This window comes from Protopterus annectens, chromosome 2.part0 (assembly GCF_019279795.1).
Source record: "Protopterus annectens isolate FY-2018-M chromosome 2.part0, PAN1.0, whole genome shotgun sequence".
Lineage (NCBI taxonomy): Eukaryota > Metazoa > Chordata > Ceratodontiformes > Protopteridae > Protopterus > Protopterus annectens.
This window is the reverse complement of record NC_056728.1, coordinates 1548307697-1548379785: the sequence shown is the minus strand read 5'-3', so window position 1 is coordinate 1548379785 and position 72089 is coordinate 1548307697.

Sequence of the window (72089 nt, the reverse complement as noted above, 5' to 3'; positions counted from 1 at the left end):
GTAAATTGTTGAGCATGTTTTGAAGAGAACAGAACAGGTTAGTAAAAATTTATGAGGAGCCCATGAGAAATTGGAAGAGTTATATCTGGCTGTGGAGACTCTAGCTTTGTCTTAGAAACAATTGTGTAATGTACAGTTTGCCTAATGTGTGGTGATTTGTTTCGGATTACAATCTTTTTGAATCAGTTTTATTTATTTAATTAACATTTGCTTACTGGGAAATTCCAATCTGGAACATAGCCAATTTTCAGCAGAGGCCCACGGAGATAGCTCCAGATACATGTCTTTGGAATATGTGAGGAAACCGGAGCATCCAGAGGAAACCCACATGAATGCAGGGAGGACATGCAGACTCCGCACAGAAGGAATCCAAGCCAAGAATCAAACCGGACAGCCTCTTGCTGTGAGGCGACAATGCAAACCACTGCACGACTGCACCATCCAATGCTGCACCACTGTGCAGTCCAATATTGAACTTGACCAGTTTATTGAATTCCACTCAAAGTGATTTGGTTGTACCTACTTCCTGAATGGATGATGAATCAATATTATTGATATGGAGTCATAGCTCTCAACTGTCCAGATTTTCAAAGAATGTCCAGATTTTTGACCCGTTTTTAATAAAATTGTGTTTTTCTAGTAAATCACTGAGGACTGAAGTCAGAAAATAATGACAGACATTTGATTTTCAGGCTTAATATCCTTCAAAAAAGCCATGCTAATGCAAACCTATTAGTCTATCAACTTTCTAATTTTGCAAGAGCATTATTTAAAAAGTGTCCCTATTTTGAGGGCTTTGTCCCCCCATTATTTGTGCCTTTGTCCAGATTTCTTGCTCTAGGGGGTTGAGAGATATGTAGGGAGTGTCTTGCAGATTCTGTGGGTCCATTGGTAGGCCTGCAGCAGGGGGAGGGGAAAGCTTGAAAGATAGAAACAAATATTTAGTTATGGAGCTATTTAAGAGAAGGTTCATGCTACCAGTCAGGACTCAAACAATGTTAAAGGAGGTTAAGGAGTGTGTGGAGTATCATATGAGTTCAGTTACCAGCATACTGAATGAGTTTGGCATTATTATGTTGCATATAATATGCTTTACATATATTGTAACATTAAGTGGTTTAAGTATGAAGATCCAGAGGATTCCTACAGTAACTGAGTCCTGTGAAGATAAAAAGACTTGTTTCATTTTACTGCCTGGGACCTGTTATTGAAATAGTTCGTGGTCCAGCTGATAGCAGTCAATGAAAAAAACAATGCGCACTGGAGTTAATAAGACATGTTCACATGATACTGTGCTGAAAGCTTTTGGTATGTCAAAAAAAAGATTGCAAAAACATATTATCCAGACCAGTGTTTACCACAATGTAGTTAATGAGGTAAAGAAGCACACTCGGGCAATCCCAGTACAAACCCAATCATTTTTCAATAGTTGAGCTTAAAACTGTGTTGAGTATGAGATATTGGATTATTAGTGAGAATGTGGTTAGGCAGTTATTGTTGGATACATTTGCCATTATTTTTAGAAACTAGACAAGCAGGTCTGAATAGGGTGTTTTTTGACATTTAACCATCTCTCTTAGTACCTGCTTGACTAACCCAGTGGCTCTTCTACATTCACACATCTGGCCCTTTAGTTTCTCCTGAGAGACTAGGTCCAGGATGACAAGATGGACTTACCAATCTACTATCCCAGATCATATTGGGCCCATGGCAAGGTGAGACCCTATGACCAATTTGTTCCCTGCCCTTCTGTTCACTAGCTTCCCCATTCAGAGCAAAGGTTAGGCCCATCACCTCCCTAGAGCAATGACAATATGGCCATTTTATTGCCTTTTCTGAGGTTGGCACTCCTATTCTTTCTGAGAGGTATGGTACAGATGGCCAGGAGTGGGCCAGTCTGATGTTAAGGTGGACCTACCTATCCTGATCTGTACAGTGGCACTGCAATCCCTGCAACTGCTACTTTCTTGTGGAAGCATATGGGGAAGTCTATTGTACATGTCATCCCTAACTATGTGCAGCATGAGGATCTCAAGGCCTGTTGATGTCAGCATTATGTTAGCAGTGGGCTGATACTGCCTCACTTCCCCTGGATGGGTGAGCTGGTGTTAGCTGCTCAAGTCAATTGTCATCTGCTCAGTCCTTCCAATAAAATGTCTCTAATCATAGATGTGTAGAATGAGTCATAGTCAAAGCTCTGTCCCTACAGTCATACTCACATTAGTTTTGCCACAACGTAGTCCTAAATTTTTTCCTGTTAGCCCCATTCACTGGTTTGCTAAATGCAGCCAACAACTTGATTTCTTGATTTCAGGTAACCATTTCACCAGCTGCTCCTCCATAGCCAAAATTATAACGCTTAAAAAGGAAAAGTCAATACCAATCCAGCCTGAGGTGACACCAGCATGGTATGGTAGAGGTCATAGCTCAGAGTCTCAGATGAGAGCTAAAATAATCCAATAATTTCTATGGTTCCCAACAGTGGCTAAGCAGAGGGGCGTTCACTTTGTTTGTATGCCTACATATATGTAATTTGACATTGATCACCATGATGGGGGGTGGGTTCCAAGCTGGAAGGATAAAGCTCTTTAGAGAAAACACAATACCTATCTCTTTAGAGGCTCTGGTTGGTACAGTGGTAGCAACACAAGCACAGTATTCTAGATGTCTTGACATTAGTCCCCATATAAGTGCATGTGGTTTCGTTCAGTGCACAAAGCTTTGGTCGTGCACAGCTTTGGATGCACTCTGATTCTATATCATTAAAGTTTGGTAATGATTTAAACTTCAAAGCATATTTATGCAACTATGCAGCATTTTAGTGCTTGCACATAATTTCCATAAAACCGACAAGGGCATTCTATCAGGGTGTCCAAAATCTGAAAAGATTTATCAAGATTTTTTACGAAGTGCTCAGGATGAGCTTGAGAAATTTAAGAATAAACTATCATTTAACATGCATGTTTTCCTCACTGTTTATGAATGTGATGCCCCACCACTGCCAACAGTAATCAAACAGCCTTAATCCTCACCACTAGCATCAGTGGGGTATGTACATTGGGAGCATGACAGGTACACACACAGTATTTCCAGATGCAGCTCTTTGCATCAAGTGCAGTTTCCCTTAAGAGCACTCAGAGACCACAGTTAGTTCAGGGCTGGTTTCTCCCTCTTTCTCCAGATCACCAATAAGACTCCTTGTCTCCTGCCTTGCCTACCTTTTGGCACTGCTCACAGGTCCTGCAGTATCCTGTTACATCCCTGGAAATCCCAGGGCAATAAAAGTTCTGCATAATATGTCTCTTTGTACACCTTAAGCCCGTATGACCTACAAAGGGAATGTCATGGGCTATGGAGAGAAGTGCCAGATGGTAAGCTCTGGGCACTACCAACTGCTGTATTCTTTCACCCTCTAGCCCTCCCTCAGGGGTCAGCTCTCTATACAGTAACCCTTTGTCCCAGTATACAGATTCCCCTTTTCCTTGACAATCAGGTTCCTTACTGTCTCTCAGGCCTTGTAATGTAGGGTCTGAGAGCTGAGCCTGCCTCATCCCTCTCTTTGTAACCCTTCTCAGCTACCCTTCCACAGGAAGTCTGGTATTCTCTGACAGCAGTGCCTCAGTGTCAACATCAGTACTACTACTCACCTCTGCCCTTGCAGTCACTCTGTCCAAGGGAAAATCTGTACCCACAAGAAGCTGTCGCTCACCTTCAGTCTCACTGCTACAGGGCAGCTCCCTCCCTAAAGTAACCACCACACCAGTCCTTGTTTCAAGTGTGTGGTCTGTCTGGGTCCCCAGCAGGCTACCAGACCCACATGCTTGTCTCCAAGCCTGACTGCAAGTAACTGCATGCACACAAGTTACTGCATTCTAAAAATCATTCCCTATCAGGACATCTGCAGGGGTATCCTCAAACACACCTATATGCTTGCTTCCTTTTCCACTCTCCCATTCAAGGTGAACCTAGCCAAAGGTATTTGGAATGGGGTCCCTCATAATACTCTGACTGGAGTAGGCTGCCCAAGCAAGTAGTGCTCCTCTTTTACCATTTCAGGCTTCACAGTGGTTAGGTCAGAGGATGTGTCTCTCTTAGCAATAGCCTCTTTCCCATTTACTAAGATAGGATATAATCTCTTCTGGTAGTTTTGTACCCTTGTTGTCTCAAGACAACTTACTTGTGGCATTCTATCATTATCACTTAATAGTTCTCCCACCTTTTGTTCACCACCTTGCCTCCGTGGACATCTATATTCTACATTCCCCTACTGGGTGCATTTAAAACATTTAAGCCTTGATCCTAGACATGTACTTCAACTAGTGGCTTCCCGTGTTAGTGGTTGACTCTATTGAGGCAGTTTAGGCCACCCACCATGGGTTCCCTTAGACCCATGAGCAACACTGGGTATCCCTTTCCTGTGCAGTGATGCCCTGCTTGCTAGGTATAAGTTTTCCTTTTTCCCCACCTCATCTGCAGTAGTGCATTATCTATCATCTAACCAGATTTTCATGTCCTCAGGCAAAGTGCTATGGGCTTGTTCCCTCACCAAAAAGTCTACCATCCCTTCAAAAGTGATCTGACATCCACTCATCCAGCTATGAAAATTAGTGCTTAACTCAGCAATATATTCATACACACTTTTATCTGCCTTGCATCTATGCTGATGAAATTTTTTTCTATAAGTTTCGGGTGTTAACTTAGAACACTCTAATAAACAATTGATTTTTAACAGTATTATAATTTAAGCAATCAGTATCAGATAATTTAGAAATAGCAGTTACAGCTTTAAGGTGTCAGGAATCATACACAGAGCCCTTGGTCAACATTGTACTGTTTACAAACCCTTTCAAACATATGAATAAAACTGTCATAATTATCACTCTCTGTAAATTGTGGAAGAAATTTACTGATGTTTGTTGCTTCTGGAGTTCGGTTACTCCCTTCCCCATTACGTCCATGACCCTGGTGAAGAGTCAGCATCTCCTTTTCATGTTGCCTCTTCCTCTCATTTTCTTCAGTTTACAGACATCTCAGTCTCTCTGCTGCTTCTAATTCCATTTTTTTCTCCTGCTGCAGTCTCTCTGCTGATTCCAGTTCCAAATGTTTGGCCTTCAGTTCAAGTCTCTATAACTCCACATTCATTTTTAAGTCCTCTGCGGAAAGGTTGAACTGTCCATTTTCTGAGAGTTATATGTCCCCATGGCCAGTCTGGTTGTCCTCCTGGCTGCTAATCTGTGATGCAGCTGTGACTAAGGCTGCAATCATTTCCATTTTAGTCAGGTTGGCATGCACCAGTCCTTTGTCTTGGCACATCTCAGCCAACTGGGTCCTTGTCAGCTTGCCATACTCCTCTGCCGACAATCTTGCCTGTTCTCCCTGAATAACTAAGCTAACAAAAATAATTAATGCTATTGTGATGTGAAACTCTGAATGTTCACTGTGTGGCTGATTGAGAGTACAAACACCTTCTTTAGTGACCACTGTTTACAGGATACAGGAATTCAGTATCCACACCACTGAATCCTAATATGTGGATATCCCACCACTGCCAACCAAAAGATGTGACACCCCACCACTGGCAACAGTAATTAAGGAGCTTCACTACTCAACACTAGCACCAGTTGGGGGGGCATACATTGGGAGGATGACAGTTACACAAACAGTATTTCCAGATGCAGCTCTCTGCATCAAGTCCAATTTCACTTAAGAGCACACAGAGACCACAGTCAGTCTGTGGCTAGTTTCTCCCTCTTTCTCCATATCACCAATAAGACTTCCCACTGGGACAGCTATAGAGTTCAGATCTCAGCTGAGTGGCCAAGTCAATACCTCCAGCACCCTCTTTGTCCAACCAATGCTTTGTATCCCTGCCCAAGTAGCTGAAACATGCACTCTTTAAGATTTACACACACACACACACACACACACACACACACACACACACACACACACACACACACACACACACACACACACACACACACCTGGGAAAGGCTGGTACAGATTTACTAGCTATGCCCCCTTCTGCCCAGACTATAAGGTAGTTATTACTGCCACCAGTCACCTCTTATAAGCTACTTTAAGGCCCTTAACAAAGGGTGTCCAATCTTACTGTGTAATGCTACTATCAATACAAATGTTAATTTGTCCAAGAGGAAACCTTTTAGGAGTGGCCTACACCGTGTCACCAAATAAATATGCATGCATTCTCAGAACATAAATATGTCAAGACTGATCATCCACAATGAGCATTTTAAATATATTTAATAATAAATAATAAAAAAACAAGAAAATACTCAGTATATATGTACAGTTACTTCAGAGTTCAAAATCACAGGAACTATTTAAAACAACATTGCAGGACAGTCTAAAATAAATAAATAAAAACATCTAAGCTAAGCTTTGCTATATTCCTGACTGTATCTATGAGAATTACTGTACCCTAATACTTCAGAGCAAGCAAGGCAGATGTGATGAGTGGTTCTTGATGTTGTCAGGTCAAAGACAAAATACAGAATACATAATTTCTTGTCATCTGACACTATCTCAGGTGAAACCCCCCACTGACACAGTGGTTAACATTTAGCATCTACCTTTGAAAATACATAGACAAGGGTTTTTCTTAGATCTTAGGCAGATCCTGGAAGTCATAAAACAACAAAACACTTCCAAGGCAATACAGAAAACTTCTAGTTCTAGTCAGTGTGCCTGTTACTCCACTGAAACTGAAAAATAACATCCTTTAATTATGTGGCCATAATGTAATTTACTTTCAGCTATTTTTCTGAAATTAACCTTTTGTGTTCCCGTTTTCATTGTTAAAATATATACATCTAAACAGTTACAATAGTGAGGGTACATTTCTGCTCTAATCCAGTAGGGTATGATGTGGTTAGATCTTTAAACAGCACTTTGTAAAATACCTCTTCAGCACACATTTGTACAAACTATCTTATATGACATACAATTCTAATACATTTGTAACACAAGCATATGAATCATGTTGATATTCACAAATGACATATAATTATTTACAAAATTCCAGATATCTGGGTTGACAGTATCCCCTTTCATGACAATGAACCTGAATTTGAAGAGTTATTTCTTTTTTATAGCTGCAGCTTTCAAATTTTAAAATGTCCACTTTGATATATGTCATTTTTAAATAACAGTAATAACTGCTACAATAACACAGGGATGGATAAAATGTTTTCTAATGAGACAGTAATGCATGACAAAGGGGCTGACCATCACAGAATAACACTTAATATAGTAAGAAAGTTCTGCTTTAAATAAGTTAAGGGCAGTCACTGGCTACACACATGATTTCCTTGTTATATGGGACTACTAATCTTGGTCTCTTTCCTTCATTATAAGGTGAGTACATTCCAGCTTTACTAACCCAAGAATATTTCATTTGAAAATGCGTTCCTAGCTTTGGTCAGCAAGAATGTTTTACCAGTTCTTTAGTTTTCTTAGCATTTGATTTCCTGCATCAGTCATGCAAACACAAGAAAAAAACTATACCCTGTTAATCACATGTTCCCAGCACACAGGTTTGCTGGATAGCAATGGCTGCTGTTGCTAAAGCTAAGACAAATATTGCGTGTTGCAGATACAAAGGATCAGCCACCCAGTCCCTTGTGTCTGGCTAATCAAATGTTCAGAGCATCGTGGAAAGAGTTCAGTCAGTCCTTATTTTCCAACTTTCCCTGCTGGCATCATACTCACAGTGCAGGTGTGTCTATTAATTTTGAGATTAGGGACAGAATTAATAGTCTTCTCATCTGTGAAGTAACTGCCAATACAACTGTCACCAGAAAATAGTCAGACCTGATTTACTGTAAATATTAGAGGGGACTGGACACAGATAAAAGAATAAACATTAATAAGTTATCCAATTTTAGCCTCTGGGATTACAGATGGAGAAGAATTGAGTTTGCTCCCAGTTTCTTCTGATGATGTGGACTTAGAAGAGGCAGTGCAGAAGCAGACAGGGCTTCCTTTCTGTTCAACAGCAGTATAAGATCCCTGCCAGTTTGAAAATCATATCAGTAATTTAGATAGACCTTTACTTTTGACATTCTTTTTGTATTGAATCATGTCATCATTCCTGAATTCAAGGAAATATTTTGTATAGACATATTTTCCCCAGCAGTGTTCATGCATCTCTAAAGAAAAAAATCTAAAGCTTTGATTAAAAAAAATCAAAAACAATAATGGGTACTGGTATGTGACTAAGCATAACCTGAGCTCTAGTCTCATAAGTAAATGTGTTAAGACAGCATAGTTACTTCTCAGTATGGCTAATTCTCTTAAACTTGTATGGGAGTTTTATACAAGATCATTAACTGACAACATGTTTCAGCATTGCATACAAGACATTGTTCACTAAAAGAACCGTATTTCACAGCACAGATGGACTGTCCATCCATTTTACCATCAGTCTTCATGATTAGACAGTGTCCAGAGCCAGGAACCATCTGCAATGAAATGTGCAAATGTGCACTGCATTGGCATTCTGTGGGAGCAGTAATACAACACAGACAAAGATAACACGGAAAGCTTGACAGCACATGCCTACAACTAGTAAGCAGCTAATACTCTCAGTCTGGAAAACTTGCTGGAAAGTATTAGAACTCTAGCAAAGCCTGGAAATATTTATTCTTAGCTTACAATAATTGGAATTCAGAGAATGTAGGCAAAGTGTTATATGGTGCTTAACAAAAAAATGAAATGGGAGGGGTTGGCATAATGGTTAAAATGATTACCTCACAGACACAAGATACAGGTTTTGATTCTCACCTTTGAGGAAAAATTGGCTAAGTGCAAAATGGCCTATAAGGGCATCTAGCCTAGTACCTACCTATGTGCACTGTACTACTTAGGAAAAAAATAGGCTGTTGACATTTATATATATATCTATAATTCACCAATATGACTTACATAAATGCATTTGTGCTTTTTAGTTAGTTTTTATTTAATTCTCTTCTTTACTAACTGCTTCTCTCTCTTTCCACAGTTATCTGAGCATGGCAGTCAACCCAGGCAGTATACTGTAAACAAACAATGTTGACATATGAAGTGTGCTATAAATGGGGTCTTCAAGTTAGAATCAGGGCCCACTCAAACTTTAACTTCTAGTCACACTTTTAATCTCTGCCAAGATAGAGACATACCTATGTACATACGAGGCATGCAGATGTCACACACACCCACACACACAAACACACACACACACACACACACACACACACACACACACACACACACACACACACACACACACACACACACACACACTAATCAAGAGATGGTAAGGAGTGCGTTTGTAACTTACATACTTGGAATCTTGATAATGAGACAAGATGCAGACCTGCACGACATGTGACCAATGTCCAATGTTTGGCTAGTGATTTGGCTGTTTTAAGGCTAGCAACACCGAATGTCCACATTCCAGCATTCATTCTTTGCAGACAGAGCTCATGGGAAAACTAACAGATTCATCCTTATACTACTGAAGTCTGAGTCCCACTCATTCTGGATTAATTCATTCGATGAGAACAATTTAGGAGATTATCTAACAGTGCGTGTGTGCGTGTGTGTGCCTTCTGTGGAAGGTTGGGCGCCGGGCTGGCAACTTGACACCGTAAGACTCCACTGCCAATCATGAGCGGACAGGTGATCTGCTGTGGCGACCCCTAACCGGGAAAAAGCCGAAAGAAGAAGATCTAACAGTAGCCGTGCAGATGTGTTCCTGTCTTGACTTAATATTAGCATCCAGTCCACTGCTTACAAACGTAAACAAGAATTAGCAAACTCTTTCAGCGTGATATCTCTGGAAACCGTGAGATCAACTTTAACTTTTTTGCACTCTTTTTCTAATCACACTTTTGTCTCTACAAAGGCAGAGATATTTGCATATACAGATGAGGCATGCAGATGCAAACACACCCACACACACATGCACACACACACACACACACACACACACACACACACGCGCACACACACACACACACACACACACACACACACACACACACACACACACACACACACACACACACATATACGTTTGTACAATTCATATACAATGAGTAACTTGGACACTTGGTAATAAAACGGGATGTAGACCTGCATCACAGGTAGTCAAGGCATGGCCTGGGAGCAGCATGCACCATTCACATGCTAGCAATTGTACTTTGCAGAGAGAACTTGTGAAAGTCCTAACACAGATTCATTATTAGAGCACTGAAGCTTGCAGTGGCCACTCCCATTTAGGATGAATTCTCTGTATGACACTGTGTTATAACAATAGAACCAAGTGCTCCTGTCTTGTCTTTACATTAATATGCAGTCTAGTGTATGAAAATGCAAGAAAGCAGCTCCAAACATTGATAATGCTGGAAGTTGTGAGATCTCTGATTTAATCTTCCAATTAACTTTTCACTAAAGATCATGCACTTTTAAGGTACTCCTTCTATTAGATGGCACCAGTATGGTAGCAAGTATCTATCGATATGTAATAGAAAGAACGGAGTATAATTGCTAAGATTCCAAGAGAAAAGAAGTCAGCAACTGTCTTAGAGTTAAAAGAAAAATAGAAAAAAAATGTAATCCAGATAGTAAAAGTTAACACCACAAGCACGAAAATGTAACTGCACAGGACAAGTAGAATGTTTAGCATAAAAATTGTAGCAACCCCTGTGCAGAATTCACCCAGGCGGTCGTTCGAGTCACACCAGCTCACTTGCAAAAAATGTCTTTTCAGACTTTACAATGGGAAATCTCTCGGAGTTCCGAAACGAAAATATAGAGCACTCAATTAATAGAGTTAGTTAGTTTCAATACATTTGTTTTAAGAGATTCGAAACTATTTTTATTAGATTTATATGAAGGGACAGAAGCTATTACAGATATTGCCACAATTATAATGGTAACCATGGATGTTTGCTCACTATTTACAAATATACCTAATAAAGCAGGAATAGAAAGCATTAGGATGTATCTAAACAGACATTCTAACATGTTAGAGAATCATGTAGATTTCATCTCTTTGTTACTTAAACTAGTATTGGAGAATAATGTCTTTTTGTTTGAACAAAAATTATATTTACAAAAGGATGGCGTAGCTATGGGCACCTCATGTGCCTATAGCTACGCCAACCTAGTGATGGCTTTATGGGAAGAAGAGAAGCTCTTCCACCTTGAAATGTATCAGAAATATGTTTGTTTTTACAGGCACTTTGTAGACAATTTGTTTTTTTCTGTGGACTGGTACATTTGACGAATCACATGAGTTTTTTAGAGAGATTAATTCGTTAATAACCTATTTGAACTTTACTATAACTAGTTCTAGGGACAATATAGCTTTCCTAGATGTATCTATACAGCGTTTAGACAATGAAAGGTTAAACACAGGGGTGCACAGGAAAGTTTGCCATAAAAATATATTATTGCATAGAGATAGTATGCACCCACGGCATAATTTTTCCAACATTATCACAGGGCAGGCTATTAGAGCTTCAAGGTTGAATCCGTTACAAAGTAATTATGAAGTTGAGTTAAATGATTTAAATAAGAAACTTCTAGCACGAAACTATGAACAGGCAGAAGTAGAAAAAGGTTTCTTAAATGTATATCAATTGAGAGACAACAAAGCATGTCCTATATTCTCTGAGAAAGGCCAAAGTTATTATAAGGAGATATATCCAGAAAAAAGTGAGACTACGAGAAAACAGCAGAAGCTAGCTTTATTTTATACTCAAGATGTAAAATTGATCAAAGATGTAGTATATAAACATTGGGATATTTTAACCACCAACCCTGAAATTAAGGAATTGGTAGGAGAACATCCACAATTTATATATAAGAACAGAAAGAATTTACACAGATTGTTATGTTTTCCAGATCATTTAAAAAATAATATAATTGATTATCATGGAACAGAACCATGTGGAAAATGTAACTTCTGTTCATATATATCTAATACTAATATGTTTGTGCATCCTAGTACCTCTAAGATTCACACTTTTAATATTAATGCATCTTGTGATACAGAACATTTAGTATATTTAGCTACCTGTATGGAATGTGCAGCATTTTATGCTGGAAAAAACGACAGAAAGCTGAAGAATAGAATCAGGGAGCATATATATCAGATTAGAATAAAATCTGAAATTAATGCACTTTCAAAGTATGTATTACAGAAAGGATCCACTCATTTTTTTTAAATTTATGGTTATACAGATCAACACACCTAATCAGAGAGGGGGGGATATAAGGAATCGCACAGAACAAATAGAAGCTGGGTGGATAATTAGGTTGCAAGCACATAACCCCCCTGGTTTGAATGAAAAAATACTTTTAAAACATACCCTTAAAGGGAGAAAAATTAAATATTAATGCCTTGTATAAAAATAGAATGTCTTAAGCATATGAATTTTATGCACTTGATTTTTTCATGTTTAAGTTGTTTAAATGTAAGATTTTTTATATGCAATGTTTTATATATGTATATATTTCTTAACTATTTGTAGTATCACTTTTTAAAGTATGGTTATTTTTTTCATTTTTTATGTAGGTAGTCCTTTATGTATTAGTGTTTTAGTATATCTTTAAATCAATAATTGATTGATTAACATATTATTGAAGTGCTAATTAGTTCAATTTTATATTTTATATATATATTAATCTGTTTTAGGAGTGAATCTGTGATGGTTTGATAAAGCTGTATAGCGAAAGCGCTTACCACTTTGCTTCAATAAAATATTTGGCGTTTTACTCTAGATCTGAAGTTGGAATATTGTTGGATACTAAAGAAGTGTTTTGTGAGGTCTGAACAGACATCTACTCTATTAATTGAGTGCTCTATATATTCGTTTCGGAACTCCGAGAGATTTCCCATTGTAAAGTCTGAAAAGACATTTTTTGCAAGTGAGCTGGTGTGACTCGAACGAATGCCTGGGTGAATTCTGCACAGGGGTTGCTACAATTTTTATTATAAGAAAAAAAATGTAGATGAACTGGACTTATAACAGCCTCCTAAACTTTGTGCCTGTAATCCTTCAGTCAGTTGCAGAGGCTATCCCTACTAAAGGCATGGTCCTGAACCACTCTAACACCAAACTGTGAGTTAACTGTTTCTGATCCAATAGTAGGTATCCATACCCCTCAACCACCTGCAGCATTAAAAAGAGAAACAAATGACACAAAGTAGATATATCCAACCAAAAATCTAGACATCTAATTAGTGTAAAATCTGAATGCCAAATAGCACATCTCTCTTCCAGTAGGAATCTTAGATACTAATCAGAAATGTGTTTACAAAACAGAGAGTTAGAAAACTTAAAAAGAAAAAATATATCAGCACATTATCAAAGAGACAGTGTAAAATCTGTAACTTTATTAAACTGTATTGCAAAATACTACCACTCAACGTTAATTTATTTTTGCTTCTGAAAATGAGAGATGTAAGATCTATGTCATTTTTCTTTAAATTGTTGTTGCTTGTGTGAAGTGCATTCTCAGAGTTGGAATATTTAAGTAGGGGGGGGGTGGGGGGGCAAAGGCTCCCACATGAGGGGGGTGGGGGTTTGAATCATCCCACTTTGGTGAGTTTAGTTTTGGTCCATGTGGGTTTTTTTTCTCATGGTGGCCAAGTGGTTCCTTTCTCAGGGAAAGGATGTCAGCAGTCCATGCTTTTGTTAAGTGAAGTTTCGCTGAACTGGGAACTGGTAAGTGAGTTTCGATTAAGTGTTTTTTCGATGGATCAAAGTAGATCCTTATATGTATATATATATATATATATATATATATATATATATATATATATATATATATATATATGTCTATATATATATATATATATATATATATATATATATATATATATATATGTGTGTGTGTGTGTGTGTGTGTGTGAGAGAGAGACAATGAGAGAGAGAGAGAGAGAGAGAGAGAGATAGAGAGAGCACTGACATTTGCTTTTAAATATTATAGAAATATTTAGGCACTGCTTTGCTAAAGACATATTTGTTGTTACTTATTATTTGCAATAAACTAAGCTCAGTTCAAATGTTTACTCCTAACTCAGCAACAGTGTAACCCTATACATCTGAAAGGCTTCTGAGAAAACTATATGTCACATAAATTTACTTATTGTAAATGTAAGATGTAATTAAAAACTGAAGAGAAAAAATTTAGAAGAGCTAAACTTATATTAATGATGATGAAGCCTTCTGTTTTTTTTTTTCAAAATGGTAGGTGCTTTGCCATTCAGTGATAGTATGCTAACAATAATAAATTATAGGTTTAGATTGTTGTTTTAGCATTATAGCCAAGGCTTAATAAAACACTAAAGTCCTTCTGAGGAAATGGACACAATTTTGCTGGTCAGCCATAATGAAAGAGGTAGAGAACTTCTGTTCTTCTTGCCCAGAATGTCAGAAAACGGCACCCATTCAGGAATATAAAAGCCTTTTGATCTCTGTTTCATATCTAGATATATATATATATATATATATATATATATATATATATATATATATATATATATTTGGGTTCCTATTAGATGACCGAAGACACATTCTATCGAATGCATCTTGGTTGAACTTAAAACAATGAAAAGGCAAAATAGTGAAGCGGCTTTTAGGCGAATTCTTTCCCAGGGTGAAAAATTTGCTTGGCCGCTTCCATTCGATAATATAATATAGACCCATATGTATAGATAGATATATAAACTGATTCTGTTGACTTTCACTTGACTGTAAATATGTAAATACTGTAAATTCTGTATTGCCATTGAAAGACAAAAAAAAAAAATAATGTTTCTTCTTTTGCTGTATTGCAATGTATATGAAATATATTATGCATGTGATTTCCCTGTCTGTAAAATTTTTTCTCTTGTATTTTCATTTTACATCGTGTAACCTATTGTATTCACAACTGCTTGTGGAGCTTTTCTCCCCGGGCCTCCACTGAAAATGGGCACTTCTTGGCCCAGTGGACTTCCCCGGTAATCAAACTGAAAATAAATAAATAAATATGTATATATAGATATAGATATAGATATAGATATAGATATAGATATATAGATATAGATACCACAGGTGAAATCCAACAGGGGGTATCATAATGGACTATATGAACAGATGTCCAGAAACAGTTCCACTATGCAAAGCTAACACTATCCCAGGCATTGGATGAACTCTGTGTAGGTTTTGCGCAATGTCTACATGGAGTTTGCATGTGTGTGTGGTGATACGAGGTGAGTGGCAACTAACAATGCATATTAATACGGCTCAGCATGTCTAAGCAATGTTTCTCAGCTAGCAACAGTGTTGTTGGCCAGGAAACCATGTAAGTGAACTTGGATAGCAATTCCATTTAAAGAAAAGCACCTATGGTCCACGGCTTTGCTCGGGCTTTCACAATGATCATCAGAGCTTCACAGATACCTCTCAATCTGTTAGTTCAACACAGCTGCACAAAGGTCAACATAATGCAGGGAAAGTTTACCAGAAATAGGGAGCTATTTGACATAGATGTCACATACAAATGTGGTAGAATAAAACCCTCACAAACCTCTCAAACTCTCATTGCAAGAAATCTGGACAAAGCCATAAATAATGGGGGAAGAAAGAGCCAAAAATAGGGACATATTCTAATATTGCTCTTACAAACCTAGAAAGTTGATAGAATAATAGATTTTACAGTAGCATAAATTTTCTGAAGGGCATGAAGTTTGAAACTCAAATGTCTGTCATTATTGTCTGACTTCAATCAGCAACAACATGCCAATGATTTGTCAAAAAAACAAAATTTTATGAGTAAAAGGTCAAAAATATGAAACAAAAACTGGACATTCTGCAAAAAATCAGGACAGATGAGATGTCAGAACTGAAATGTATGTAATTCTGAGTCACATCGGTGCTGATATCATCTCAGTGATATGGCAGAAAGTCACACATTTGATAAGAAACACATCTGGACATCCTGGGAAAATTTGGACAGTTGAGAGGTATAAATGTGAAGTATATTGTTCAAACATAGTACAGAACAATGTATTTACAGTGCAGGGTAATGTGATATTCCATTCCTGGCATTCTGTACTGAAGCTGTTTAAATGATCTGTAATGGTACATGGACTGCCATGTAAAACACTTAAGGGAAAGTGTGTGTTTTGAATAGGCCATAGGCCACACAAATGAATCATAGGAATGAACACAGGGAAAGAGGACAGGTGAAACAACCTAATGTACAACAGATGAGGGCATGTAAATGGAAGATGGTTGTAGCAGCAACTCCAATCACACACACACACACACACACACACACATATATATATATATATATATATATATATATATATATATATATATATATATATATATATATATATTTATATATATATATATATATATATATATATATATATATGGCACAGTAGGGACCGTACAGTAAAAATGCGTTTTATGTGACTGTCACACAAGGTGACATAACAATGGGGAGGATGTCTGTGTGAGATAAGCATCTTTACATAAATAATACAGAGGACATCTATCAGGGATCTGACATACAACAGAGGTAGGGTGCATATTGTGAAGCTGTGTAATGTGATATGTCTGACTAGGGTCTATAGCAGATCATTGAAATGGCTCATTATCGAATGCCGTAATGTCGAACTGCAAAACCCGAACCCTAACAATATCGAAACCTCTAAACAGCAATTTTTTTTCCCAGGGAAAACATTTGCTGCTCTGAGAAACACACACACACCACAAGCACACTAAAAAGCAGCAATCCACACACATACATTTAAAAGTTACATCTAACCCTACACTACACTGCACATACACTACTATCTATCCACTTACCTTAACCCAGACCCTAACCCTAAAGTTCGGCAGTATCGCACACTCACCTCAGCTGCGCCCTAACCCTAACTCACTTAAACCGCCACCTAACCCCAAATTCTCACTATCGCACACTCACCTCACCTGCGCCGTAACCCTAACTCACTTAACCTGCCCCTAAACCCAAATTCTCATTATCGCACACTCACCTCACCTGCACCCTAACCCTAACTCACTTAACCCACCCCTAACCCCAAATTCTGTCACAATCGCACACTTACCTGACCAGTGCCCTAACCCTAACTCACCCAACCCATGCCCTAACACGAACGTCCGCATAATCACACACTTACCTTAAGCCAACTTGTAACTTTCCACCACATCGCTGAAAACAGAGAAGCCACAACAATGACCAATCAAATTCTTTCCCTGGGAAAGAATTTGGTTTTGTGCAGCTTCTCTGTTTTCAGCGATCGTGATATTGGGTTCGATATTAGATCATTCGAAATTCTGCCGGTTCAATGATCTAATACAGACCCATCTGAATATGACTGTAATCTCAGCAGAGGTCTCCAGCACAGGTAACTGCTTATGGAAAACATTACAAGAACCAACCACAGTCATGGACAATATCAGATCTGCCACATCACACATGCACTCAAGTCTCTCAACAACAGGCACTGTTATAACTCCACCATAGTCTAAATTGGTGTGAATGACTTGAGATGTACCTCACTGGACTATATGAAGAGAGACATGACTGAAGTCTCTAGTTACGTGTCTCTCACAGGTATGTCCCTAGCCTTAAGAAGCATTTTACCTTCTAGGATGATACCTAAATGCAAACAAAAAATGATTGACTTCAATTCAGTTAATTTCTGGTGAAATTCAAAGGGGATTCAGTATCTGCCAGCCTGGGATGACATGGTCAACAGACCTTGATGCTTTGACAGAGGTGGTCTTCATCTGTCAACCCTGGGATTTTGCTTACTGGCTATGGCTGTTGGCACCCCCATACAGCCTTTTTTAAGTAATACCACAAGAACAAAATTCCTGACGTAAAAATACCCCTAAAAATAACCTTACGGTTATGCTGCTAAACCCTAGCAGTCTAAACTAGAAACTGCACTCACCGGAAGCAGTCCTCACCTTGGCAGATGCTGACATTTGTGCAGTTACTGAGACCTGGTTTAAGGTTGTGGAGAGCAACTCAGCTATACCAGGTTACACTTCCTTCCATATGTTTAGACCGCAAACTGAAGGTGTGGGAACTAAAGAATAGGGGTGTATCAATATTCATTAAAGATAAATGCACCTCCAGATTGGTTAAACAGCATGATTCCCTTGAATTACTCTTCAGGTCATTGCCAGCTATAGGACCACCTCTATGAATCAGGATATCCACTCAGCCTACTTGATTCTACTTGAGTCAATCAAGATACAACCAAACACCCTGGTTTTGGGTGACTTTAATTACCTGTCCATTGACTGGGTACATTATACATGTTCTAACTCACTTGCCCAAAGGTTCTTGGACTTTGGTAACTCCAATAACCTGAATCAGCTGGTTGACACATCCACAAGGGGCTCAGACATTCTGGATCTGGTGCTCACCAACCTGGGGCACCTCGGCACCACACCCAGTGTGCAGCCTTCTCTGCTGAGATCTGACCACAAATCAGTCTCAATAGACATAACTACAGCATTAAGAACCCCCCATTTGCAACAACTAGATTAAGAAACTTCTCCAAGGCCAATTACAGCCTCTTACATGACAGTGTAAATAGCTTCACAGCCCCCAACTGATGGAACAGACACCTATGCTGAGTTATGCACCACTGCTTTATACGAGCACCTATACAATTGCATTGGCTCTGCTGTACCTGATAGAACCAAAGCAAGATCTTCAAGGAAAAACAAATCTGCCTAATGGACAACTGCCATTAATAGGCTATACAATAGGAGAAAGAAATTGCTGTCTAAGAGTAGGAAGGAATGATCTCATAACTAGAACACTCCCTCTTCAACTTATACAAGCAAATAATACTCCTAGCAAAGTCCTCCAAAGTTAACTATGAATACAATTTAGCTTCGCTAACTAAGGATAACCACAAGGCATTCTTTAGTTACATCTGTAACCTCAAAGGTAAGACCCAGATTTGCTCTGAACTCATAGTTAATGGTACAACTTATACAGAACCTATGGATATAGCAAACCTGCTGGCTGACAGGTTCGGTGAAAAGTTCACTCCCCTATCCCTGCCACATATACCCCAAAGTATCCCTAAAACCTATCCTCCACCTAGTATCTCTGAGGAGCAGGTGTTAAACGCCCTTTCCATGGCCAAAAACACAGCCTCTATGGGACCAGACAACATCCCAGGTTGTGTTCTACATGGGTTAAAACAGAAATTAGCATCACCATTAGGTACACTTTTCAATCACAGCCTAAGCACTCGCTTCATCCCAGCAGAATGGAAAACAGCTACAGTCATCCCTTTGCACAAAGAGGGTGGATCCATGGACCCCGAGAACTATAGACCCATTAGCGTGACCAGTCTTATCTATTAACAAGGAATATAGGAAATCTCCAAATGCTCCACCCCACCCAGTTTGGCTTTGTCAAGGGGAGATCATGCCTGTTAAACTTGGTGGACTTCTTTGAAACAATCACCAAAGCCCTAGACAAGGGCAAATCTGTGCATACAGCCTATCTAGACTTAGCCAAGACCTTTGACACAATCCCCCAGTAAAGCATCATTGCTAAACTCATCCAGCTGGGTATCAACCCATATAGTGTCAGGTGGGTTGCAAACTGGCTCACTGATAGTACTTACATGGTCAAAATAGAGGACTCCACCTCCTCCAGCAGACCCGTAACCGGTAGTGTTCCACAGGAATCAGTTCTGGGACCCCTACCATTCAGAATCTACTTCTACAAAATAAAGGCTAAAACTGAAGGACTGTGGCTGACAACGTTTGCTGATAACTGCAGACTGGGAGCTATCATTGAAATCCCTAGAGATTTCAATATCCTGCAAGAAAGTCTTATGCAGACTAATGACTGGTGCCAAATTCATGGTCTTAAACTTAATGCAAACTACCACAAATAGTGATATTTATGCAAACTACCACATTAATAGCAATACCCTAAGCACACAGTCCGTGGTGAGAGATCTGGGCACACAGTTTGATAGCAACCTTAACTTTGATCACCATGAACCACAGTGTTAAAAAGGGCATTTTATATTGCTCATCTCATGAGTAAAAGCATTGCCTCCAAAAAAAAAGAGGTTATAACCCCACTGTACTCTTCTGTCATCAGGCCAATAACAGAGTACAATGCTTCCTTTGGTATGTTTCTTTCCAAACACCTGCAGCAATTGGAGAGGCCACAATAGTTCTTTATAAAGAAAATTCAGGGTCTTCAAGATCTGTCTTATGCAGACAGAAGCAACCTGTGCCTTGTATCTCTGACCCAACTTTAATGGAAATACTGCACATTCGCAAGTCAAAAACACATGGGTCAGTCACTCAAAGGACTTTAATCTGGTATGTGATATCAATAGAACTTGCTGAATGGACAGATTTGTCTCACAGAGGTTGTCCCATCTTTGGAAGAAGCTTCCTATTCATGTTAAACAAAGCCCCTCATTGGATGATTGGATGAAATACCAAAGATTCACCCGAAGGGTTCCACCTGTATCCCTCTTGGATAGGGGCAATAGGTTCTGATTTTATTGTCTGCTTGAACCAGACACTCTTGGGAACACAGGTTGAACTTGGCTAGACTTATAAGGGCCCTGGAGCAGTTAGCCTAGTAACCTCCTATGATCCTATTAAAGCCTTGTCTAATGCAAAAAGCTCAAACTGTATGGGACCAGACTGCATCCCAGGCTGTCTTCTAAGCAACTAAAACATAAACTAGCATCACCATTAAGTACCCTATTCAATCACAGCTTAACCACAGGCTTTGTTCCTGCAGAATGGAGAACATCAATAGTTACTCCCCACCATAAAGGTGGCTTAGCAACACACCCAGAGAATTATAGACCCATAAGTCTGATCAGCCTCATCTGTAGAGCCATGGAACATATCATCCCAGACGTCATAAATAAAAACATAGGCGATCTCCAAACTCTGGATCTGACCCAATTCAGCTTCATCAAGGGCAGATCCTGCCTGTTAAACCTAGTGGATTTCTTTGAAAATGAGACCAGGGCCATTGATGAGGGCAAATCTGTGCACACAGCATAACTTAATTTGGCAAAGGCCTTTGACACAATTCCACACTTGGACATTACCGATAAACGTAGCAAACTAAATGTAAACCACTTTGTTGTAAGATGGGTTGCCAACTGGCTTACAAACTGGGCACACAATATCAAAGCGGGTGACTCCATGTCAGCCAGCAGACCTGTCACTAGTGAGGTGCCACAAGGATCAGAGCTGGGCCCCCTACTGTTTGGTATATACTTCTCAGAAGTTCAGGTCAAAACTAAGTGGTTGCGGCTGACCAAGTTTTCTGAAGACTGCAAACTGGGTGCAATTATTGAATCTCCAAATGATGTCCATATACTTCAGGAGGGTCTTATGCAGAACAATGACTAGTGCCTTACTCATGGTCTCAAACTGAATACAAAGAAATTTATCATCATTCCCTTCGGCAAAAACAATGTCCCTACAGACTATCAAATTAACGACAATTCCTTATGTACCCATGAAGTGTTAAGAGATCTGGGATCACAAGTAAATTGCGATCTTAATATTGACCTTAATATGTCTACTGTAGTAAGGAAGGCTTTCTATGAAGCACACTTGATTGGTAAAGGCATCCCCTCTACAGCAAATGAGGTTATAACCCCTCTATACCCATCAGTAATAAGGCCCATAATTGAGTATAACACTCCTTTCTGTATGTACTGTGCAAAGCATCTGCAGCAATTGGAGAGACCTCAGAGGTTTCTAACTAAGAAGATCAAGGGATTCCAGCATGTGCTTTACACAGACCAAATAAAGTCCCTGTCACTATACTCAGTATCATATAGACTTCTTAGAGAAGACTTATGGTTGGCTTACACAGCAATCTCTGACCCAAACCTAATCAATTTGCTGCACATCCTTAAATCAAATGGGACTAGAGCTACCCATTCCAGGGAACTAAATATGGCCTGCAACTTGAATAGGACTGTGATGACCCATGACTGCACCAGCAATCAAGGAGCCTCAATGCTCACCACTGGCAACAGTGACGGACATTCACTCAGAGGATGGCAGGTATACACAGCCACAATGAAAAGTTTAAATATATTTAATAATAAATAATGAAAGAACAGGACAATACTAAATATCAATTCACAGTCACTCCATAGTTCAGAATCACAGGAAATAAAACAGGTCAAGCTCAGACAAATAAAGAAAAATATTGCAAACTGTGGATACATTTTAAATTCAGCATGCTGCAAATACCTTTCCAACACAAACATCTGTACAGAGCAGTTTGACATACACATGACACAAAGTTCTAATACATTTGTAACACAAGCATCTTATAAAAATTAGTTTTATATTCACAAATGACATATAATTATTTACAAAATTCCAGCTAGCTGTGTTGGCAGTACCTCCTTTTGTCACAAGGACATGCTGGAGGGACAGATTTGTCTCCCAGTGAATGCCACATCTTTGGAATAGGATGACAATTCATGTGAAGCAGAGCATCTCTATGACAATGTTCAAAAGGAACCTGGATGAGCAGATGGTGCGCTGTAAATTCTTACTAGATATCACATCCACAAACCTCCTGGACATGGGCAGTCATTATTAAATACGTTCCTGGGTATTGACTAGAGTATCTATGATATTACATTGGGATGAAAGAGCTAGGCTTGAAATTACCTCTGGGTCAATAGCCTAATAACCTACTATGACCCTATGATCCTATGAATAATACCACTAGTAATCCCATGCCTCTGACATAACATATGTGATTTAGAGTGATTACAGATGAGTCAGCACACACACACATTTGAGCAACTATTATGATAAATCCACTCTCTGTGAGGGTAACCACAGACACTGTCCTGGCACTGTGACATCTGCTGCAGGTGTTAGGAGGGACACTGCTATACTTGTGTGCGACAGTATGTATGCATGTGTGTATATATATATATATATATATATATATATATATATATATATATATATAGATAGATAGATATATATGTATACCGCAATCCACATGGTTGCAAATTATATACATGAAATTAATACTGTCAAACACCTATGTATGTAGTGTGTGCATCGGCAGAACAAGTAGCACACATGCATCTGGTGTAAAAACCTGATTGGTGTTCCACAGCATCATATAGCCATGTATATGCCACAAAAAATACCCAGGTAATGCCAACAAGTGGTGTGGCAGCTCACTGTGACAAAGGAGGCATACTTCAGTTGCACATCACTGGAATATGTGTAGGAAGGTACATGAAGAAGGTTCATAGGTTCATAGGTAGGTACTAGGCTATCAGCCCTAGGGCCTATGCAAGCCCAGCCAAAAAGGTATCCTGGCTTTTGCCATCCAGGAAAATTATTTTCCTGTGCCACTGTTTAGCAGAGCCACAGATGTGATCTCTGAGGTGAATTTCCTATTTCCCATCCAATCATCAAGATTTTTCTTGAAGAGTACTAATGAGAAGCTTTGTTTGATATAGATAGGTAGTTTATTCTAGAGTATGGGAAGTCTCTGGGACAGGAATCTATCCCTCCGGCATGTTCAGTTTATTGTGGTGACAAGGTTTAGGTCCCTAGAGCATGTCGCTCAGAGGGATTGGGACTTCTTTAAGTGGAGCATGTCCAACAGCTCTGGGTTTGACATAGCTTTGTATGTTAGGCAGAGATCACCTCTGAGTAGGCGATATGCGATGGAGTAAAGCTGGAGTTTTTGAGATGGTCTGCGTAGGACATCTGTTTAAGGCCTGTAATCCTCTCTGTGAGGTATTTCTGTGGCCTTTCCAGTTGTTGTAGATGACTTGTGAGGTACATACCAAAAGGGGTGTTGTATTCTGTAATGGGTCTAATGAGTGATGAGTAGAGGGGAACAATGACCTCTTTTTTTCTGGATTAGAAACCTTTTGTGATGAGAAGGATTTCCTGACTACTGTGGCGATGTGATTATCAAATGAGAGACTACTATCCACCTGTGTCCCAAGGTCTCTTATCACACTTTCAGTGTTAAGTATACCACCGCCTATGTTGTAGTTCATGGGGTGCAGAGTTTTTACCAAAGGGGATGACAATGCACTTTTTGGCATTGAGCTTGAGGCCATGGCTTTGACACCAGGCATCTGTCTCAGTGAGGCCCTTTTGTAGGATGTCCATATCGTTAGGAGTTTCGATTATGGCTCCAAGTTTGCAGTCATCTGTGAACTTCATTAGCCAAAGACCTTCTGTGTTAGCCTGTACTTCAGAGAAATAGATACCAAACAAGAGAGGACCCAGGACTGAACCCTGTGGCACCCCACTTGTCAGTGGTCTGAAGTCGGATTTGGAGTCTGCTACTTTCACAGTGTGGGTTCTGTCAGTGAGCTAGTGGGCAACCCATCTTGTGACATAGGGATTTATACCTAGTTTAGTGAGATTATCTATAATTCCAGAGTGGGGGATGGTGTTGAAAGCCTTGGCAACATCTAGATAGGCTGTGTGAACCACCTTACCCTCGTCTACGACTTTGGTGACTGCTTTAAAGAAGTCTATCAGGTTTAGGAGACATGATCTGCCTTTTACAAACCTGAACTGGGTGTTGTCCAGAGTCTGGAGATTACCAATGTCTTTGTTTATAAGTTCCATGATGATACGTGCCATGGCCTTGCAGACCAGGCTTGTCAGGCTAATGGGGCGGTAGTTCCCAGGGTCCGTGATGGCTCCCTCCTTGTGGAGTGGGATAACCATTGCTATGCGCCATTCAGTGAGCACAACACCTGAGGTGAAGCTATGATTGAACATGGTACTTAGGTGGGGTGCCAGTTCGTTCTGTAGTTCATGTAGAATGCAGACTGGGATGTTGTCTGTTCCCATGGATGCTGTGTTCTTGGCTTTGCAGAGTGTGGTTTTACCTGTTCAGCCATGATTACAGAAAATTTGCATTCTTCCAGTATAGAGATGGGCTCTTTAGGGGTTGAGAGGGGGGTAAAGTTAGCACTGACCCTATCTGCCAGGATGTTGGCAGTATCAGTTGGGTCTGTATATTTAGTGCCATTGTGCTGTAACTCAGAGTAGATCTGAGTATTGCCATTGAGATTCTTGACATAGCTATAGAATGCTTTGTGGTTGTCTTTAGAATCAGTGTCAATTTTGTTTTCGTAACTAGCTTTGGAGGATTTTATCAGGGATCGCAGCTTCTTACTGAGGCTGACCAGGGAGCTCCTCCACTCATGGGATTTTACTCTCTTTCGCAACAGTTTCTTTCTTCTGTCATACAGTTTGTTTATGGCAGGGGACCACCAGATTGGCTTCCTTTTTTTGGAGGATAGCATCTTGGTTCTGTTTGGGATAGCACGATCCATGCACTCGTATAAGTGCTTATAAAATGCAATTGTGTAAGATTCAGTACTCGTAACTGTATTCTCCATCTGCATGGGTGTCATGAAGTTCACCACTTCTGTCTTAAGAAGCATGAAGTTGGCTTTGGAGAAATGTTTTACCATGGTTTCCTTAATGGGGGGTGGGTGCAGGATGTGGATATCTACGGTAATTAGCTTATGGTCAGATCGGACCAATGAGCTGCTGACTTCAGGTGTGGAACACCAGTCACTCATGCTGGTAATGACTAGATCTAGGATATTGTTGGCCCTGGCGGGGATGTGGATAAGTTGATCCAGGGCATTGGAGTTTATGAATTCCAGAAAGCGTTGAGCGAAGGAGTTGGTACATGAGTAGTTTTCCCAGTTAATGGTGGGGTAATTGAAATCGCCCATTATTAGGGTGTTTGATTGAACCCTAATATTTTCCAGTACATCAAGAAAAAAGAAGTGAGAATCCTGGGGCATGGTGGGGGATCTGTAGCAAGCTACAATTTGGATTGCAGTTTTGCCCAGAGTTAGTTGCATTTGGATAACCTTGGCTGCATTATGCTGAACATCTAGCTTGGAGGTATGGATATCCTTAATGAATATGGACACACCTCCACCTTTGGTGTTCCGGTCGAGGTTATATGGCGGAAAAGTGTGGTATGAGTTATAGCCTGGTAGTGCAGGGGTGCTCTCTGGAGCCTTAAACCAGGTCTCAGTCACTGCACAGATATCAATGTTCTCCATTTTAAAGAATGGCTCGAGTGAGTGCATTTTGAGATTTAGACTTCTAGCATTGAGTAGCAAAACCCTCAGTTTTTGCTTGCTTGTTCCTGTTACAGTGGTGAATTTGTCATTTGAACCTTGCATAAAAAAGGCACTATAGGGGCGCAAGAACCTTAGCCAGTATCCGGAATCCCAGGGGTGACAGGTGCAGGCCATTTCTGGTAAAGCATCATAGTCTGCTTAGCCAATTGTTGAAGTAAATCATTTTGTCCTTGTACTGTGGTATCATTCTGGGTGATGGCAGAATGCTACTCAGGGCTAGGATCATATCTGCCTGGGCTACAAGATCAGAGAGCTCTTCCAAGTCTTTTCTCATGTAGTCCAGGGAGGTACATCTCAGGTCATTTACACCAACATTGACAATGACAAAGCCATATTTGTAATTGTTGTGGTGTGACCTGAGTGCATGGGTTATGTGGCGGATCCTGGCACCTGACAGGCAGCTGACAGTAAACTTCTCCTTGTTTAGTCTGGTGAGTGGGACATCAGTGTGTCTGACTATAGAGTCACCTATGACTAGTGTGTTGGGTACATTGTTTTGCCTTATTGGATGTGGTTGAGTGGCACACTGAGTTTGCAAGCTATATGCCATTTGGGTTGTGTTGGGGGGGTGGAGGTTGCTTGCATTTCTGCTTTGGAGGTCTCTATTGCTTGAGCAGATTATTATTGAGAGCCTCCATGACTGTTTTTGCGTTTCTATGTGTGGATTTTGGTCATGTAGATTTAGTGAGACTATGTGATGAGTGTGGTGTGGTGCAAGTGTTTACCTTCTCCTCTTGACTATCAAGTTCAATCTTGGTTAATGAGAGCTTTACCTCCAGTTTGGCTAGATAAGTGCATCTCTCACAGGTTGTAGTGTTGGGTGGTAGGAGGAGAGGGTTGTCTGTGTACATGAGGCAATTTTTACATTGCCCCAAGATGCCCAGATTCATCAGAAAGACAGGAGAGAACACTGGGAGCTGACCCTTGGACATGCCTGAATTAAAAACTATTTTCCTCTAGATAAGTGAGGAAAGTGAGTACACGTGCTGTTTTTCTCTAAGCAAGTGAGGAAAGTAAGTACCAAAACTGTTTTCCTCTAGGTGATGAGGAAGGTTGAGTGCTGTAGTAATTAGTAGGTTATTTAGTACTTACAACAAGTTCTGAACAAGTGCTGATCACGAATAAGCAAATTCAAGTGCTAAAACTAAGAATATGTATCTGGACTAAATTAGTTACAGGAAAGGGAGGAAACAAGAGCAAATCAGAAAGTTGAGAGAGAGATGGAAAAACTGCCCAAAAAGCCAATAACTACAATTTCTGGGCCAGAACCACTCCCTATGTGGTAGATAGGTTACCTAGTGCTTACCACTCTCACTGATAAGATAGAAGGCTTCCCTCCAACACAGAAACCTTGGGGGGCTCAGAAGCTTAAATACAGTCCTGGATACAGACAATGGGCAGTATTCACGAAGGCTTGCACGGAGTGTAAGAGACGTGTAACACTCCATGCAAGCCTCGCGATCTAGGAACAGCCCTAAACTCCGTGTAAGAGACCAGCTAAAATGTCTCTTACATGGACTGGGCGTGGACATGCTAAATACCTCATTTGCAGCCGTAAGGTATGCAAGTGAGGTATATTAGCAATCCACGAAGCAGAAACCAGCCCGTGTAAGAGACATTTTAGCTGCAGAAATGTACTCAGTTGACAACTGAGCGTTTCTCTAAATTCTAGCGAGCCATGTCAGCTCCAAATAAAGGGTGCATATGTGTCAGGCAGCATGCCAATGGCCAAATATGTGGCCATTGGCAAGGTAATCCGATGCATAAATAATAAAAATATAATTTTTTTTTCGTGATCCTGGCACCCGACAGGCAGCTGACAGTAAACTTCTCCTTGTTTAGTCTGGTGAGTGGGACATCAGTGTGCCTGACTATAGAGTCACCTATGACTAGTGTGTTGGGTACATTGTGTTGCCTTATTGGATGTGGTTGAGTGGCACACTGAGTTTGCAAGCTATATTTCATTTGGGTTGTGTTGGGGGAGTGGAGGTTGCTTGCATTTCTGCTTTGGAGGTCTCTGTTGCTTGAGCAGATTATTATTGAGAGCCTCCGTGACTGTTTTTGTGTTTCTATGTGTGGATTTTGGTCGTGTAGATTTAGTGAGACTATGTGATGAGTGTGGTGTGGTGCAAGTGTTTACCTTCTCCTCTTGACGGTCAAGTTCAATCTTGGTTAAAGAGAGCTTTATCTCCAGTTTGGCTAGATAAGTGCATCTCTCACAGGTTGTAGTGTTGGGTGGTAGGAGGAGAGGGTTGTCTGTGTACATGAGGCAATTTTACATTGCCCCAAGATGCCCAGATTCATCAGATAGACAGGAGAGAACACTGGGAGCTGACCCTTGGACATGCCTGAATTAAAAACTATTTTCCTCTAGATAAGTGAGGAAAGTGGGTACACGTGCTGTTTTTCTCTAAGCAAGTGAGGAAAGTAAGTACCAAAACTGTTTTCCTCTAGGTGATGAGGAAGGTTGAGTGCTGTAGTAATTAGTAGGTTATTTAGTACTTACAACAAGTTCTGAACAAGTGCTGATCATGAATAAGCAAATTCAAGTGCTAAAACTAAGAATATGTATCTGGACTAAATTAGTTACAGGAAAGGGAGGAAACAAGAGCAAATCAGAAAGTTGAGAGAGAGATGGAAAAACTGCCCAAAAAGCCAATAACTGCAATTTCTGGGCCAGAACCACTCCCTATGTGGTAGATAGGTTACCTAGTGCTTACCACTCCCACTGATACGATAGAAGGCTTCCCTCCAACGCTGAAACCTTGGGGGGCTCAGAAGCTTAAATACAGTCCTGGATACAGACAATGGGCAGGATTCACGAAGGCTTGCATGGAGTGTAAGAGACGTGTAACACTCCATGCAAGCCTCGCGATCTAGGAACAGCCCTAAACTCCATGTAAGAGACCAGCTAAAACATCTCTTACACGGACTGGGCATGGACATGCTAAATACCTCACTTGCAGCCGAAAGGTATGCAAATGAGGTATATTAGCGATCCACGAAGCAGAAACCAGCCCGTGTAAGAGACGTTTTAGCTGCAGAAATGTACTCCGTTGACAACTGAGTACATTTCTGCAAATTTCACAACGGAGCCATGTCAGCTCCAAATAAAGGGTGCATATGTGTCAGGCAGCATGCCAATGGCCAAATATGTGGCCATTGGCAAGGTAACCTGATGCATAAATAATAAAAATATAATTTTTTTTTTTCGGCGACCCTGGCACCCGACAGGCAGCTGACAGTAAACTTCTCCTTGTTTAGTCTGGTTAGTGGGACATCAGTGTGTCTGACTATAGAGTCACCTATGACTAGTGTGTTGGGTACATTGTTTTGCCTTATTGGATGTGGTTGAGTGGCACACTGAGTTTGCAAACTATATGTCATTTGGGTTGTGTTGGGAGGGTGGAGGTTGCTTGTATTTCTGCTTTGAAGGTCTCTGTTGCTTGAGTAGATTATTACTGAGAGCCTCCGTGACTGTTTTTGTGTTTCTATGTGTGGATTTTGGTCGTGTAGATTTAGTGAGACTATGTGATGAGTGTGGTGTGGTGCAAGTGTTTACCTTCTCCTCTTGACTGTCAAGTTCAATCTTGGTTAATGAGAGCTTTACCTCCAGTTTGGCTAGATAAGTGCATCTCTCACAGGTTGTAGTGTTGGGTGGTAGGAGGAGAGGGTTGTCTGTGTACATGAGGCAATTTTTACATTGCCCCAAGATGCCCAGATTCATCAGATAGACAGGAGAGAACACTGGGAGCTGACCCTTGGACATGCCTGAATTAAAAACTATTTTCCTCTAGATAAGTGAGGAAAGTGAGTACATGTGCTGTTTTTCTCTGAGCAAGTGAGGAAAGTAAGTACCAAAACTGTTTTCCTCTAGGTGATGAGGAAGGTTGAGTGCTGTAGTAATTAGTAGGTTATTTAGTACTTACAACAAGTTCTGGGAAAGTGCTGATCACGAATAAGCAAATTCAAGTGCTAAAACTAAGAATATGTATCTGGACTAAATTAGTTACAGGAAAGGGAGGAAACAAGAGCAAATCAGAAAGTTGAGAGAGATGGAAAAACTGCCCAAAAAGCCAATAACTACAATTTCTGGGCCAGAACCACTCCCTATGTGGTAGATAGGTTACCTAGTGCTTACCACTCCCACTGATAAGATAGAAGGCTTCCCTCCAACACAGAAACCTTGGGGGGCTCAGAAGCTTACATACAGTCCTGGATACAGGCAATGGGCAGGATTCACGAAGGCTTGCACGGAGTGTAAGAGACATGTAACACTCCACGCACGCCTCGCGATCCAGGAACAGCCCTAAACTTCGTGTAAGAGATAAGCTAAAATGTCTCTTACATGGACTGGGCGTGGACATGCTAAATACCTCATTTGCAGCCGTAAGGTATGCAAGTGAGGTATATTAGCAATCCACGAAGCAGAAACCAGCCCATGTAAGAGACGTTTTAGCTGCAGAAATGTACTCAGTTGACAACTGAGTACGTTTCTGCAGATTTCACAACGGAGCCATGTCAGCTCCAAATAAAGGGTGCATATGTGTCAGGCAGCATGCCAATGGCCAAATATGTGGCCATTGGCAAGGTAACCCGATGCATAAATAATAAAAATATAATTTTTTTTTTCGGCGATCCTGGCACCCGACAGGCAGCTGACAGTAAACTTCTCCTTGTTTAGTCTGGTGAGTGGGACATCAGTGTGCCTGACTATAGAGTCACCTATGACTAGTGTGTTGGGTACATTGTGTTGCCTTATTGGATGTGGTTGAGTGGCACACTGAGTTTGCAAGCTATATTTCATTTGGGTTGTGTTGGGGGAGTGGAGGTTGCTTGCATTTCTGCTTTGGAGGTCTCTGTTGCTTGAGCAGATTATTATTGAGAGCCTCCGTGACTGTTTTTGTGTTTCTATGTGTGGATTTTGGTCGTGTAGATTTAGTGAGACTATGTGATGAGTGTGGTGTGGTGCAAGTGTTTACCTTCTCCTCTTGACGGTCAAGTTCAATCTTGGTTAAAGAGAGCTTTATCTCCAGTTTGGCTAGATAAGTGCATCTCTCACAGGTTGTAGTGTTGGGTGGTAGGAGGAGAGGGTTGTCTGTGTACATGAGGCAATTTTACATTGCCCCAAGATGCCCAGATTCATCAGATAGACAGGAGAGAACACTGGGAGCTGACCCTTGGACATGCCTGAATTAAAAACTATTTTCCTCTAGATAAGTGGGGAAAGTGAGTACACGTGCTGTTTTTCTCTAAGCAAGTGAGGAAAGTAAGTACCAAAACTGTTTTCCTCTAGGTGATGAGGAAGGTTGAGTGCTGTAGTAATTAGTAGGTTATTTAGTACTTACAACAAGTTCTGAACAAGTGCTGATCACGAATAAGCAAATTCAAGTGCTAAAACTAAGAATATGTATCTGGACTAAATTAGTTACAGGAAAGGGAGGAAACAAGAGCAAATCAGAAAGTTGAGAGAGAGATGGAAAAACTGCCCAAAAAGCCAATAACTACAATTTCTGGGCCAGAACCACTCCCTATGTGGTAGATAGGTTACCTAGTGCTTACCACTCCCACTGATAAGATAGAAGGCTTCCCTCCAACACAGAAACCTTGGGGGGCTCAGAAGCTTACATACAGTCCTGGATACAGACAATGGGCAGGATTCACGAAGGCTTGCACGAAGTGTAAGAGACGTGTAACACTCCATGCAAGCCTCGTGATCTAGGAACAGCCCTAAACTCCGTGTAAGAGACCAGCTAAAACATCTCTTACACGGACTGGTCGTGGACATGCTAAATACCTCACTTGCAGCCGAAATGTATGCAAATGAGGTATATTAGCGATCCATGAAGCAGAAACCAGCCCGTGTAAGAGACGTTTTAGCTGCAGAAATGTACTCAGTTGACAACTGAGTAAGTTTCTGCAACTTTCACAACGGAGCCATGTCAGCTCCAAATAAAGGGTGCATATGTGTCAGGCAGCATGCCAATGGCCAAATATATGGCCATTGGCAAGGTAACCCGATGCATAAATAATAAAACGGGCTGCGCTATATAAAACATAAAAATGAAGGTTATAAACCCACAAATGTGGGTTTTATGCAATACATGGAATGACAATGCAGGGACCAGCAGACCAAAAACAACATGGCCACCGTGTAGTGGTTGCTAAGGGGGGAAGCTGAGTGTAAGAAATGTAACTAAGCATTAGTAGGCAATCTCATGTAAATGAGGGTTAGGATACTGAATCTCACAGTCACATAGCAAATGAGCACAGTCTGAGTAGTGTAAGACATACATAAGGGGGAGGAATAGAGTAGGAGATAGGTGACATCACGGGGGGAATGGTAGAAAGAAATGCAGTTCATTGGAGGTCAGTGTAACATGACAGATGACAGACACAGATCAGGGAAAGAGGAGTGCCACAAGATAAGTCTGGGAAAGTCAAGAAATGGAAGGTGTACACTGTTACTTACACTAAAGTTTCTTGCTGGGCGTGCATGCGCACGTGTGCGCACCATGAAGCGCGAGTAGGGTAGTGTGCGCGCGTGTAAGGCAGACTGAGCATGTGGGAGCGTGTTGGTAGATGTTTACCACTTTTTGCGCTGGTGTGCACACGTGTAGGGCAGGATGAGCATGTAGGAGGCTGTTGGCAGACTTGTAACACTGTTTGCGTGGGTGTGCACGCATTTTAACCCAAATAAGTAGATTCTGAACCATGTAAGCATGTGTGCACACGTGTAAGCCACTGTGAGTGTGTTTCTGCTGGTATGCACATTGCTCCCCCCTGAGGAAACAGAAAGGAAAAAGATAGCAACAGAATTAGTAGGAAGCTAGCAGGGAATACTGCTGAAGCTAGCAGGTGAAAACAATTAGAAGCAGGCAATTACACAGGCAGAATAGTAGCCCAGCCCAGCACTTAAAACTCTGCAAACAGCAGTGCAGGATGTTTCTCTCAAGAGACACTGCAAGACAGGAGTAAGCTAATAGAAGTGAAAACTGAAAAAGCTTCACTCAGAGCAGAAATGTTAGGGGCTGCCATAGCTGTCATAATGAGACATAGGCGACTTGCTGAGGGTGGTGACAATGCAGATGGTGCCAGACAACCCACAGTGAGGAGACGGAGAAGAGTGTACAGGCCCAGGGTCACCTACCACGGGTTACATGAGCTGGAGATAGTAGAGCGCTATAGAGTGGACAGAGAGCTCCTGCAGCAAATAGTTGAGCTGTGCAAGCCACGCCTCACACACAGAACCAACAGAGGGGAACCCATCCCAGTGGAAACCAAGGTATGTGTTGGCCTAAGAATACTAGCAACAGGTACCTTCCAGAGACCAACTGGTGATATGATGGGGATATCACAGGCATCAGCCTCCAGGGTACTGCACCAGTTCCTGGATGCCATGTCAGCACATGTCGGTGATCATGTATATTTCCCCAATGCCCGTGAGGTATTGGCCAGCAATATGCGTCACTTCAAGCAAATAGCGGAATACCCTGAGGTAGTGGGTGTAATAGACTGCACGCACATACGCATCAAAGCACCAGCCGGTGAGCGGGGTAGGGCCTACATTAACCACAAGGGCTTCCCCTCCATCGACTGCCAGGTCATGTGTGATGCCCAGGACATAATAATGAATGTGTGTGCTGGCTGCCCTGGGAGTTACCATGATTCCCACATCAGGCATTTGACGCAGCTGTACCAGACATTTGCCAATGGGGACATCCCACACGGACACCTAGTGGGGGATGCAGGTTATGCACTGGAGCCATGGCTGATGACACCCATCAGAAATGCGCACACACCTGAACAGGAACGCCATAATGAGGCACATGCACAAACATGTAATGTAATAGAGCGTGTGTTTGGGCTGCTGAAGTCACATTTCCGGTGTCTGGACACATCTGGTGGAGCCTTGCAGTACACACCAAATACATGTACCCAAATTGTCATGGTATGTGCTATGCTACATAATATGATCTTGTGAAAACAGCTGCAGCAGGACCAGCATAGGGCTGGGCCAAACAGCCCCCCACCATTGCCAAGGCCATCACAGGCAGAGCGTGACTCGGAGGAGGAGGAACAACCTGAGCCTGCCCCAGTAGGCAGAAGGAGGCGTGCCCAGTATGCCCTGGCCTTGGCAAAAAGGCAATGCATAGCACATACACTGGCTCAGTAGGAACCCTGGGAATGATACCCCCTCTGACTCACTCAAATAATAACATGGATGCCTAAAATGACATGACCTGCTCACAAACATGTACAGGGAGTGTAATATGCACATCCGACAGAGGCAGCCCTGCAGCACCACCTGAGGCATGAATGCCATGTGTTAAGTAATGTAACACCATGTACTATATGCACACCTGAGCACCCTGACTAACATCCACCCTCACCAAGCATGAAGCCACAAAATGACGATGGGATGATCAAGTGCAATAACTGGCTGAAGTAATGCAGTTAGTCAAAGGGGAGCCAATGTGTTTCAGGCTGGAAAGACATGCGGAGCATGACATGATGCCCCACCTGCTAGGGGTGGCGTGCACCTATCAGTCCATGCACCATGGATACTGGCAAAGGCTGTCAGTACCCACAGCATGTCCTGAATAGGTAAGTCTCAAAACACAAACCCACCTTCATAGGTACCACAAGGGATAGGAACCTAGATGTAATGCTACCCAATGCCAGAAGTCTAAACAGCAAGAAGTGTGCAGTGTAAACGCACACAGTATGGAGAATGTAGATATCAGTCCTGTAATAGAGAACTGGGTCAAGGCTCACATCAGCACCCTAACACTACCAGGTCACACCTCATACTGTGCTGTACAGCCGCAAAACATGGAACAAGCTACAAAAGGAGGGTGACTAGCAATAAATGTCAAGGATAACCACACCCCCATGTTGGTACCACAACAAGAAGCAGCATGGATTAGCTATGGTCAAATACCAATGGCTAAAACCACCTCCCAGTATATAGCCTGCTGCAGACTACTGTCCTAATACCAGGAACTGCACCTGGCCTATGTTGGAATACATGAATATATCAAGCCCCCCAAACCACTTTATATTGCTTGATTGAAAATACCCAGACATACACCGGGAGCATTATACTAGCACCAACACAGTCGGAGAAAAGTTCCCAGAATCCATAAACCAAAATGCCCAGGAACAACGTACCACTCCCACAAGAGGGGTAAGCATACTGGCTGTGATAATCAGCAACATGTGTACTGGATGGCAAGATGAGAAGTGTATCCTTCACTGGTAAGACCAGACCATAGAGTAATCACACTGGATATACACATCCCGACCCCAGTCCCTGACCAGAATACCACAGTGAAAAACATGTGTAAAGCATAGGTTGCACCCCTCCAAACCGATGTGGAATCCACGAAAGGCCCGGTGCAAGTGCAGAATATGGGACACACCGCAGAACATGTTATACAGGCATTCCATAAACACAGCCAGGAATGCTTGGAGTATGCAATCACAAATAACAACAAGACACAATGCCATACACGCAGGCATCTGGCATGCTGGACTCCAGCCATTACCAAACCATGCAAGAGAATGAGGAAGCTACCACATGATAGAGCAAACATAAAAAGGGAAGTAATCACTGATCAGTAGTATGGCAATAACATATGTCCACACATACAATCCACTAAGGCCAGCCACAACAAGTAGAATCTGTGAATCCAGAGGCAATGTGACACCTGTCCCAAGTACACAGACAACCACAACTCCCCCCAATAAATACAAATATATGTGATAGATGCAACCATGTATCCAAACTGGAGGCTGAGCTCCCCCAACTCAGTACTGTCAAAACTAGTCAGGAGGAGAAGGTAACCACATACACCACAAACCCAGTCCCACATAGACCTACCACAACTGTAAACCAAACACATAAACACAGAAAAACATTCCCGGAGGCCCTAATTACAAACACACCACACCAACAGAAGCCTCCAAAGCAGATCACAAGCAACCACAACCTCCAAACATAGCACATGCAACACATAGTACACAAAGCTGGTGTGCCAGACAGTCACAGGCCAGAAGGAGAAACAACATGCCTGATACAGTTGTAATAGGTGTCTGTATAGGCAGACACACTGCTGTCCCACTCACCAGATTGAACAAGGGAAAGGGTACAGTAAGCTGCCTGTAGGCTGCCACAATATGCCACATAACACAAATACGCAGGTCACCCCAAAGCAAGCAGAAATATGATGCACTCAATGTCCATGCTGGTGTGAATGACCTGAGATGTACCTCCCTGGTCTACATGAAAAGAGACATGGATGAGCTCTCTGAGCATGTACCCCAGGTCGGTATGACACTGGCCATGTGCAGCATCCAACCCTCACCAAGAATGATGCCACATTACAAACACAGAATGATCATGTTTAACAGGTGGCACAGTTACAGCTGTCAGTCCAAGAGGGTCTAATGTATGTCTGCTTGAGATGTCAAGCATGACAAGCCATGCTGCTGTTCCAGGGATGGCTTGCACCTGTTACCCCTGTGCGTCTGGATACTGGATAAGGCCTTTGCCACCTCCATAGAGCCGTATGTAGGCAAGGCCAAAAAGATTACCCACCACCCTAGAAAACATAAGTGGTAAGAAACATAAGGGTAATGCTGACCAATGCCAGATGTGTAAACTGCAATATGCATGCCCCTGAGGCACTTCCCAGTATGGAGAACATCAATGTCTGTGCAGTGACAGAAGCCTGCTGCAAGCCTAGTGATAGCACACCAGCACTACCAGGTTATACCACATATCATGCATTATGGCCCCAACACCTGGACCAAAACATCAAAGGAGGGGGAGTATCCATATGCAGCACAGACACCCATACGGCCAGGTAACTGACAATGCACAAAGCAGCGGAGACCACAAATGTGCACCTAAGTGTAGTCAAAACTGCTGTACAGTCTGTAGCATGCGACAGACCACACTCTCACACACAAGAACTCCACCCAGACATCCTGAAGACACTGGACAGTATGAATGTCCCACCAAATACCAGACAAGGTACACACAAATTACCACATAGGTGGCAAACCATTATGTATGCAAGGAGTAATCAGGGACCTAGGGACACAAGTCGACAGTAATCTGTCATGTGACACTCACAATGCCAATGTGGCTAGGAAGATTGTCGATATTGGACACCGTATCATGAAAGGATTCACATCTACATCAACAGAGGTCACTGTGCCACTGTACTGTTCCCTTATCAGACCCATAACCTAGTACAATGACTCATATGGGATGTACCATACGTGACACCTGCAGCGGTTCGGAAGACCTCATAGTTACCCCACCAAGAGGATAAAGGGTGTGAAATATTTGTCATATGCTGCCTGGCTGTAGACACCCCAGCTGAATGCAGTCACAGACTGCCTACACAGAGGCATTGTATGTCTGTTGTACAAGGCCATGTCCAACACAGGAGTAATGGACATGCTCCACCACAGGAAATCAAAGCCATTGGAGCTGTGAGAGTGACATATGTCAGCCTCAACACATAATGAAATAGGATGTGCTGGAGGAACAGATACATAACCCAGAGGCTCCCCACACCCAGAAACAGGATCCCAATCCATGTTAGGCAGAGCCCCTCACTGACACCCCTCAACAGGAATATTGCCAAGTGGATGGATGATCGTACATGTATACTGGGGGTCTTCACTGTGTCACGCCCAGACAGAGGCACAGTAAAGAAATTCATAAATGGCCATAATAGTCACATAGCAAGGGGCAGCGAAAGACACACACACTCTGGCTAGGCTTACTAATGCCCTAGGGTGGATAGCCTAGTATGAACCCATGAACCTATGAAGATACAAATTGTACAGGACACTAAGGATAATCACAAGGCTTACTTAACTGATGGTAGGAACCATGTTGGGCATCCACAGATATGCTCTGAATCACACAGATATTACAAACAGCATACCAAACACACACACATATTGCTAACATACAACCTGACAGGTGCAGTGCAACCCCCCCCCCCCAGAATGCAAAATATCTATCCCAGCAGACTGCTGGTCCCCTGACATTGCAGATGCTGAGGTAACAGCCATCATCTGCAAAGCAAAACACACAGCAGCAAAGGTATGTGATGGTGTCCTGGGCTGAGGCTAACATGGACTCCAAGAATAATGGAATGCCAAGTCACACTACTGCCCATTGTCAACCTTATCACAGGATATGTACCCAACGAGCAGTGTACAACAACAGTGGTCCTTCACAACAAAGGTGTTGCCTGAATGGATACTGCAAACTACCACCCCAGGATCCTGACAAGCTCGGTCTGCACAGCTATGGAAAGGATCAGTATGTACCGCAGACATAAAGCTATTGTGGACCTACTGATACTGGACCCTACACAGTGTGGCTGTCGTAACTGCAGATCCTGCCCCTAAACATGTTTGACCCATTTGAACCAGTCATTAAGGTCATTGATGAGGGCAATGTGGTCCACACAGCGTAGCTGGACCGTGCATATGCTTCTAGACAATACCCTATGAGTTCAGTATGGATATGTTCACCAGCTTAAATATATACCCCTATGTCAGTAGAGGGGTTGCAAACCAGACCAAGGACAGAACTGACATGGTCAGACATGCTGCATCCATGTCAGACTACAAAGCAGATATGAGTGGCATCCCACAAGGCCTGGTCCTGGCCCCCCCGTTCTGTATATATGTCCCATAGGTATAGGCCAACATGGAAGGACTGTGACTGAACATGTATGCAGAGGAGTACAAACAGCCCACCATATCCGACCCCCAACTGACACAAGCAACCCACAAAAGGGCCACCTACAAACAGACAACTGAAGCCATAGCCATGTCAGCAAGATAATTGCAGAACTGTGTATAGACAACCACCGTGGATATACAGTAAGTGCCCACAAATTACCACACAGGTGTTAACCCATTATGTACCTAACATGTAATGAGAGACATGGGGACAAAAGGTGATAGATATCCTGCACTGGACAAACATGTGGCTGTAGTGTTCGCAGAAACATACTATATACCCACCCAATCATGAAGGTTGTCAGATGTACATAAGGGGAGGTCACTGTGGCTCTGCAGTCATCCTACATCAGCGTCACAATTGACTACAATAGCCCCTGTGGGATATACCTCAACAGACACCTCCATCAACTGTAAAGTCCACAACAGTACCCCACTAGGGGTAGCAAAGAGCATGAACAGATGCCATGTGTTGCCTGAGTAAACAAACTGCAGCCCCACACACTGCCATACTGCCCAGCTGCAGGCAAGCTGTGCCTGATGTATGAAGCCATGTCCAAACTGGAATCAATGAACATGCTGCACCTTGTACAATCTGAATGGCAGTGAGCTATGCACATGAGAGACCTGAACCCCAGCACTGACATACATAGGACAAGCTGTACAGAATGATCCATAACACAGAAGGCACCCCCACTCTTCAGTAAACTCCCGGTACAGGTCAGCCAGAGAGTCACCTATCGACACCCCTCAAGAGGAATCCTGATGAGTGGATGGGAGATGGTAGGCTAACCCTGGGTATCACTGTTATGTCAGAGGTAGACGGAGGCACAGTATACTAACCATGACATATGTCATGGCAAACTCGAGTTACAATGTGTGTCGAAGGACAAACACACCCTGTGACTAGCATCAGAAATGGCCTAGGGAACATCGCTAGTGTTTGCCAATGTCCACCCATGTTGTGGAATACACTACCAATGTTGGACGAGCCTGGTGTAGGTAGTCCATATCTGAACATAATGCAACATGGTCATATGTGCACAACTGGCCCCTACACAGTCTGTTGAGCTCACTATGAAGATGTCAAGCAGTGATAGGACTAAAGCCCAGGATACTGTCCACCACAGTGAAAGTACTGAACCAGTACACTATACGGTACTACAGTGTTAGGTCATTATGAAAGTATGTTGACAACTGTCTGCAAAGTATCCCATGCAATCCCTGCAGGCACAGTATAATCCCTGTTGTGGCAGACACGAAGCAGTTGGCCAGTTAGTACACAACATGACACCCAACACACAACCATAAACGTGAGATATTGTTGAAGTTCACACACACCCAAATATGTGGTGGACTTCAGAGTGCAACATATGGAAAGCTCACACTGGGCATGCTCGCACACTTTGATAAATGAGGCATATGTCAGACAACATGCCATGGAAAGGCTGAACTGGGCATGCTCACACACTTAGGCTATATCTCCGTTTAGCAGTTGGCCACACATATCTGGTATTTGTACGTGTCATTCCAGGAACCAACCACAACACAGCAATCTGCCCAGTGCACACAGTAAATGACTACAGAAACATAAGTGATATAGTGGATCGCCATCATATGCAAACATCTTCCACAGATACACAAGTTGGTCATAGGAACAGGGAATGCTATGGCAATAAAGACCTGCAAACAGTAGAACAGCACAACAAATATTGTGCATCTGACAATTGAACATATGGGTGTAGAGGTCAATACTAGGCTTGTTGCCCTAGGGAATGACAGCTCAGCCAGAGTGTGCTTGGCATCTGCATCCCCAGTACAGTAGGCTACTGTGCCACTGTAAAGTAGGTCACATAAGGCAATGTGGGAGGCTAGTGAGCTGTGCCTCTGTCAAACAGGGGCACAGTGGAGATCCCAGGGTTTGAATGTGCTAAGCCACAGCCATGTTGTCGGTGTGTGCTGGAAGAGGGTTGCTGAGGATCTCTAACAGTAAGTGGCCATCAATAACAGACTGAGGGGAGCCCTATCTGCATTCTCTGGACAATTCCACTGTCAACACTGTGTTGTGATGATTATGTGTGAATGAAGTGCCATGCCGGAACTGTTCACATATGTCCTCCCTCTGTGGGCTACAGCTCTGCAATGTATTAGCTCACTCTGTCTGTTCTATGGCTCATATATGGCTGGTGTACACCTGACAGGTGTCTTGTTGTGGAGCAGTCATGGGTATATGTGGGATAGCATGATCAATGCAAACCATACACATGCTCATAGAATGCAATTGTCAAGGATTATGCTGAGTGGCCAGTATAGTCCCCCAGCATGGGTCCTTTGAAGTCGTCCACCCCAGTCTTCACAAGTGTAGAGTCTGCTTGTGCTAAATACAGTTTGTGTGCAGTGACAACCTTGCCTGGGGTGGAGATGGGATATGGATGTCCAGGGAAAGGTGGGTATGGTCAGATATCAACAATGGTGGTCTACCTCTGGTGTGGAACAGTGAGTACCCATGTTGCAGATGGACAGGTGCAATATGTATTCCCCCATGTGGCTGTGGTGTGTGGTTCTGCCATAGCACATGGACCCATAAATTGTAGTGGCTGTAGGGTAAAGTGGTAGAGGCCTGAGTAGTTCTCACACACAATATGCCTGTACCTGATGTTAACAACTGGAATGGTGTATGTGAACACATGCATATCCCGGCACTGTTCCCAGGGAAGCTAAGTGTGCGTGCTGGATGTGGGTGTGGTGTTCTGGACTGGTTGTGTTGTGTGTTACAGGTCCTGTGGTCACGAAGCATGGTATAGAACATAACCTGCCAGTGCGATGTGCATATCTGACCCTGACGTAGGGGGCTGCAAATGCATATATATATATATATATATACTATCCCCCACCTGACAGGTAGTACTAGATGTACATACCTCTGTAGAAATAAAGATGTCAGCACCCTATAAATACTGCAGGTGCAAACCCGATGCCCTGTAATTTGGTTAGCATGCTCTGCTAATGCATCTCCCTCAAGTGTCATAATATAGGTAGGTAGGGGTTTGAATCCTGCAACTGCCCATTGTGTGTGGAGGGGGGTTAGTGTCTATGTAAGGGAGATGTCCCTTTTGGCAACTGTGAAAGCACTCTACAGGATGCACATTCCCCTATCTCAGCACAGATGATGTCAGCACCCTATAAGTACAGCAGGAGAAGCGAAACCTCCCATTAATTTGAATAGCGCGCTCTGCTAATGCGTCTGTCATGAGTGTCATAACATAGTTAGGTAGGGGCTTGAATCCTTTATCTGCCCAGTGTGTGTGGAGGAGGGTTAGTGTATGTGCAAGTCTGTGTGAGGGAGATGTTCCTTTTGGCAACTGTGAAAGCACTCTACAGGATGCACATTCCCCTATCTCAGCACGGATGATGTCAGCACCCTATAAGTACAGCAGGAGAAGGTAAACCTTCCAATAGTTCGAATAGCGTGCTCCGCTAATGTGTCTTTCACGAGTATCATAACATAGTTAAGTAGGGGTTTGAATCCTGCAACTGCCCAGTGTGTGTGGAGGGGGGTTAGTGTGTGTGCAAGTCTGTGTGAGAGAGATGTCCCTTTTGGCAACTGTGAAAGCACTCTACAGGATGCACATTCCCCTATCTCAGCACGGATGATGTCAGAATCCTATAAGTACAGCAGGAGAAGAGAAACATCCCAATAATTCAAATAGTGCACTCTGCTAATGCGTCTGTCAAGAGTGTTATAACATAGTTAGGTAGGGGTTTGAATCCTGTAACTGCCCAGTGTGTGTGGGGGGGGTTAGTGTGTGTGCAAGTCTGTGTGAGGGCGACGTTCCTTTTGGCAACTGTGAAAGCACTCTACAGGATGCACATTCCACTATCTCAGCACGGATGATGTCAGCTCCCTATAAGTACAGCAGGAGAAGAGAAACCTCTCAGTAATTCAAATAGCGCACTCCGCTAATGCGTCTCTCTCGAGTGTCATAATATACTTAGGTAGGAGTTTGAAACCAGCAAATGGCATGTGTGAGTGTTTGGAAGTGGGGGCTTTGTGTGTGTGCAATTCTGTATGAAAAACATGTGCTTTTTTTGCAATCAGGAGATCACACTACATGATGCACATTACCCTTTCCAAACAGTGATGATGTCAGCACCCTATACATACAGCTGGAGAAGAGACATCTACCAGTAATCATAATAGCACAATCTGCTACAGTGTCACTCTCAAGTGTCATAACATAGTGAGGTAGGGGTTTGAAACCTGCAAGTGTGTGTGTGTTTGGATGTGGGGAGTTTGTGTGTGTGCAATTCTGTATAAAAAACATGTTAGTTTTGGCAATCAGGAAATCACACTACCTGATGCACATTACCCTTTCAAAACACTGATGATGTCAGCACCCTGTAAGTACAGCCAGAGAAAAGGAACCATCTAGTAATCTGAATAGTGCACTTCGCTAATGTGTCTCTCTCATGTATTGTGACTTAGTTAGGTAGGGCTATGAATCCTGCAAATGGCAAGTGTGCGTGTGTGTGTGTGTGTGGAGGTAGTAGGGTGTGTGTACATGCAAGTGTGAGAAAACAGATCCTTTTGGCAAATACTACAATACACCATATGCTGCATATTCCCCCAGTAAACACAGGGGATGTCACCACACTATCAGCACAGCCAAACAGGGCTAGTTGGCCAGTAATGCCAATAGTGCGCTCTGCTACTGGGTCTATTACCATTGTCAGAGTACAGATAGGTATGTTTTGGTAACCCACAACTGCCATGTGTGGTTGTGTCACACATTATGACCTTGTGTGGGTCTTTGTGCATAACAATGCATGCCATTGCCTAAACCAGCAATGGCATTGCACACATGATGTATGTGTGTGACGCATACACATAAATACCTGTGACCTGCAGTAGTTACCATGTCTGACACATGCCTCGAGTGGATAAATGGTATTTGCAATGCATAACAATATGACTGTGTCTTACTGTGCAGGGGCCGCATGCGGTATGTGTCTATACAGTGTGGGTGTATATGGTAAAATACCTACAGCAGGGGATACACATCTGGTCTGGGCCATATAGTCTACATGTAGTTGATGTACAGGTGCTGCATGTTCCCACCTGTTGTGGGAGAGGTAACATGTCATTCCACTGCAATTCAGTGACCACATGCTGGGAACCCTTCAACTAGTGTGTTGTAGCTACAGTAATGCTCACACACAATGTTTGGCTGGATGCAGTCCAGCCATATAAAGACAGTTCTTGAGACTGTCATATTGCCAGTGTTGTTATGGAGGATAGGTGGTTTTCCTGTGTATGGGAGGGTTGTGTGTGCCAGGCTATGAACCAGACGGCAGTCCGACACACTGTTAGCTGCACATGAATAGGCGCTGATGCTTTGTGCTGTGCCAACAATCTGGAGGTGTGTGTATCTGTGGTGCCTTGGGATACCACCCCCCTGTCCATGTGTGTTACATGTGTAGGGGACGACAGGCATGGTATGAGGCATAACCTGGCAGTGATGGGTTGCACCTGTGAGCCAAGAATCAGGACTCTGGTACTGCACAGACATTGCAGTTCACCGTGCTGAGGACAGTGTCCAGTGCATGCATCTTGCGGTGTACACTGCTGGTGTTGTGTAGCAGCACTGTTAGTGTCCTAACCTGTGTGATACCCGTGGAGGTGGCTATGTAATCTGTGTCCTGCAGCATAAGGCAGTATGTGTGTATCAAGGAGCTTCGCCAATATACATTGAGCCATGGGTGTCACGTGCAAGCTGCCCCTTGCACATCATTGTGGCTTTCCTAGCATGTAAGCACACGTTGACAGCCAGCGGATACCCTATGAATGACATTGGAGACTGAGCAGAATGTAGACATACAACACGCTTCCTACATATAGTTGTAGCATACCTGGTGAGGGTATGATGGCAACCAAGATCAGGCTCATACTGGCCCATGCCACATGCTGAGAGATCCCTTCTATGTTCCCTATCATGTAGTCCAGGGAGGTATGTCTCAGGTCATCCATAGTGGCATGGTCAATGACTGAGTCATATGTGTCCATGCCTCTGACTGACCTGTATGCATGTGTTTTGTGGTGGACCATAGTGCCCCTGAGGCATATCACTGTGACCTTCACCATGTACAGCCTGTTGAGCGGGACCCCACTGCAGCGGCCAAGACAGGTACCTGACACATCTGTAGCAGGTGTGTTGTGTAGCCCTACAGGCTGTGAGTGTGTGGCACACAGGATGTGTGTGCCATGTGTGGCATGTGCTCTGTTCCGACATAACATATGTCTGTGTGCCAGCTGCGGAGGTGTGTGATGCTCAGGCAGGATGCTATTCCGAGTCCCCACGTATGCCCCAGTGTGTTCAGCTTGTTGTCAGTGCGTGTCTATGTCTGACTGGTATTGTAGTCACTGTAGTATGACATGCCACCTGACAGGGTATGGCATTACTGGGTTCAGAGTGCTCAGTCCCCAGATTGGCTATGTGGTGGCATCCCACACATGTATTGTACATTCCTGGCCAAGGGTGATGGTTGACTGCATACATGTGGCAGCTGTGACATTGCCACATGACTCACATAAACCACAACTGGACCATAGAGGTGATTCACAGGTTACCTTTGCACATGCTACCCTAGTAGTGTGATTGCCATGGTGAGTACCAACACATAGGGCCAATGGGGAACAACATACTGAAGGTGTGTATGTGTGGGTGTACTGCTACTGTTTCATAACATTGGCATATATGACTGCACACGTGGGTAAATGCCAGGTAAGACATGGGCAATGTGTCACAGGCAACGTACATGCGAACAGGGCAGACAGTGATGTTCTGTCATGTGTAAACTTGACATACGTATCGTACGCTATGCAGATGTCACTAGGAGTCCACAGAAGCACTGTAACTCTGCATTGCAGGTGGAAGCAGTGTTCCAGGGAACCCCAAGCGAACATGCATGCAAACAAAGCTACAGTAAGCAGGGCTGGAAGTAGGCCATTGTACAACAAAGAAGGGGTAACACTAACAGTAGGTAACAGTGCAAATATGTAGGCACTATCAACATGTACCCAGGAATGCACAGCGCAGATTCCCATGGTAGAACTGATATTATGGCATAGTTAATTGTGATTTGGATTACATTGGTACTGCACACATATCAACATGCGCAAACATCCACATTGCATAGTCATTGTGGGCAACTTGACACCATTACTGTACATGTCCATCATTGCATATCACTACTTGCATTAGCTTCCCCCCTGTGCTACCCATGTATGTGGCTATCTGTTGACATCCTTACCACCGGCATGCAATAATGTGCAGCTGTTACACTTTGGTACGTACTATGGGTGCAGATAACAATTCAGGACAGTCATACGGTTACTGCATCAGGCATGCTGGGATATACACACAGTCATATCAGCACACTGTACTGTTACCAACATGATACTACTAATACACTTCTATGTAGTCACCCTGTGCATCAGCAACATGTTTACCTGTTCCCGCAATGATGTTGGAGATTGCAGGTGGTGGCACAGTGTCATCATATGCACAGGGTGTGAATTAGGTATGCCTGAGTCTGCCACTGATACCACCAATTGACATGTGTGTGTATGTGTGTTGGTGAGGGACAGCAGTACAGGGTGGGGCACTGTTGGTGCAGTGTGTGCGTGTATGTGGTAGCCCTAGGTGTTAACATTTCGCATGTGTGTATGCACACACACAGTTCCACCTCATGGCTGCCATATACAGGGGTTTGTGGACAGCCACAGACTGCACCTGGCAGGTCATACAGATCAGTGTCTGTGGGCACAGACACAGTACCTGTGCCTGGCAGGGGTGCTACGGACTGTATCCAGTACTAAGCCAGACTGGGTACTGTCATTAGAAGTGGGAGTGTGTTGACTGGACACAGGTCCCTGTTGGGACTGTCCAGAGCCACGTGCACGTGGTCTTCTGGGGCGTTCCGATAACAGCACAGCCCAGCATTGCTGGGGCTGCTGCTGGCACTATGGGGGCGTGCACGGGCCTGTTGTCGTCCGCGCCGACTGCCAGCTGCTGCTGTTGCTGGCATACGGCCATGTCGACACCGCAACCGCCCACCATTGCCCTGGCTCATGGACATTTGGTTGTGGAACTGCTGTAATATGTCCCCACAATGTCTGTCTATGACATCGGTGAAATTACGGATAGCATCCACGATGTCATGCATACTGTCAGTCATGGCTGTGCGACATGGTCTCAGCTCCCTCAGACCCTGTCTGGTGTACCTTTCCATACGCGACTGTGCCTGCATGACAGCCCAAAACATAGCTGAGGTTGACAGACCTCTTTGGGCACGTCTGCCAGAGGCAGTACGCCCACAGATGCTCCCACGAGAACCCATGGGCAACTGTCTGTGTGGTACCATTGCAGGACCCTGCCCATGGCTGCTGTGTGGGGAAGCATGTGCCACAGATACCACATTACCCTGGTCAATGCCCACTGTATCCTGTCCATCACCTAGGGACTATGGTGACAAAGGATGTACTGGCAGGATGACTGTGCACAATGATGGGGTTGACAGCTGTGTACTGTCAATTGGCTGACCAATGGCGGACCCTGACACACCTTCCTGTACCATTACACAGATATCATCATTACCAGTACCTGTGGCACCAGATTCAGGTTCCCTGCTGCAGGACACCAGAGCAGCACCAGAACCTGTGGGAGGAAGACAGGAAACACAGTTTACAGTGTCCACACAATGTTACCAGTGATGCACTTATGCACACATGCACACATGCACACATGGACACAGGCACACATGCACACATGCACACGTGGACACATGCACACATGCACACATGCACACATGCACACATGGACACATGCACACAGGCACACAGGCACACATGCACACATGGACACGTGTACACATGCACACATGCACACGTGGACACATGCACACATGCACACGTGGACACAGGCACACATGCACACATGCACACATGCACATGTGGACACAGGCACACATGCACACATGCACACGTGGACACAGGCACACCTGCACACATGCACACATGCACACCCCGCAGTATACACACAGAGCACTACTGAGTTACACTAGTATTACTAGCACTATCAGGACTATTATAGGTATTGTTAAACACACTCACCCGCATGGATGGCCTGCCTTGCTGTAACCCCGGAGGTACCTGCAGAAATGAGGAAATTAATGTCAGTGGGCAAAACTGCGCCATTGATACTGCATATGATACAGTGCAGTAGTACAGCAGTTGCCTTTCACACGTCAGCTGCTGATATTGCCAATATCACACATGCACAATTACATACTATGTTGGCAGCTACATACCACGGACACACCTTACACATGCATACATAAACTAACAGTGTACAGAACAGTCAAGTGTACATATGGCATATTACCTGCACGCTCCATGTCGTGCAGCTGTGTGGATCCAGCCTCCATCATGATGCAGGTGTATTACTGTTGCTGTTCCGGGGCTGGTGCCACAACACTTAGGAGTAGCCCCTCCAGTCTGGTGAGAGGAGGATGTGTGGCCACCCCACCTCCTGTGGCAACCTGTTGCCTGTGGATATCCGACGCACGCTGACGGACATTTCTGATTAAACCACTGCAGTGATGTCGTACCTGCTCATATGTCCTATTATGCGTGCCAATGTCATTTACCCTACGTACAAGGTCTTGCCACAGTGCAGCCCTCTCCTGCTGATTCTGGCAGGTGCGGGAAAACAGTATGTCATACTCCCGCACCAGGCTCTGGTGTATCTCCTCATCTTCTGCTGCAGAGTAGGTGGGATTACGCTGATGCGCCATCTCCCTGGAAGAGAACACAAACAGGATATCAGAAGACTATGTCAGCAATATATGGCACACATACTATACATGATACTCAAGTGTAGTGATATACTACTACTCCCATATGTTGCATGTGTGTGTCTTGTGGTGGATACACAAGTACATGGCCAGATATCAGTGCTCAGCCAACACCTGTGCAACAATACCTGCCACATTCCATACAACATAGTGGCATGCCCCATTGGTCAGCACACTGTGACAGGTCCAATGCACAACCTCACTCTGGGGGTTCATACCAAGGTACTGTATGTGGAACGCCATCCACTAGTGTGATGTGGACACAAGTTACTCGGCCTGGATATACATATCCCACCACCACCACCGGCACAGTAGACTACTTTGATATGTATGTGATTAGACAGTTATTCACTTGTTAGGACTGAGATGGTATCCATGCAGCCCACTGGGCCAGTGGAAGCCACAACCCACACTGCTGACCCCTTTGCGAATGCTTACCACGGACATCCCACAGATTGCATGGAACTTGCACACACATTTCTAACCCAGACCCTATGCACAAAGGTTAGGCATCCTGTCCAGTGGACCCCAGCTAGAGGCAGATTGTATAACAATAGCAGGAGGCTACTGCAGGACAGAGCAGATTCACATTAAGGGAAGGCATCTGTCATCAGCACTGGTAATATGCTACGGTCTCTCATAACAACGGCCATGGCCTACTCTGGGAGGAAAATGGCCACAAACACTATAGATAACCACAAGGCCTTCTTCAGTTATGTTACACATATGGACCAAATGCCTCAGATATGCTCTGAGTTAATACACACCTACTTAACATTCACCGAACACACAGATATTGGCAACATTCTTGCAGACAGGTTCGGTGCACGTATCCCCCCTCCTTCTCCCCCACAAGTTGAAATACCTATCACAGCTGAATGTAACCTCCCTATCATCTCACATGTCCAGGTGAGGGCCGCCCTCAGCAAAGCAGAACACACAGCATCACTGTGACCTGATGGTATCCCTGGATGTGTGCTACATGCACTCCAAGAGGACATACAACCGCATATAAGACTGATATTTAACCTTGGCCGTACTACAGGATATGTACCTGGACACTGGCATACAGCAGCAGTGGTCCCACACCACTAAGGAGGCACCTCTACTGACCCTGGGAACTACCACATCATAAGCATAACCGGCCTGGTCTGCTAAGCTATGGAATTATTCAGTATGGGACGCATATACAGCGATATTGGGTACCTGCAGACACAACACTTGTTCCCGGCCAGTTTGCCTTTGTGATGGGCTGATCCTGCCTTTTGAACCTGGCTGACCTTTCAAAACAGTCACTACAGCCATTGATGAGGGCAACGCGCAGACAACTGCTGCCAGGATCATGGCCTAACACTGACTGACATGTAATGTATAGTCATCCCCTTTTGGTGGAACTATGTACACACAACGTATCACATGGACATACCTATAGATACAGACCTATGACACATTTGGAGGGTTCACAGTATGCAGACTATTAACCTGCTACATTACAATACCTGTGTTTGTCACAGCCGGTTGCGTTACCACTACTTCTGCTTCCTGATGCTGCTGGCACAGCTTGCTACTGTCACTGCTGACAGCTTAGACTCAGTGTGTAGCCTGTGTATTTTCTTTTCTCTCACTCTCTGTCTCTGTCTGTCACTCTCCCTCTGTCTGCTTCCAGACAGTGCAATGAACGTATTGCATGTGTGGAGTGTTAGTACAGGATGCTTTTGTAGGTATCTGCATAGGTCCATGTGACGGCCTCTGCACCAATTGTAAGCCAGCATTTGCTAATTGCATGCAGCCAGTTGTGTACTGATTGCAGTTCTCACTGTGATTTCAGGACAGTGCTATAAAAGGGTATGTGAGATAGGCATTGCCCTTTCAGATTGTAAGGGCGGGGACCATGCTGGTATGCTGTGGACACTGTTATGTGAGTGTAAAGGTTAGTATCTCTCTCATGATTCAGGCTGTGTTGTAGATTCACATTTCTCCATTCCTCTCTCCTGTTCCCTGTAGAAAGTGTGTATGCACAATGACACCTACAACTATATATATATATATATATATATATATATATATATATATATATATATATATATATATATGTAAATATACATACATTTATATATGTACATTAACTGACATTATTACCTACTAGCTACCAAATAGCATGGCTGTTTCTGTTCACACACTACTATTATGGAAATCCACTAGTTTTGACAGTACTTCTAAATGACATGCGTTGTGTACTACACATCCTATATTCCCTTTACATTCATTCCTACTATTACATGATATATTTATTTTAGCACAATGTTTTTGTATGAAAGTCATGGCTTAGTGGTAGGTTATGCAGACTACTGTTTCCAAGGTCCTGGGTTCAGGACTGACGGTGGGATTTTATTTTGCTTTTGAACTGACTACAGGACCTGTCAATCAGAGTGACTAAGGCACTTTTAAGCAGTTGTAATTGGGTTAGCGCAGGTTTGCGCGGAGCTCACGCATGCGCACTGGCGTTTAGCTCCGCGCACACATGCACACTCCTGCTTACAACTGCTTAACAGGGCTTACTCTGGCGCACACCCACGCTATTTTCTTTGAAAGAAATGAAAATGGGGAGACAGGAAAATGGTGAAAAAGGGGTCACAAAGAGGGTAAGACAGTAGGGAAACAAGCTTGTGATTTGCAGGAGGGATGTAGGTAAGGCCCATATCTGCCCATTTCTTCTTCAGCAACAGCTGTGCATATGTATCTAATTTGGTGTGACATTTGAAACCTTCCACCCCTGAGAGAGGTGTCAGGACAACAATAATACTTGTTGTACAGCCAATTGTAATTGATAGTTTCCATGTCCAGCAGACATGTGTGCGGAATGGGCAGCTATGTATGGGGCGTAATTTTTTGTGGGTACAGAGTGCCCTTTTTTTTTTTTTTTTCAGGTGAGAGTGGTATGTCAGGTGAAGGAAGTCGGTATAGCTGGGGAGGTAGGTTGGGTAGGTCAACAGACAAGACAAACAAGACGCATACAGGGGCGGTGTATGACACGTGTGGGGGGGTTACACAATTGCGGGGACGGAGGTTTGGATATCCAGAGCCCATGAGCCCACAGATGGCAACAGTGGAACTGATATCCCCACCCATGGGCAGTTGCCACTGTTCCTTCACTGCCCAGGACGGGGCTGTGCTGGGGGCTGTGTAGGCCGGGAAACAGGCATGCCCGTAAGTTGTGCCACCTGTGCCTCAAGCTGGCGTAGGGGCCCAAGAACAGAGTCCTGGATCTCCCTACGCACCACAGTCCGGACGCTACGGAGGGTGAGTGGTGGTTCTCCTCCGGCCACACTTGCAGAGGGGGGACAAGCCCCATCACCTGCAGTGCTTCCACCCGCAGGTGGCACAGGGTCACCGGAGGAGGGTCCAGACTGGGCACTAGTGCCAGGTGCACTCGCCAGCTGAGGTGGGAGAGGTGGGTCCGCTGGAACCCGCCTTCCCTGTCGTCCTATGTTTTGCATTATGTCATGACAGTTTGGGTTAGTGACATATAATACCATTCACAATTAGTTGTAACAGCATGCATTAGTATTCCCTTTAACCAAACACCCAGATATTCACACCATTGAACAGCGAGCATAACACATGCATAATTTGAACAGCAATACACAGTCCAACAACATGCAGGGTTGATTGATGGCAACAGGCTATCAGATTTGGATGTATGAACAGGGCAGATGCATCAACGGACATGCAAATATTTATGACCCAACAGGACAAATGTCCAGGGGTGTTAATTGTGATTGCACATACCATTTTCACGTGGAATGGGTTATATGTGGTTATAGGGTGGGGTGAAGAAAATAATATTAACACCTTCGAATACCAATACATATGCTGTACATTTCTAATAGCTGCACATATATACACACTACTGTTCTAACTACAGTTTCCTATATGATAACTACTTCAACTTGGTGATAGGACTGTTACTGCTACATCAATATACATTTTATTGTTCTTCATACACATTCATATCTAGCTTTGTTCAGCTACATCATCCTGCTACATTTGCTTTATATAGCTATAGACAACTGTGGATGTTTGGTATGTCAGACAATCATACTATCTGCATATTGCAGACTGAGAGCAACATATCCAGATTTTGGGATACACATTCCAGCTGCAGCAACACTTTGAACAGATTTCGCTGTTTGGTTTTGCTTCTCACATGCATTTCATTCTGTACTGACTGCAGTATACTTTAATCAGGGTTATTACTACTTTATTGGTGGATTCATGACACTTTCTCACACTCTCTCATTTGTTTTCATTTTACTATTCAGGATGGTACTTACTTCTAGGCTTTATTGACATGTTTTACCTGTAGTTATTACAATCCTTTCCAGCAGTCTCACTTATGTCATGTTTCAGTATTTCAACAGGGGTATATTTCACACATGTGATTTGCTCATCTTCTGCAGCTGTACTTTTCAGCCTGCTGCAGGTTGTGTACTATTATATTACAGGTGGGGCATCTTTATTTCAGACTTTATTTCAGACATTTTCATTTTTCTGTTTGGATTACAGACTGCAACACACTTTTGTAATCAAGCAATACTTGCAAACACTCTTACACTTGTTACTTGCTCATTCTATTACTTAGTGACTACACTCTTTTGCTAACTGTCATACTTTTATATTTCTTTACAGTTACTGGGAGAGGATTACTGACCTGCCTGGTGGCGCAACCGCACCAGCCTATCGCCATAGGCTCTGCGGTTCGCAGAACGGACACCTGCAGCTGTAATATAAATGAAGTAATATTGGAATACACATCTCCATAATATCAGCTGGTTTAATTTCTTACATACATAATTACATGTAACTTACTCAGTAGTGGGGCGTTGGGCATTTGCCGGGCCTCCTGGATCCAAAGGTTCAATTGGTCCTGCTTGCGCCTCTTCAGGTCCGCATGGTGGTGACAAATCTGCTCACCAGTCCTTGGAATCCCTGTGGCACTGGTGAGATCATGAGCCAACCGGTCCCACGCCTCAGCCCTATATGCTCCCCACAGAACCTGGCCCTGCATGAGTTGGGCCTCATGATTGTGGACTAGGAGCCAGGCCATGTATCTGGACTCCTCAATGCCCCACCTCTGTGCTCGAAAGCAACTACCCTCACCTACTCCTGTCATTCTGGCTGTAAGTCAGTTCTACAATCGTTTATGCTGTGTATTTCCACCTATGGGGCTTATATAGGCCGTTTTTCCCGCACATATCTGTGATTGGCCATTTTGGAATTGTATCAACTTCACAAAACCTGCTTTGTCATGCTCCACTTTGTATTCATTCCTATATATTTGCTATTACTGCATTTACAGGTGTTGCTGTCATGGCGTAGTGGTTCAGTACCTTGACTATGGTGTATAGTATCCTGGGTTCGAACCTGGCCACTGCTTTTTATTTTTTATGACTGTCTAGACAGGCCGAGGGGTGTGTCTGTGTAAAGGCAGTTTTGATATGGCTTGTTCAACATTGCCCGTCGGTTAGCTTGTTGGCGTGGTGCGCAGCTCCACGCAAACGGGGTACGCTGGTTTACGCCTCATTTGGCTATCAGCACGCATATTATGCTCAGCTCAGCTAGGGGCACACAGTTTCAGCATGTTAAACCACTGCTTACCTACGGGCACTCATTTTGCACCTGTTAAACCATTGCTCACCTACGGGCACTCATTTTGCACCTGTTAAACCACTGCTCACCTACGGGCAGATGCACTCACCTTGTTAAATTGTAGCTCAGCTATAGGCACATCTGGCATCTTTTATTATTTTGTTATCTCACATTTCTTCAAAATAAATGGACTATTTCATTACATTATACATGAACTATGATTTTATATGTGTACATGTTTGTCAGGGACTTGTTTCGTGCTTATTTTACTAGAAATAAAAAATTGGTGTTGTGGGGGCTCGAACTATGAATACCTGCTCTTCAGCCAACGTCTCTACCGCTATGCTATTGCTTCTTGGCTTACTTTGCTTATTTAGTTATTATATCCTTTTCCACTGACTGCTAACTGTGGTTAAGCTACGGGTATGCCCGCGCAAACGAGTGCACTCACGGGCAAACATCTTTATGATTATATAAAATATATAACATGTTCATTTATATATTTTATGTTCATAGTCTGTGGGGGCATGTGTTGTGTTGTGTTTATTCACATTTCCATGGCCTCTGTCGTGGGTGTTTACTTTGGACAATTTTACTCTTCTGGGGGCGTGTCCGCTTGCAGGGCTCGGCCTACAGACACGCCCCCTACTGTCTTCCACGGACCGTGTTAGCCTTAGTTGTGATTCAGCATGCTCTCATGAATATGCAGAGCATGCTGACATCACTCCGTTTAACTGCAGCCTCCGTGTAAGTTATAACTCTTACACGGAGGCTTCGTGAATCCTGCCCAATATGAATCTGGAATACACATGTTACAGGAAAGGTAGGAAACAGGCTTAGATTTTTTTTATGCAGAAAAGTAGCTAAAACATCAGTAAAAACAATTCAAATGCAGTGCAAGCTAGCACACTTGAGTATGTAGCAATGTTAGACCAAACTATTTAAATAATGCAATTAAATTAAAAATTACTAAAAACAAGTGCAGGAGTCTATTAGGCAGAATGAGGTAAAGAGATGGGACTGGGGGTAGTGTCCCAGATCATATCTACAGTGGGGGTGGGCAACTGCAAAAGCCTCCAAATTTAAGCAAGACAGGAATACAGAGGGTGGGTAGGAGAAAACCAACACCTTCAGCAGAGATCTGAAAAACTATACAGTGAAGCAAAAATAGTGCACAACTCTGAAGTCAGCCAGCAATGATATAAAATTAATCAAGCAACAATTAACAGTACACAACTCTGAAGTGCCAGAAAAATATACTTAGCTCTGTATATCTCTAGATAGTTTGAAGAGCACTCTGTCAGGACACAGGAAGGTTCCAGCAATGATATGCAGGCTGTTACTAAGAGGGTCTAATTTTATGCAAGTAATCCTTGAGATAGTCAGATAACACACAGGATGTAAAACCAGTTATACCAACTTAAGACAAAGAGAAATAGGGGGCGGTGTGGAAAACCAACACCTTCAGCAGAAATCTGAAAAACTATACAGTGAAGCAAAAATAACAGTGCACAACTCTTAAGTCAGCCAGCAATGATATAAAATTATTCAAGCAACAATTAACAGTATACAACTCTGAAGTGCCAGAAAAATATACTTAGCTCTGTATATCTCCAGATAGTTTGAAGTGCACTCTGTCAGGACACAGGAAGGCTCAAGCAATGATATTCAGGTGATCAGGTCTGTACACCAGGCCTGTCTACTTAGCCATTTCCTGTTCATTATTTAAGTGATGGACATCACTGATGACATACACGTCCTGCTCCAAACAGTGGCCTGAAGGCCTACAGATTGTGGGCAGTCAATGATAGGGTGCATTGTACTCAGTTCTCGTGTGCTGAAGGCTGGGAACTATCAAGGTGTTATGGCCTCTGATGTGGATGTCCCTCACATACCGAGTACTTGTGTACATTCAAGGGAGTACTCAGCACTGTGACCACATGCTGGTGGATGTTCCACTTACCATGTACACCAGGACATGGGTCACAATACTATTGGTCTGACTATGGGGTGTGATTACACCATATACCTCTGTTGTGTGCTTGTGTACCTCACTAAACAAATCCACCCATGTTTCTTGTCATTGGATGTGTTTTTCTGAATGTGGCAGCAATATTTGGTATGTGTTGATACTGTTGGTATTATAGTAATATCACAGTTGGAGTCAATGACTGCCCATAATCTGTAGGCCTTCAGGCCACTGTTTGGAGCAGGATGTGTATGTCATCAGTGATGTCCATCACTTAAATAATAAGCAGGAAAGGGCCAAGCAGACAGTCCTCATGTACAGACCTGATCACTGGACCTGAGATATAGGTTGCTTCACACATTTCAATTGAGTGATATGCCACATACGTGATTCACTTGTCTACCCAGTTGGTGATATAAGTGTTTATGGGCACATATGACAGTGTTGATTGAATACCGCAGTGCCACAGTGTGGATTTGTGTCAAATGCCTTGACCTGGTCAAGTTCCACAGGATGATACTATTGTCATCATGTATGCCTTCAATGACCATTTTGAGGGCATCTATCAGATGTGACAGACATGATTTAGCATTATAGATTCACACAAGTCTGCTGCAAACAGCTGGAATATTGCTTGCGTCCATTTAAAAGAGTTCCATGAGGGCATGTTGGTCTATCTCACAGTTGAGGACAGTAAGAATGTCTCTAGACATGCATGCATCAGGTGCTGTCCTCACAACTCACATAGGTGCATGCTGATGTACACCCTTCTATGGGAAAATAGCCCATGTGGAGTGCATGCTGAAGTGTGGATTCAACAGTATCAGGAAAGTGTATGTCCTGATTCATGCCATAGGTGATCCATGATGTTGTCACAGCCCAGTGATTCCATGTGATAGGCCTGGATGACGTAAGACAGTGCATACTCCCTAATGTGATCTGGCCTAGGGTTTGACAATATCCCCATGCAGGTATCACTGAAAAAAACCCTCCCAGTTGGGGATTAATCCCTATGCCACTAGATGGGTAACCAATTGGCTCACCGACAGAATACATACTGTGAAAGTTGGTGAATCAACCTGTACCAGTAGAGGTGTCACTATTGGCAAGCCCCAGGGATCTGTGCTTATTCCTTCACTGTTTGGACTCTGTTTCTCAACAGTTCAGGCTAAAGTATATGGCCTTTGGTGTACCAAGATTGTTGATTTTTGCATATTGGGTGTAATCATTGAGTCCACAAATTATGATAACATAGTACAGGAGGAGGTAACACAGACAAGTGGTTGGTGACAAAGGCACATATCTAGAAATAAATGCAGACATGTGTCTTTTTTGTGACATCCTTCTGAAAAGTGGAATTCCATGTTAATCACAGTATTGACAACAGTCCTGCTATGCTGAAACCCTGTAATGCAAGCACTGGGAACACATGTAGATAGCAATCTGAACTTCAACCACCAAGTGTCCACATAGTATTGAAAGCCTATGTTGTACACATCATAAGTCACACCATCATAGTCATATCTCAGAATTCTATGACAGCACTGTACTCAAACCTCATCAGAACACTAATAGAGTGTAATGCTCTCTTTTTGCATGTACTTCACCAGACATATGTAGCTGCTAGAGACACCACGGGGCTTTCTCAACAAGAAAACACAGGGCTTACAAACCATGCCATGATGTATGTGGATAGATTGAAAGCCATGTAACTGTAATCTATCTCGCATAGGATGTGGTGACACCTGCCTGGCCACCAGGCCAGTGTCTGACCCTACCCTGGTGGGAGTACTGCATATCCACAAATATGATATAGCTGATGGCATCAGTAGTGACTGTTGAGGACAATATGCTAATAACAGTGTTCTACATGTTAGTGTAAAATGTTCTCTGTAATGTCAAGCAAAAACACCTACACATATACCCAGCTGACTGCAGTGAGACTTGAAACCCTACCTAAGTACATAAGCTACAGAACTCAGTACTTTTACCAAGTGCCACAGAACAAGTCCAACTTGAAGTGTTTCATACAACACTTAATACCTGATTACATCAGCAATGTCTGTTGAGGACAATATGGTAATAATTCTGTCCCACATCCTGGTGTAGAACGCTTTTTGTAATGTCAAGCAAGAGCACACACACACACACACACACACACACACACACACACACACACACACACACACACACACACACACACACACACACACACAGTTGACTGCAGTGAGAACAGAACCCCTCCCTAAATACAGAGACTACAGAACAAATTACTTTATGCAAGCGCCATAGTACAAGTCTGACTTCTGCTAGAGTGGTGATCAGCTTATAGTAGATGACATCAGCAGGCCATGTGGGAGACAAGAGATTGGGAGGCCTGCATGAAATTGATGTGTAGGCATGTGCAAGTATCAGAATGCTGGTAATCCATGGCATTGGAACAATAACTGTAGGATACACAGAACAGCGCTTCTGCTATGACAGGTACACACACACACACACACACACACACACACACACACACACACACACACACACACACACACACACACACACACACACACTTGCCTCCAGTGAGAAAAGAACCTCTACCTAAGTGCACAGACTACAGAACACAGTACTTTACTCATGTGCCATGGCACAAGTCTGACTTTTATGACAGTGTTGGTCAACTTATAGTAGATAACATCAGCTGGCCATGTGGGAGACAAGAGGCTGGGAGGCCTGCATAGATGAAATTGGCAGGACATGTGGGAGGAAAAAGATTGGGAGGCCTCCCTGAAATGGATGTGTAGGCAAATGCAAGCATCAAAATGCTGGCAGTCCATGGCATTGGAGCAATAACTCTAGAATGCACACTTCAGCTCTTCTCTCTAGACACACACACACACACACACACACACACACACACACACACACACACACACACACACACACACACACACGTAACTGCAGTGAGAACAGAACCTCTACCTGTCTAGGTACACAGACTACAGAACTTTACACAAGCACCACTGCATATGCCTAACGTTTGCAAGAGTGATGGTCAGCTTATAGAAGATGACATCAGCAGGCCATGCGGGAGACAAGAGTTTGGGAGACCTGCTGCTTCATAGCTTCTGTGATAAAAGCAGGTACTGCCAGCACTGCTAGCGATGGCAGCACAGCTAGCTGGAATTTTGTAAAATAATTATATGTCATTTGTGAATATAAAACTAATTTATATAAGATGTTTGTGTTACAAATGTATTAGAACTGCATGCCATGTGTATATCAAACTGCTCTATACAGATGTTTGCATTGAAAACGCATCTGTAAAGTGTTTATGGTTAAATACATCCACAATGTGCCCTACAGCTGAACCATGTAACTGCTGTGTGTGTCTGTAGGGGTCCTCCAGGTGAAATTGGTATGTTAGAGTCCACATGGGGCACAGCCAAGCTCTGTGCTGGCTCTATGTCTTGGTATGTCTAGCAGGTGTGAGATGTGCATGGTACAGTTGGCAGTTCATTGTTATTTTCCCCATCCATGAGAACTGACTCTGCCAGGAGTTGCATTGGCACTTCCACACCCATGGTCAAAAGCACTGCTGCTTCCTGAACATGACTGATGTCTGCTGGATGTGCTCTGTACTCAGGGACACCCAGGACCATGACCCTATGGTCTGCCATATCTGGCTGTGGACAACACACTCACTGATGGTGCAGTGGAAATACTGCCACTATGGGGGCATAATCAGGGGTGGCCACATTGGCTGACAGCAGATGATGTGTCTGACCAATGCCTTGAGGATGTTGTTCCCTTCCAGCAGACATTCCATCACAGACAATGCATCTTCCATTACAGACACCCCATATTCCAACATGTCATTCACCCAATCCATGGAACAGGCAAAACATTGGAGGCATTCACATATCCACAACCCTGAGCATTAGTCTGGAGCACTTATGACAATGTGCTTGTGCCTCCATGATGGCCTTAAACATATGCTGAGTAGCACAGGAAGAGACACCTGCATCAGCTGGAGGAGGCAGCAGGGCCCCTCTGAGCACCCGTATCAATCCTCCTGTGTGGCACCTCACCTACACTTAGGTTATGACCAGAATCAAGAAGCACTGAAGCTGCAGTAACCACACTTCCCTGATCAATGGCCTCACCCTCCACCTGTCCAATATCTGTGGTGCCACTGGAAGGGTAGACATAGGCCTACTGGCTGTGTCTGATGGAATTGCAGAGAATGGCTGTATGCCAACTCCAGTGTCAGGTTCATTCTATGCAACCCCTGACTGTGCCTCAGTTTGGCCACCATCATCATCAGAGTCTGTTGCTACACTGACATCATGTGGCAGAGGACCCACAGTTTCACTGTCATGATCACCTCTGATGAAAAGCAAGTAACACAAGATAAAATTAATACATACAATACTGTAGTTCAATATATGTTAATAAACTAACAGTGGTGTCACTACTACAGAAAGTACAGAAATACACAAAACAGGCCAGACATCTACAGCACACACTAAAATTTTTCTTTCAATTGCTCATCAGTACTGACATGAAAATATTTGGCTTATCATCTGCAGATGACAGTCTTCTCTGCAATCCAGATGGGGCTGGAAGAAATTAAGCAAAAGGTAAGGGCAATATCATCACAATGAAAAGTAACACAGGTGGTAATACCTTTACCCCTTTATGCGTCCATTAACAATACTGTCAACAAGAATGTGGTTGTCAATTCAAACCTAAGCTAATAACTTTTCTAATCTTTAATCCTCCCTATAAAAATATATGTGACACAGAAGTAGTGTATTGACAGTATTCAATGGTTGAAATACCAAAGTATATCTGGAAGCTCCTCCTGGGATGTGCTTGCTGTCTTAGACACTGTTACTCTCACATCTAAGACATGCTGTATTGCACTCTCCTGTGAGCTGTTTATATCCCTGATATTAGCCAGGAACTCTTCATTGGGTGATATTGGTGGTTCCCTACAAGGTCATGCCCCAGTACCCATCTGGTCATGGCCCAATGCAGCTGCTCTCCTCTGTGCAGATGTGATCAAGTCAGTGGCCTTATGTAGCACCTTCTTGTATGCCCTGCTGTGACCACCCACAGTATTCAGATCAGCAACTATCTGCTGCCAAATTTGCATCCTATGTGCCATATCTTCCCACCCCCTTCCAGCAAAAATGCATCATGTTGTCTAAAGGCATCCACTATGACCTGGTTATTGGCATCAGTGAAGGGGGTCTCCAAGGACTGACACACCTGGGTGACATACTCCTAGGTGTCCTAAAAGACAGCAGAAGGATAATACACATAAGTATGACATAAGTATTGCATAATTGTTTCCATATAAAACAGAAAAGGTATCCAGTCAGTATTGTCCCTATAGAAACATACAACAGTCTACAGATGTGAAATATGAACAATAGGCAGGATGCAATACAAAGAAAGTAACAAGAGCAACATATCCTTTTCTGTGCCATAACAGTAACTCACCTTTGCCCCCCCAACAAAAAAACAGTGTATCCTTGTTTGCCATAACAAGGACTCACCTTTGCCCCTCCCCCCCAAAAAATAGGAAAATGACACAATTTTCTAATAAATCATCTTTGAAATGCTAAAAGGTCTATCAAAGGAACTGTCACTGAAACATTTGTATATATTTACCACACTGCATTCCATTTTCATGTATTGGCAATTATGTATACCTCTGAAATTGCTTGGCAAACATGCCCATGCCATCAGTACACTTCTAAGTACTGCAAAACCTTTTGCTTCAAAATTTTCTTAAAGACATTCCAACATATGCAGTATGTAGCTGATCAAATGGAACCATACCTTTTGAAGTTCGGTACTTCTCTGTACAGATATATCCTGAAGAAATAGAGTTATGTCCAGTCTTTCCAACATAAGCAAGTCTCCTCAGCATTAGTTTGCCTAACTACATGGTTGCCTTTTTATATGGTGTAGATTCAGGGCTGTTAGTACAGGGAATATGCAAATTAAAGGTGAACACATTAGAATTACTGAATCCCCACAAAATGGATCCTTGTAGGAGATGTCAGCATAGTGCAGGCACTCCCACAGTGTTTGATTTTAATGGGTTGCAACTGTGACTGATTAGTGTTTGGGAGAAGGAAAACACAACAACACTGCAGGCTGCCTTACTTCCAGTTTGTGTGCCAGGTTAGATGCACAAAGTGTTAGATGTAAGGTTGGAAATGTAAGTAAGCAGCACACAAGTCACAGGCTGTGTTCCTTAACATCCAATCTGCCCTTCATTTGTTGGGTTGGAAAATACATATATTATTTCCAGTTAATATCCTCACACATTTTAAGGCCTATAATACAGAATGGCTTACACAATGCATGTCTCAAATTACTGTTAGGATAAATGAAGAATGGCAAACAAACAGAACTGTAAGAGAGAGCTGTATAATTGCAAACAATAATCATGACAGGTTGTGTGATCATTAGGTGCACTACATTCAAAAGTAATAAATGTACAAATAATATTTGTATTGATATCACTGTAGATGCTGTTGCAATTGATTGAGTGCAAATATTTACCCTATCTGTTGTTTGCTTACATAGAGGTGCCCCAGGGATCCACAGGTTTTTCACCCTTTGAGTTGTTGTATGGGAATAAGGTGATGGGACCTCTCAATTTGATTTGCTAAGAGCGGGAGGGTGAGTGTGAATCCCACAACGAGTCTTTTGTGCATATGTCCTAAACATCAGGATAAGGGTCAGGGAACTCATGGGCTTGGCTCAGGAGAACCTGCCAGGATCTCAACAGCAGAAAAAGGTGTGGTATGACAGGAATGCTTCAGCTACAGAGTATGCTAGCATATTAATTGTCTGGCAGTGGTATGGTTACCTCACTACATATTAATATTCACTGGTGTGGATATTGAACTCCTGTAGCCTGTAAACAGTGGTCACTAAAGAAGGTGTTTGCACTCTCAAGCAGCACATGATAGACATTCCGAGTTTCATATCACAATAGTTTTATTTATTTTTTCTTAGCTTAGTCAGGGAGAGCAGTCATGGATGTCAGCAGAGAATTATGGCAAGCTGACAAGGAGCCAGTTGGCTGTGATGTTCCAAGCCAAAGGACTGGTGAATGCCAACCTGAATAAAGTGGAAATGATTGCAGCTTTAGTCACAGCTGTATCACAGACCAGCAACCAGGAAGGCAGCCAGACTGGCCTTGGGGATGTACAACTCTCAGATACACACTGTGCTATATTGCACATATACATCTTCCAATTATACAGATTACAGTTTACAGCAGGACATTTGTGCCACTGGTATAGATGTTTTAATTTAATGTAAAGATTATTGAAGAAATAACGGTATGGTATAGCTGTAAATTGTGGTATTTGAATCCACAAGCTCTGACTAGAGCCTAATATTGGACTGTTACAGTTGCTTTCTGCTACAGATTAATGCAGAAACCAAACTCTATGAAGCTATGAGCCTATTTAGGCCTCCCAACCTCTTGTCTCTCACATGGCCTGATGATGTCCTCTACTATAAGTTGACCTGCACTCTAATATAAATCAGACTTGTGCTGTGGTGCTTGCATAAAGTTCTGTTCTGTAGCTTGTGTACTTAGATAGGTAAGAGTTCATTTTTCACTGTAGTCAACTTTGTGTATGTGTGCCTAGGCAGAACAACAGAAGAGTGTATCCCACAGTTACTGCTGCAATGCCATGGAATGGCAGTATTTTGATACTTGTACATGTCTACACATCCATTTGATACAGCCCACCCAACCTCTTGTCTCCTGCATGGCCTGCTGATGTCATCTATTATAAGTTGACCTGCACTCTAGTACAAATCAGATTTGTGACATGATGCTTGTGTAAAATACTGAGGTCTGAAGTCTGTGTGCTTAGATAGGTAGGGGTTCTAGTCTCACTGAAGTCAACTGTGTGTGAGGTCATGCTTGACATTACAGAGAGCATTTTACAAGAGCATGTGGGACACCATTATATTCTCCTCAACAGAGATTGCTGATGTCATCAGCTATAAAATGTTGTCTGACACACTCCAAGTCATACTTGTACCTTAATGATTGCATACAGTACTGAGTTTTGAAGTCTGTGTACATAGATAGGTAGGGGTTCTAGTATCACTGCAGTCAACTGTGCAAGTGTGTGTGTGTGTGTGTGTGTGTGTGTGTGTGTGTGTGTGTGTGTGTGTGTGTGTGTGTGTGTGTGAGCTCATGCTTGACATTACACAGAGCATTTTACACCAGCATTTGGGACACTATTATCTTTTACTCAACATATACTGCTGATGTTGTCAGTTATAAAGTGTTACCTGAAGCAGTCCAAGTTGAACTTGAGCTGTGGCATTTGTGTAAAGTTCTGAGTTCTGTAGTCAGTGTACTTAAATAGGTAGGCATTCTAGATTCACTGCAGTCAAGTGTGTGTGTGTGTGTGTGTGTGTGTGTGTGTGTGTGTGTGTGTGTGTGTGTGTGTGTGTGTGTGTGTGTGTGGGTGTGTGTGTGTGTGTGTGTGTGTTTCTGTGACCTGTTGCTTGACATTACAGAGAGCATTTTACACCAGTCTGTGGGACCCCATATCTTCTCCTCAACAGACACTGCTGATGTCATCAGCTATAACACATTTTTGGATATGCAGTACTCCCACTAGGGTAGGCTCAGTGACTGGCCTGGAGGCCAGTCTAAAGTCACCTCATCCTATACAATAAAGATTACAGCGACATGGCTTTTAATCTATCCACATACATCATGACACGGGTTGTAGGCCCTGTGTTATCTTGTTGAGAAAGCCCTGTAGTCTCTCCAGTTGTTTCATGTCTGGTGAAGAACATATAAACGAGAGCTTTAGACTCTATTAGTGTTGTGATGAGGTTTGACTGCAGTGCTGTCATACAATCCTAACATCTCAATATGATGGCATGACTTATGATGTGCACAACATAGGCTTTCAAAACCATTGTAGACACTTGGTGGTCAAAGTTCAGATTGCTATCTACATATGTTCCCACTGCTTGCATCACTGGGTTTCTATATAGCAAGACTGCTGTCAATGCTGTGATTAACATAGACTTCAACTTTTCAGACAGACAACTTTACAAACACACATTTCTGCATTTATTTGTAGATTGTGTGCCTTCATCACATTCAGTTGTGTGGGTTATCTCCTACTGTACTGTTATCATCATCGGTGGACTCAGTAATTGCACACAATATGCAAGAATCAGCAAACTTGGTAAGTCAAAGGCATATACTTTAGCCTGAACTGTTGAGGAATAGTATTCAAACAGTGAAGGACCAAGCACAGATCCCCGGGGTTTGCCAGTGGTGACAGCTTTATTGGCATAGGTTGATTCACCAACTTTCACATTATGTATTCTGTCAGTGAGCCAGTCGGTTACCTATCAACTGATGTAAGGGATAATCTCCAGCCTGGAGGTTTTCTCAATGATACCTGCACGGGAAATTGTGTCAAAACTCTAGGCCAGATCATGATAGGCAGTATGTACTGTCTTACCTTCATCCAGGCCTATCACACAAAATTAATGGACTGTGACAACATCACAGATCACCTATGCCATGACTCAGCACATACACCTTCGTGATATGGTTAAATACACAGTTCAACACACCCTCCACACCGCTTATGTTCCCATATAAGGGTGTACATCAACGTTCATCCACCTGAGTTGGGGGAGAACACCTGATGCATGCATATGTAGAGACATCCTGACTCTCCTCAACTGTGAAGTTGACCAATATGTCATCATGGACCTCTTCTACATGTACACTAGTAATATTCCAGGTGTGTGTGACAGACCTGTGTAAGTTGTTAATGTTACAACAAGTCCGTTACATCTGATAGATGCCTTGCAAGAGGTCATTGAGGGCATGCATGATGACAACAGCATCATCCTGTGGAACTTGACAAGGTCCAGGCATTTGACACAAATCCAAACTGAGGTATGCAATCAATACTGTCATATGTGAGCATAAACAGCTATATGAACAAATGGGTAGACAAGTGAATGGCATACGTGCTATCTCACTATGTCGAAATTGTGGCATGACTTATATCTTAGGTCCAGTTGCTACATCAGGGATGTCTCCTAGGCCCTTTCCTGCCCATTAGTTAAGTGATGAACATCACAGATGACATACACATGCTGTGTCCGACAGCTGTCCAAAGGACTACAGATTGTAGATAATCATTGACTCCAACTCTGATAATAGCATATTATAGATAGTATCAACACATACCAAAAACTGCTGCCACAGACATGACAACACCTGCTTTGACATGAAACATGAAGACAATTGTTGAATCTGGAAACAAACACAACACCCAAGTATAATGTGGACATCATACCCTATAATCAGACCAATAGGTATGTGATCTGTATCCCAGGATAGATGGTAAGTGGCACATCCACCAGCATGTGGTGACAGTGCTGACCACTCCCTTGAATGTACCACAAGTAGGTTCATAGGTTCATAGGTAGGTACTAGGCTATCGGCCCAAGGGCTTACGTAAGCCTAGCCAACAAGGTTCCCTGGCTTATGCCACCTAAGAAAGTTATTTTCCTGTGCCCCTGTCAAGCAGAGCCACAGAAGTGATCCCTGGGGTGTATTTCCTATTTCACATCCACTCATCAAGATTTTTCTTGAAGAGTGCTAATGAGGAACTTTGCTTAGAGGTTCATAGGTAGAGTAATGGGCTTTTGAAGGACATGCACATCAGAGGCCATAATAACTACATTGTTCCCAGCCTTTATCACACCAGTAACTGTGTATAACGCATCCTTCTTCATGTACCTCCCTACATAACTGAAGTGTAGCACCTTTGTCAAAGTGTGCTGCCACACAGCTTAGTGGAAATACCTGGGTATTCTTTCTGTGGAATATACATCTGTTTGATGGTGCGGAACACCAATCAATTTGTTACACCAGATGCATGTCTGCTACCTGTTCTGCTTATGCATACACACACGGCATACATAGGTGTTTGACAACATTAATGACATGTATATCATCTGTGACAGTGTGGATTGTGCTATACATGTATGTATATATATATATATATATATATATATATATATATATATATATATATATATATAGCTATGCCATGCACACAAGGCAACTAGCAAACTAGCATGTATTTCCCCTACTGTCACATATAGGTATAGCAGTGTCCCTTCTAACACCTCCTAGAGATATTACCGTGCCAGTACAGTGTGTGTGGTTACTCTCATAGAGTGTGGATGTATAATAATAGTTGTTCCTGTATATGTGTGTGCAGGCTCATCTCTTATCAATCCACATCACAAATGTTATGTCAGAGGCATGGGATAAGTGTTAGTATTATTCTGATATTGTCCATGATTGTGATTGGTTCTTGTAATGTTTTTCCTGATCCTTGACCTATCGCCACCTTGCTGGATATCTCTGCTGAGAGTACTCTCATATTCAGGCATATTAGTTTGCACAGCTTAACAATATGCACCCTACTGCAATGGTATGTCAGATCCCAGCTAGATGTCCCCTTCATTATTCATGTAAGGATGCTTATCTCACACAGACATCCTCCTCATTTTTATGTCACTCTATGTGACAGTCATAGACAAAACATTTTCACTGTATGGTCTGTACTGTACCATATAGAGATGTGCTTGGTGTTGCTGCTACAACCATCTTCCACTGCATGCCTTCCTCTGCTGGGGATTTCACCTGTCCTCTTTCCCTGAGTTCATTCCTACAATTCATATGCGTGTCCCTATTGAATACACATACTTCCAGTGAGTGATCATTTTACATGGCAGTCCATGTCCTGTTACAGATCATTAACACAGCTTTATTACAGAATGGCACAAATGGGATGTCACAATACTCTGCACTGTAAGTACACTCTCCTGTACTGTGGTTGGACCATATACTCCACAGTCATACCTCTTAACTGTCCACATATTCCCAGGATGTCCAGATGTTTTTCTTATCAAATTTATGGCTTTCTGCCATATCACTGGGATGATCTGTGGAGTGATATAACTCAATATTACATACTTTTGAGTGCAAACCTGTCAACTCTTCTGAATTGTGCAGAATGTCCAGTTTTTGTCTCATATTTGTGATAATTTCATCATAACATTTTTGTTTTCTGGCAAATCATTGGCATGTCATTGTGGAGAAGCTGTTGACTGACATTTGAGTTTCAAATTTCATACACCAGAAAATTCATGCTAATGTACAACCTATTTATTCTATCAACTTTCTGAGTTTGGAAGTGCAAAAATAAAAATCTGTCCCTATGTTTGTGCCTTTGTCCCTCCCATTATTATGCCTTTGTCCAAACATCTTGCTCAAAGAGGATGACAGGTATGATTGAGATTCATTCTACCATATGTCTATGTGACATATATGGCAAATGTCCCTATATGTCTGGTTAAATCTCCCCACATTATGTTGGCCTTTGCGGAGATATGTTGCACTAACAGATTCACAGCTATCTCTGAAGCCCTGGTGGTTATTGTGGCATTCAGCACAAATCCATGGACTGTAGGTGCTCTCTTTTAAACAGAATTGTATCCATGTTAGCTGACATTGTTTCCTGGCCAGCAACACTGTTGCCAGCCACTAAATGTAACTTAGGCGTGATGTGTGTCATTTATATGCATTGTTCGCTGCTGCTTGCTGCACACCATCATGCCAACATGTAATCTCTGTGTAGGCTTTGCATGAAGCCTATACAGAGTTTATTGAAGCCTGAAGTTAATGCACTTTCTTTCAATATCAAACGTGTTCATGTACAAATTCCCATAATGCTGTGTTTGTTTTCCTATATAAAAGGCAGAACAAGAGTGACATAAACCTGCATATACCGCTCCCTTTGATTTATAAGTGTTATATCAATTAAGTTTAAATATAACTCATCCTAATTTAAAGGTGCCACCCTGTAAAATATAGCTGCTGATGTTGCAACCATTGCATCTGAATGTCCCCTTCCTTTTCTTTTTCATGGGGAGCAATCTCTCCAACAAGTTTTCAATATTTGAATCTCTCCTGAAAGTAATTCTTACCGTAGGGGGAAATAATTTACTCAAACCACTGGCTACTTTAAATATTTCATGGTTCTTTCATATAATACATGCAACAACACCAAAATTACTATAAAAGATAGTAATGAAATTGTCACAAGGTCCATCAGTATTACATGTTGCTGCCATTGTATTGATGTTTTCATTGTCTCCTAGTATTGACCCCTAGATGCCTCTTTTTTAATTTGCCAACACTTCATCCCAGAACTTTTCTAGGAATCACTTTAGGTAACCTCTGTCTATAAACATTTGCTTCAAGTTAGAAATTTCCTGAAGCAATATATTTTCATGTGAAATCATTTGCATCATCATAACAAACTGGGCCTTAACTACAGTATTTTTTTATTGTAAAAGGTGCCAGCTTTTGAAGACCAAGAATTTGTGGAAATAAGTGGATTTGGGTAAAATTGTCAAAGAAAATTAACATTACTTGACATTACATTGACTTTACTTAACATCCAAATACTCTCTACATTAATATTGTGAGTGAACCTTAAAAAGGACATAGCACAATTAAGAAAAATCTAAACATTTTTTGTCAGTTTTCAGTCCCAGACCAATACAAGCAGATGTCATCTATGCAAGACCTATACAATTTCCAAAATTTAAAGTACTTTAAGAGAAAAACAAACTTGTTTTCCCAAAAGCTATGAACAATGTTTGCATAAACTGGGGCACATGCTGCCCCCACAGCAACACATGTGCACTGTAAATAATACTCTTTGTCAAAGAAAATAAAATTATTGTTTCCATGAATAAAATAATTAGTCTACAGTTCACAATATCAATAAAATACAGTCATGGAACTACTTCACTGAAGCATCTATAGTATGGGGAATGACTGAAATCCAGTTAACTACATAAATAGTAACACATTTAAGATCTGTGCCTTAGATCCAATGTCATCCAGTAAAAGACACACAGGCAGGTAATAAACTGATTTATGGATCTTAAGTATACAAAAAAAAACCTGGAATGACTCGTTTAGCTAAATAAATCTTTTTGATTGAAATTATTTGAATATAAATCCTCTAACATCAAGTATATATTTCTATATGCAATGTTCAATTCATTGATAGATGCCAGAAAATGTCATTGCTCAACAAAATACAATGCATGTTATTCACACAGGTCATAATGACTAACTCACCCCCTTGTCAGGTTTCATGAACCAATACCTCTTGTACCTGGAAATTATGGTCAGAGACTCCCTTTCAGCTTGTGCCAAATTAAACCAAAAATGTTTTCTGCTTTTTACTTTTCTAAACTAATATTCATGAACTGTAGGATGTAATTATGGGTTATAGGTATTATTCCTTTTTGAACCCACACCTTTCTCAATGTTATTGTTCATGTTCTTAAACAGTAATGATACATTCATCTTTTAGTAATCATTTTCAGATCTAATGCAGTTTCTAATAAAGAAGCATATTGGGCAGGGAAAAAAATGAAACCATTTTTAAATAAACTAAAGTACACACTAGTGGTGAATAAATCACTGTAATTAAACATGTGAAAAATAACTGTCACTATGAGCCATGTCAGACGGTTCCATATTGCCCATACAATTTTCAGTTATCACCTGTAAAAATTGTCAAATCTTCCCTTCCCTCCTGCCCACTTCCCCTAGTTGAAACAATGTGAGGTTAGTAGAACCTTCATAGTATTCTACCTGTGGTCTTCTCTATACCTGCATCATCCTATTGCATGGATGCATGCTAACTTAAGCATAGTTTTTCTAAAAAGCTAAAGCACCAGTTACTGCTTCAGTATGTTGCCTCTTTGCTTTTTATTAATGCGCTAGGGAAATTCATCAGGAAGCTCAAAGTGTGTGTGTGTGTGTGTGTGTGTGTGTGTGTGTGTGTGTGTGTGTGTGTGTGTGTGTGTGTGTGTGTGTGTTAAGAGTTCTATAAGTTGTATCCATATTAGTCAGCTTTGTATTTTTTCTTGATCTCTAGGGATGGCATCTTCCCACTAAGGTATTTTAAAACTAAGGTGACTAACATTAAGGTCCATTATTTCTCTACTTTTTTAAAACATAATGACGATTAAGTGGAGGGGCCTGGTTCTTCTTAAACTAAAGAATGTACAGTAACACCATTTTAAACAAAGTAACGTCTGGGTCTATATTAGAACATCGAAGTTTCAAAACTTCGAATGTTCTAATATCAAACCCTATTCAGCAAAAGCTGAAAATATCAAAGCAACAGAAAACGGAATTTTTCCCTAGGGAAAGAGTTAAAGTTGTTCGTTTCTGTTGCTTCGGTATTTTCAACGCTGTGGTGGAAAGTTACGGGTTGGGTTCAGGTAAGTGTGCGATTGAATGTGGGTTAGGGCAGTTACGGTGCGGGTTAGCTATGTGTACGATTGTGTGGACGTGAGGGTTAGGGCGGGTTAGGTGAGTTAGGG